The sequence below is a fragment of the Rhipicephalus microplus genome, chromosome X, assembly GCF_043290135.1.
Source record: "Rhipicephalus microplus isolate Deutch F79 chromosome X, USDA_Rmic, whole genome shotgun sequence".
Lineage (NCBI taxonomy): Eukaryota > Metazoa > Arthropoda > Arachnida > Ixodida > Ixodidae > Rhipicephalus > Rhipicephalus microplus.
In genome coordinates this window covers 506,632,617-506,697,834 of record NC_134710.1, presented here as the reverse complement: position 1 = coordinate 506,697,834, position 65,218 = coordinate 506,632,617, and the positions used below count along the sequence as shown (strand labels likewise).

The 65,218-nt window shown below is 47.9% G+C and overlaps 1 protein-coding gene across 1 annotated transcript; it reads right to left on the bottom strand.

Moving 5' to 3' along the window:
- Positions 1–26,753: 26,753 nt before the first annotated feature.
- On the bottom strand, positions 26,754–32,974 carry LOC142775564 (uncharacterized). Its single transcript, XM_075877022.1, has 4 exons — positions 32,654–32,974; positions 31,113–31,206; positions 27,868–30,190; positions 26,754–26,769 (listed from the first exon to the last, which is right to left on the bottom strand). The coding sequence occupies exons 1-4, from the start codon at positions 32,804–32,806 to the stop codon at positions 26,754–26,756; spliced, it is 2,586 nt and encodes an 861-aa protein (XP_075733137.1). The 5' UTR covers positions 32,807–32,974.
- Positions 32,975–65,218: the final 32,244 nt, after the last annotated feature.

Here is a 65,218-nt window from a genome sequence, read left to right as displayed (position 1 = left end):
AACCACGAAGTACTCTGCGCAAAATTGCGTCTTTGTGGTTTTCGGGGAACCCCACTTGACTTTCTGAAATCTTATTTATCACAAAGAAAGCAATCTGTAGTTATAAATGACAGCCAATCTTCCCTACTAACCATAACGTCAGGTGTACCTCAGGGCAGCATATTAGGGCCCCTACTGTTTAATATTTATATAAACGACATAACAAGTGTCATCAAATATGTGGACTTTATAATTTATGCAGATGACACTAGTATATTTTTTCATGGTAATGATTTAGGTAAGCTTGAAGACTCAGCCAACAACATTCTTAACGACATCTTCTTATGGAGTACTGCAAATTATTTAATGATCAACACAAAAAAAATCCAAAGCTGTGGTATTCGCACCGGCTCAGAAGGCTGTCTGTCGTGGTTTGGATATATATCTCGGGCCCGAAAAAATTGAGGTTGTCAAAGAAGTTTCATCATTAGGAGTAATTTTTAATGAAAATCTTAATTGGGACGAACACGTTATTAAAGTAACTAGAAATATAGCTAGGACGTGTGGTGCTCTCTCTAAACTTCGACAGATACTTCCAGCAAACATTAAACATTTACTCTATAATACGTTTTTTTCATCTCACATAAACTATTGTAGTCTTGTGTGGGCAGATACATCTAAAGCAAATCGGAACAAAATATTTTACTGCAGAAAAAAGCAATTCATCATATTGCAAACGTACCATACGACGCACATACAAGTCATTTATTCAGAGAATATGAGATTTTACCGATCGATCACATACACAGTTTCAACCTTATTATGAAATACAAACAAAGCTTGCTATCAAACAACGCTTGTTTTCTTAAACTGTGTAACCTCAGAAAAATACACAATCCTATTATGACATTCGGAAAAGGCCTTCCTTGTTCGTCCCTTATTCGCGAACTAATCACAGTTTCAGAAGACTTGAACACTGTATTCCAGCTTGTTTTAACATGTTTGAAAACAAAAGCATCGACATCTTTAATATACATAAAAACAACTTAAGAACCTTCTCATCCAAAATGACGGTGTGTAGTTTAGCTTCTTCTAGTTGTCCGGCTACAGTACTATATGTAAAGGAAACACCCTATAATAGTGCTCGTGTGTAACATGGCATTCTATGATGTTTGCTTTCTTTGACATTTTTTTCGTTGCTTTTTTTTACGAGTAAAACATGCAACATTTCACTCGTCAGTGTTTTCTTTGTGCATTAAAACTTGTGCTTTTCGCATACCCAGTGTTGTAATCGTTGCATAATTATTTTGTAATACTTTGGTAGCCGTTTAGCAACGTGTGCATTGCTTCATGATTGACCGCACGCTGTTTTCTTTTGTTTTTTGTTGTTTTTCTCTCTTTGTGGTTTGCTTATTTTATGTAAACCTGAAACTGATGTAATTTTGATGCATTTTCGTTTTATTTTCTAATTTCTTGAAGTTTTGAAAATCGACGTCAAATTGTTTTTTTCGTGTTTTGTGCTCTGCGGATTTTTGTAATGCGAAGTGAAAAGGGGTAGGAGCCTTGTCAAGCTGCTACATAGCAGCTTTTTGCTCTTATCCTTGCGTTTTCTTTTTCGCAACTCTGTGAAGAAAATGTTCAATAAAACTGAAGCTGAAACTGATATCATTTATAGGTCTGGTAGAAAACACCAAGACACCAATGCCCTTTCGCGCCGCCCGCTACCACATACCCAGCTCAGCATCGGTCGAAGTTCTGCCGTCACTTCTACCGCAGTGCCCACGCACGCCTAAATAGACCAGCTTTTCTCGGACGACAAGCGCACACTTTACTTCTGCCAGTTGTCTGATCTGTACTGTAGGCGTAATATGCACCAGCTCTCAGGATCTTCCCATACACCTAACGCCCATGGCATCGTCATCAAATTTTGGTAATTAAGCTGGAGGATGGAGTTCTGTACCATCCCATCTACCACCCTGATGGTCAACACTGGGTCCCCGTGCTACCACGCTCTCTTCGCCTTGACGTGCTTAAAGCCTTCCACGACGACAGGACTGCCAGCCATCTTGGTTTTCAAAAAAACTCACGAACTCACGACCGCATTCGAAGTCACTTCTACTGGCCTGGTATTTCTACTAGCATAGCGCGTTACGTCAGTTCTTGTGTCCCATGCCAGCGTCGTAAAATGCGAACATCTGCACCGGCTGCTCCTCTGCCGCCAATACTGTGCACCACAACAACACCATTTGAGGTTGTAGGTGTCGACCTTTACGGCCCTTTTGCTGTCACATCTGCTGGCAAACGAGGGATAGTGACCGCCGTAGACCACCTGACACGCTACGCGTAGACAAAGTCTGTGTCAGCTGCCTCTGCTTCGAAGTTAACCACTTAGTTCAGCACGCCATCATTCTGCGCCATGGCGCCCGTCGTATACTGCTGAGTGACCGTGGAAGGGTGTTCCTGTCAGAAGTACTAAATGAAGCATTGCGTGCCTCTGGAACAGCACACAAGACAGCTTCAAGCTACCACCCTCAAACTAACGGTCTCATCGAGAGATTTCACCGTTCTCTTGCTGATATGGTAGCCGTATGCAGCATCAGTCCAGACCACAAAAGTTGGGACAACCTTTTCCCATTTCTCACCTTTGCCTACAACACGACCAATCAGCGTACCATCAGATATTCGCTGTTCTGTCTCGGTTATGGACGTCCCCCTACTTTCTTCCTCGACGTTTTCTTTTTCAACAGCGACGTCAACTCGTCTCCGTCTTCCGATGAGGAATATATTTTAAGACTAGCCCCGTGTCGCGATCGTGCTCGCATCAACACGGAAGCGCGAAATCAAAACCGGAAAGTCATTCATGACGATTCCCATCGCCTTGTTTTTTACCGACCTGGTGACAAGGTCCTCCGGTTCACACCTACTCGTTCACATGGTCTGTGTGACAAGTTTCAGTGACACCTCATTGCGCCTTGCATAGTCATCGAGAAGACTTCGCCTGGTAATTATCATGTGACCCCACTTCTCGTCCTAAAATGATCACGGTCACCGCTCAACACAGATCGTGCATGTCTCTCTCATGAAACCTTTCAGGCAACGTTCTCTTTCACATTGACTTGCTACGGCCAAGTTGGCCGCTTCCGTGTGAGGAAAATTAGTGTGGGCATTTGTTATGTGCTTCCTCTCACATATGCATTATCATATTCATCATCATGCGTGTGGGTCTCTGTACTCATCTTCATTTGGTGTCACCACAATAATCATCTTGTGTGTGTGCGCTGTCTCAGCCTGCCCGTTCGCTGCGGAGCACTTGGGCTAAGCCAGACGCCATAAAGAATATATATATATATATATATATATATATATATATATATATATATATATATATATATATATATATATATAGTCTAGTAGATCCTCTGTGAGCGGTTACAACGTGGTTTATTTCGACGTTTCGGCCTAGAGTCTGGCCTTCATCAGGATATATATATATATATATATATATATATATATATATATATATATATATGTTGCCACGTTTCTTACCTAAAGTTTTGTTATCACCACGTTATACTACATCCAGCACGAACCGCGCCTATGATGTTCGAGAAGCTTCGAGGCTTTAGTAGATCATTTTGTTAAGATTACGCCTACTTCGCGCACGTCACAGTTTATTAGGGAACCTATGTCGCCGCTAGTTGTCACGCTAGGGTATTCGATAGCAAAGGTATAAATGACGACACGCTTCACCGCTTGCCAGTTGATCGATGGCCGACGCTCTGCCCCCGAGAGGAGAACGGTAGGGCACAGCTGCTGGTGGCAGCGACAGCGTCTGGCGCCGGAAGTTTGGCGGAGCGGCGTCTTGGTGGGGGCCCCATTATCAGTGTGCCAGTGTCTTGCTGTACTCTGACTTTTCTTTTTTGGCCACAAGTTCGGCCAATTAAATAAGCACTTTTCATTTGGAGAAGTCGTCTCTACTTTTGTCAGCGTCACCACAATGTGACATTTAGTGGAGGTGCTTCCCGGCGCATGTACCGAACGCCTTCTTCCAGCCGTGTGCCAAGCCCACACCGTATAGAGGACAATGAAGCCAACCTCGATCAGCGAGCTAGCCGCAGTCAGCAAGGGCTACATTCAAAGTACGAGGCTCAACCTGATGACATTCGCCATCCCAAGGCCGCCACTACTACAGCGAGCACTATGACTTCCCCTGTGCCAACGCCCGCAACGGTCGTAATGGAGCCACCGAGAGAGCCACCAACCTTTCACGGATCATCATGTGAAGAAGCGGAGACCTAGCTGGAGACATATGAACGAGTGGCCGCCTTAAACCAGTGAGACTTGAAAGAGAAGCTGCGCCGCGTCTACTTTTACCTATAAGAAGCGACGAGGACCTGGTTAGAGAACCACGAGTCGTCACTTCAAACCTAGGACTTGTTTCATGACGCATTCCTGAAAATGTTCACGAGCGTCGCCCGGAAAGGAAGGGCCACTGCTGTGCTGAAAAAACGCGTGCAGCTTCTGAAAGAAAGCGTCGCAATCTTCGCAAAAGAAATGATTTACCTGTTCCGACTGACCCACCCGGACATGACCGGAAATAAAATAGTATGTTTGCTCATGTGAGGAGTAAAGCAAGACCTCTTCACTGGGCTGGTGCGCAACCCACCCAAATCAGTCCAAGATATTGTCTCGGAGGGTACCACCATCGAGAAGACTCCGGAAATGCGTACCTGGCAGTGTGATTGCCGATCAATGCAAGACGACGCAGCTGTTCACGCCCTCAGATCCGGCTACATACGCGAAACGATCCGACATATCGTGCGGAAGGAGCCACAAAAGCTGCTGTCTTCATCGCAGCCCCAAGTGAACTCAATTGCCGACATTGTCCGCGAAAAAGTTCAGCAGTCGCTTGAAGTTTCCGAAGCACCGCAGCCTCAACCACAAGCAATGAGCTACGCTGCTTTTGCCCAACGCTACACCCCCCATACACTACAACTCACCGTACCGCCGGCCCAACACTGATCCCATCCGGGGCCTGTCGCCTAGCCCACATCCTCCAGAAAACTAAGGGCAGCAACCGATGGAGTGGCGGTTGCTGTACGACGAACTACCGAAGATCCTCCGCCGCCGACGATGATGCCTCGATGAAGCCTTCAGAACATGCCTGCATCCCGACCTAGCTGTGACATCGTACTCACGTACTGAAGACGATCTAATGACGCAGCACAGAAGCATCAGAACAAGCCAAGGTAGTTGTGACCCGACGCCATTGCCTAACGGCAACGCGCGACGGCGAACTAGCGATCTTGGACGGCCACAATGTGACAGCTCTCTTCGACACCAGAGCTGACTATTGCGTCGTCAGCGGAGCGTTTGCTACGAAGTTGAAGAAAGTGAAGACCACGTGTGAAGGCCCTGAGATACGGAGAGCTGGATGTCACTTAGTAAAGCCAGCAGGAATCTGCACAGCGAGACGCACTATTACTAACCGGATTTATCCTGCGACCTTTGTGGTCCTACAATGTTGCTCCAGAGACATCATTATTGGTATAGACTTTTTGGACCTTCATGGTGCTGTCATCAATTTCCGAACAATGTCGCTAACGTTATCGACAGAAAAGGTACTGCAGCCGCACACGTGATCAGGAAAGCACGCCTTAAATGTGTTGGAAGAACAAGTCACCATTCCCCATCACTCCAGCGTCAGCATTTCTATCGGCACACAGATAGCAACAAACATGCAAGGCGGCGTTGAAGGTCGCCAGTCCTTGTTTACAAAAGCGAAATTCCTGTTGCGAGAGAAATAGCGGAACTGAGATAAGGGAAAGCTATAGCAATGCTATCGAACTTCAGCAACGAATACAAGAACGTGAGCAAAGACACCACGCTTGCCTACATCAATTCACCTAGTGGAAGCTTAGTGGAAGCCAGAAACGCTTCCGCTCTCGCCGAGCCTACCGAAGCCCCTACGAGAAGCCAAGCTTGTCAACTAGCTTTCAACGTTAACGCAAGCCTTCCAATGCATAAGCAAGAACAGCTCATAGCTCAGCTCCTAAAATACAAGGAGTGTTTTTTTATGTTCGTCGATAATTCGACAGACTCTGCTCGCAAACATCGGATCCTAACAAAAGAAAGTGCCAGGCCACACCATCAGAGCCCGTACAGAGTGCCGACGCGAGAACGCGATGCCATAGAGAACAAGGTCGATGAAATGCTACGCGACGACATTATCCAGCCTTCAAAGAGTCCATGGGCGTCACCCGTTGTGCTAGTCAAGGAGGACAGACTCCTACGTTTCTGCTTTGACTACCGCCGCCTGAGCAAGATCACAAAGAAGAACGTGTATCCTCTGACTCGGATAGACAACGCCCTTGATCCACTTCACAATGCGAGGTACTTTTCTTTGATGGACCTCCAGACCAGCTGTTGGTAGATTGAAGTCTATGAGTGAGAGCGAGAAAAAAACTGCCTTTATTACACCGGATAGCCTATTCGGGTGGAAGGTCATGCCCTTTGGTCTTTGCTCTGCACTTGCGACTCTCCAACGTGTTATAGATTCAGTACTGGCCGGTTTAAGGTGGCAGACTTGCCTTGTGTACCTGGACGACGTTGTGGTGCTTTTCTCAAACTTCGCAAACTCCTCCGGCGCCTTGAAGCTTCGCTGCATGCTATCGAGAACTCCGGACTCACCCTAAAGAAAGAAAAGTGCCACTTTGCGTACGAGAAGCTCTTGTTCCTGGGAGACGTCATAAGCAAGTCCGGCATTCTCCCCGCCCTGCAGAAATCAGTTTCCATTTTCAACTTCCCACTGCCAACCGACAATAATTGGTTGATATGCGCCATTTAACATCCCAAAACCACCATATCATTATGAGAGACGCCGTAGTGGACGGCTCCGCAAACTTTGACCACCTGGGGTTGTTCAACGTCTAGCCAAATCTGAGCACACGGGCCTGCACTTCCACCTCTATCAGAAATGCAGGCGCCGAAGCCGGGATTCGCTCCCCCGACCTGCGGGTCAACAGCGGAGTACTTTATCCACTAGACTACCACGGCGGGTAGCGAACCGACAAGAAGGCCGCGCGTCAATTTCATGACCAATGCGCCCATTACAAGCGGTTCGTCAAAAACTTCGCCCGCATTGCAGCCGCACTCACTAAGCTTACCAGGACTGCCGTGGAGTTTAAGTGGGAAACTCTGCAAGAGAAAGAATTTCAGGAACTGAAACGACGCCTGCAGACGCCTTCGCTACTTGCGCATTTCGACGAATTTGCTGCTACAGAAATACACACTGACGCAAGCAAAGTAGGACTCGGCGCCTTTCTTGTACAAAAGACTAACTGGAAACAGTCATCAGTTACGCGAGCCGGTCACTATCAAAGGCAGAGGTCAACTATTCCACAACAAAAAAGGAGTGCTTTGAAATCATCTGGGCTACATCGATGATCCGCCCCTACCTTTTTGGCAGGCCATTCAAAGTTGTGAGTGACCACCATGCCGTGTGTTGACTAACTTGAAAACCCTTTAGATCCGCTAGCACGGTGCTGCCAGAAACTTCAGGAATTCGACATTACTGTCGTTTACTAGTCTGAAAGAAAACACTCTAACGCCGACTGCCTGTCACGTGCCGCTATCGAACCACGGCCGAAGGAAGACACTGACGATGACTGCTTCCTAGAAACCATTAGTGTGGACGACTTCGCCGAGCGACAGCGAGCTTACCCGCAACTCAGGAGCCTTGTAGAATACTTCGAGGACAAGGCTGCCGTTGTTCCAAATGTATTCAAACGAGAAGTTAAGTCGTTTTTCTTTTGGTGGCGTCCTCTTGAAAACAAAATCGCCATTTCAGGCCAACTACCTCGTCATTGTACCTTCAGCATTACGTCCAGAAATTTCAGATGTCTACACGGCGACCCGACGGCTTCACATCTCGGTGTTTTCTGTACGCTCGCCAGAATAAAGGAGAGGTATTATTGTCCACGCCTTTCCGCTGACGTCACTAAACATGTGAAGGCATGGCGGGACTGCCAATGATGAAAGACACCGCCTACTAGGCCAGAAGGACTTCTCTAGCCCATCGAGCCACCTCATCGGCCATTCCAGCCAATTGGCATGGACCTATTGGGGCCAATCCCGACGTGATACTCCGGGAACAAATAGATCGTCGCGGCTACCGACTGCCTCACGCGCTACGCCAAGACAAGGGCCCTTCCCAAAGTCAGTGCCGCTGAGGTAGCAAAGTTATTCGTCTAAAGCATTCTCCTGTGTCACGGAGCCCCACAGGTTTTCATTACTGACAGAGGTACGGCCTTTACAGTAGACCTAACTCAGACGATCCTGAGGTACAGCCAGACAATTTACCGCCAACCACCGACTATATTCTACAGACTAATGGTCTCATCGAGCGTCTTAATAGGATCATCGCTGACATTCTGGCCATGTACGTCGACGTCGAACAGAAGACGTGGGAATCCATCCTTCCGTACGTGACCTTCGCATACAACACCACCGTTCAAGAAACGACGCAAATGAAGCTGCACAAACTGGTTTATGGAAGGACCCCGGCAAAGATGCTCAACGCCATGTTACCCAACGTCATGACGTAGAAAACATTGATGTGAGCGAGTACCTTCAGCGCACCGAAGAGGTCCGACCACTCGACCACTCCCGCTTCGGGAACCAACAGACGATCCATAGCTGCCGTTACAATCTTCGCCGACGTTTCGTGGAATACCAGCCTGGTGAACGTGTTTGGGTATGGATGTCGATATGCCGACGTAGACTCAGTGAAAAACTTCTGGGGTGGTACTTCGCACCATACAGGGTTGTACGACGTCTCTGCCCACTCGACTACGAGGTTGTCCCCGACGGCATTACGAACTCTCAACGGCACCAATTGTGACCTGAAGTCGTGCATGTCGCGCACCTCAAGCCGTTTCATACACATTGGCAATCTGAAACAGTCTATTTTATTGTTTTTGTTAATGCTGTATTGTAGTTTATTGCTTTTACTTTTTTGGATTATTTTTGTACTCTTGTCTTTTGTTAAAGCATCGGGACGATGCCTTTTTCACAGGGAGCATTGCCACGTTCCTTTCCTCAAGTGTCGTTATCGCCCCATTACATTATACTGTCTTGTAAACTGTGCCTACGATGTTTGAGAATCTTTGAGGCCTTAGTAAATCGTTTTGTTAATATTACGCCCACTTCGGGAACGTCACAGTTTATTCGGGAACCTACTTCGCCGCTTGCGATAACGCTAGAATATTCGATGACAAGGGTGTAAATGCCGACACCCTTCACCACTTGTCAGTCGGCCGACGCTCTGCACGCCACTATCAGTGTACCAGTGTCTTGGACAAGTCGTCTATACCTTTGTCAGCGTCACTCCACCGTAACAATATATATATATATATATATATATATATATATATATATATATATATATATATATATATATATATATATATATATATATATATATATAAATATATATATATATATATATATATATAGGTATGAGATATGGCAAAACGGGAGCGTTGTCAACAAGGATAAATAATTTATTTCCCAACAGTTTCGGGAGGGGTCCTCCCTTCATCAGCGGATGAGCTATACTGACATGAGCTTCCAAACTTCGTTGCTGCCGCGTCCTCTCGCCTTGAAAAATGTTTGCGAGAGTGAGAGGGAACTAGAAAAAAAACAAAAAGGGGGAGAAAAAAAGACGAAAAAGAAAAAGAAAGAAAAGAAAGAAAGTAAAAAGGAGGAAGAACCACTGTCAACACTGAGAACGAAGCCAACTGTCCGTCTACATCCACATACGGTTCATATCAAGTGCTGTTCAGTTCTTGACGTGTGTCGGGCCACCCAAGATTGTCGCCGCGGTGCCGGGAGGGTCCGTGACGGCGTGCATAAAGAAAGGGGTTTCGCGGTAGTGGGTCGGTCGGCGGGCGGCGTGCGCAAAGAAAGCAATTCCCGTTAATGGGTCGGTCGGCTATTTACCTTTAATCTTCGTCCATTTCCCTTCAATGGTCATCAAGTGGTAGGCGAAGGTAAGCACTTTGTATGTGCATGTGGAAAAAGAAAGAAAAAAAGACAGAAGAAAAAAAGAAAGGACAGTGTACACGTACGAGTCAGTCAGAAAAAAGCATGGTCTCCAGCTATCAATCTTTGTCACCAATTTTCTTTTGGCTTACTTCTCGGAGGCAGTTGAGTTTTCCGGGGTCCTCGTTGATGCCAGCTACTACTGTACGAAATTTGAAAATAAAATATGTCTCACGCTGTTCGCGCTCGCGTCTGTTTGAGAAACCGGACTGCAAAAGAGTTACGCTGATATTTTCAAAACTGTTGTTTGGCAGGCGCAGATGTCGAGATAAAGGTAGCTTCGGCAGTGAAATGGCGTGGTCCCAGTGATTATTTAACCGCAGCCGAAATGGCGTGTCCGTTTGGCCGATATATTCTTGTCCACAGATGTTGCAATGTAGCATGTATATTACGTTACTGGAGTCACAATTAAGGCTTTCAGTTATGCAAAATTTGAAATCCGAGAAGTTCGCTTTGGATTCACGCGTTGTGACCATCTGTGGGCATACCTTGCATCGAGCTTTTCCGCAGGGATGGCACCCTGATTGAAATTGGGGGGTGTTTGTTTTTGCTCTGACAAGAATGTCCTTCAGATTTTTATCCCGGCGGTACACCACGTGAGGTGGCTTCGCGAAAATAGAAGTTAGTCGTTTGCTTTGCCTGATTATGTTGAAATGGTGGGAAAGTATGTTGTTGATTCGTGGCGCTAATGAGGAGTAAGTTAGTACAAGGTTCGTTTGGCAAGTCGTTTTAGATACTCTGTTTGGTCTCTTAATTATATCATTCCTGTTCACGTTGCGAGCACGTAGTATGGCATCGTCAATAATGTCTTCCGGATAATTTTGTTTCAATAGAGAATGCTTTAGGTGTTCCGCGTGTCTGTCAAATTCCCGCATATCGGTGCATATTATTCGGTACCGGTAGGCCTGAGAATATGGAATACCCGTTTTGCAATGCTTTGGGTGGCTGCTGTTGAAATGTAGGTGCATTTGACGGTCTGCTGGCTTTTTGTAAAGGGTTGTTGACAAGCGGTCATTTTCGACCGTGACAGTGACGTCCAAAAAGTTAATGATAGATTTGGAAATTTTGTGCGTGAATTTTATTGACGGGTGGCATTTGTTAAAATCCTCTATGAAGCGGAAAAGACTTCCCTCATCATGGTTCCATATCATAAAAATATTGTCTCAGTATCTGCTGTAGTAGAAATGTTTCAAGGTGCGTCCCTCAATGAATGGGATTTCAAGTGAAGCCATAAAGGTGCTCGCGAAGTTTGGGGTCATTTTCGTGCCCATTGCAGTGCCACTGACCTGAAGGAAATGCTTGCCGTTGAACTCAAAATGGTTATAATTTAGTACAAGTTCAAGAAGTGTAAACAGTACCTCGCCACTTACACTAGTTGATGAATCAGATTTTACATATTTAGAAACCATAGCCGCTATTCCGTCATGGTGGGGTATGTTGGTGTACAGTGAGCAGACGTCCATGGTCACCAGAAAACTGCCGCCTGGGATATCGAGACTTGAAGTTTCGCAGATGAAGTGGTTTGTGTCCTTTAGGTAATAGGGAAAATTTGGGGGGATGTTTTTTATTAAGGAATTGATGAATTCTGATATATTTTCTGTTGATATGCTGTTACTGGATACTATCGGACGTCCAGGATTACCTGCCTTGTGTATTTTGGGGAGCAAATAGAATCGACCGGGAACAGAATGGGCCAGTAACATTGCTTTTAACATTTTGCCGGTAATTTTCTCGTCCCGGCGGAGATTGTTTAGAGTTACTTTTATCTCCCTTTCAAATTCGGGAGTCCGGTCCGTTGGAAGTTCTCTGTAGAATTTTGTGTCTTATAGCTGTCGTTCCCCTTCTTTTAAGTAGTCCGACGTGTTTAGAATTACTATGCAGCCCCCTTTATCAGCTGGTTTGATAGTAATTCCAGTGTTTTTTCGTAGTTCATCGAGTGCCCTTCGTTCTGACTTTGATATGTTGTTTCAAAATGGCTGATTTTTTCATACGCTCTGATGATATCTTTTTGAACTGCTGATATATACATATCGTGGTGTTTGTCCCTCTGCTCACTCGGACACCATGATTTGTCACTATTCTCGTCCGCGCAGTCCCCGCGATCATGAAAGTATTCACGGAGGCGGAGATTACGCGCAAAGCTATCGAGGTCTTGGTACAGTTCAAGTTCATTGAATCTACCGGATGATGGACAAAAGGTCAAGCCTCTCGACAAAGGTTGAAGCTGAGCGGGTGTGAGTGTTGTGTTTGACAGATTAAGGACATTTTTCTCGTAAGTTTTCGGCTGCTCTTGGCTATCACGTGGCACGGGAGTGTCAGCGTCATATTCGAGAGTAAGAATGCTTTGATTAGGATTGCACTGTAGTTTTGAGTTCCCATTTTTCTCCTCAAAGTTAGGTTGTGGTACGGGTGGTCCCTGGCGTTCTCGTACGGCCTCATTCCTATTTTCCTGTTGCAGAGCAGTGGAGCTACTGCAGTCCCGCTTGAATTTTCTATCTTTTACTACTGAAATTTTGCCTCTGTTCTTTAGTTCATATCGTTCCAGTTCTGTTGCCTCATGCTCTCCGAGATTAGATACCAACTTCTGCGTGGCCTCCGTGACACTGTATTCGGCGGCCTCACGCTCACTATGGTCCGCAATGACCCGAGTCAGTTGCAAGGACGCTTCTAGTAATATTTTTTCCCACTTCCCCCTTTCTGCTTCACTTAGTGTAGACATTGAGGGGTTGCAGGCTAGGCGGAGGCCCTTAGGTGCAATTTCGTGAGATAGATATTTGGTTAGTTGTTCCGCGTGTTTTTCGTATTGCACCCGCTTTTCAATGATTTTCCTAATCGCTAGAAATGAGTAGGACCATGCGTGTTTAAGACTGCCCGTACCTTTTGTTTCCCCGTGTCATTTGGAAGCCGCCGTTTTGGTCTTCGCCGCATTCGTCCGCCTGGTGTTGTAAGGCCTCGTCGGTGGGAGTGGCGACGTCGTCATTGCTGGGACCCTGGATGGTTCTTTGTGTCCCTCGGCTCCCTGTTGTTGAGTGGTTTTGGCACTGGAGTTTGCCGTGCAAGCCGTTGCCGCCGATCTCTGACTCACTGGTGGGACCCGCTGGCTCGCTGGCCTCGCTGGTGGTAGTGGCGACATCGTCATTGCTGGTGCCCTGGATGGCTCTGTGTGTCGCTCAGTTCCTTGTTGTTGAGGGGGCTTGGCACTGGAGTTGTCCGTGCAAGCGATTGCCGCCGATCTCCATGCCGCCGACGTCCATCGCAGCTGCACCCTCGTGTGCTGTGCCAGCAGCGCGACTCCCTCGAAGCTTGCATGTAAGCCGTCAGCAGCCAGGAAGCGGCGCAGCGGGAGTGTTGAGAAACCATGTTCGACGTAATAGACGCCTGCTCCCAACAACCCGTAGTGGCAGAGACGGCGGGCCTCTCTGCTGAATCGCTGTACCTCCATATTAAACCGATTCATTGATCGCCAGTTCGAGTCCCGCCGTCGGCGATTCGGTGCGCGAGGTAGTGGCAGACTAAGATGCAGTGTCTTGATGTTCGGGCGCATCTGCCTCATTCGCTTCACTGCCTCCCTCAACGAATTCAGTGATCTTGAAGAGCTCCTCTTCAGGATGTCCGTGGTGCCCACATGCAGAAACAACGTGTCCACCCGGTAAGGTAGGTACTCAAGTAGGTACTCAAGTCGCCACTACCACCAGCGAGGCCAGCGAGCCAGCGGGTCCCACCAGTGAGTCAGAGATCGGCGGCAACGGCTTGCACGGCAAACTCCAGTTCCAAAACCACTCAACAACAGGGAGCCGAGGGACACAAAGAACCATCCAGGGTCTCAGCCATGACGACGTCGCCACTCCCACCAACGAGGCCTTACAACACCAGGCGGACGAATGCGGCGAAGACCAAAACGGCGGCTTCCAAATGACAAGGGGAAACAAAAGGTACGGGCACTCTTAAACACGCATGGTCCCACTCATTTCTATCGATTAGGAAAATCATTGAAAAGCGGGTGCAATACGAAAAACACGCGGAACAACTAACCAAATATCTATCTCACGAAACTGCACGTAAGGGCCTCCGCCTAGCCTGCAACCCCTCAATGTCTACACTAAGTGAAGCAGAAAGGGGGAAGTGGGAAAAAATATTACTACAAGCGTCCTTGCAACTGACTCGGGTCATTGCGGACCATAGTGAGCGTAAGGCCGCCGAATACAGTGTCACGGAGGCCACGCAGAAATTGGTATCTAATCTCGGAGAGCATGAGGCAAGAGAACTGGAACGATATGAACTAAAGATGAGAGGCGAAATTTCAGTAGTAAAAGATAGAAAGTTCAAGCGCGACTGCAGTAGCTCCACTGCTCTGCAACACGAAAATAGGAATGAGGCCGTACAAGAACGCCAGGGACCACCCGTACCACAACCTAAATTTGAGGAGAAAGATGGGAACTCAAAACTACAGTGCAATCCTAATCAAAACATCCTTACTCTCGAATATGACGCTGACACTCCCGTGCCTCGTGATAGCCAAGAGCAGCCGAAAACTTATGAGCAAAATGTCCTTAATCTGTCAAACACAACACTCACACCCGCTCAGCTTCAACTTTTGTCGAGAGGCTTGACCTTTTGTCCATCATGCGGTAGATTCAATGAATTTGAACTGTACCAAGACCTCGATAATTTTGCGCGTAATCTCCGCCTCCGTGAATACTTTCATGATCGCGGGGACTGTGCGGACGATAATAGAGTGACTGGTGGTGACAAATCATGGTGTTCGAGTGAGCAGAGGGACAAACACCTCGATATGTATATATCAGCAGTTCAAAAAGATATCATCAGAGCGTATGAAAAAAATCGGCCATTTCGAAACAACATATCAAAGTGGGAACGAAGGGCACTCGATGAACTACGAAAAAACACTGGAATTACTATCAAACCGGCTGATAAAGGGGGCTGCATAGTAATTCTAAACACGTCGGACTACTTAAAAGAAGGGGAACGACAGCTATCAGACACAAAATTCTACAAAGAACTTCCAACGAACCCGACTCCCGAATTTGAAAGGGAGATAAAAGTAACTCTAAACAATCTCCGCCGGGACGAGAAAATTACCGGCAAAATGTTAAAAGCAATGTTACCGGCCCATTCTGTTCCCGGTCGATTCTATATGCTCCCCAAAATACACAAGCAGGTAATCCTTGACGTCCGATAGTATCCAGTAACAGCACATCAACAGAAAATATATAAGAATTCATCAATTCCTTAATAAAAAACATCCCCCCAAATTTTTCCTATTCCCTAAAGGACACAAACCACTTCATCTGCGAAACTTCAAGACTCGACATCACAGGCGGCAGTTTTCTGGTGACCATGTACGTCTGCTCACTGTACACCAACATACCCCACCATGACGGAATAGCAGCTATGGTTTCTGAATATGTAAAATCTGACTCATCAACTAGTGTAAGTGGCGAGGTACTGTTTACACTTCTTGAACTTGTACTAAATTATAACCACTTTGAGTTCAACGGCAAGCATTTTCTTCAGGTCAGTGGCACTGCAAGGGCACGAAAATGGCCCCAAACTTCGCGAGCACCTTTATGGCTTCACTTGAAATCCCATTCATTGAGGGACGCACCTTGAAACCTTTCTACTACAGAAGATACTTAGACGATATTTTTATGATACAGAACCATGATGAGGGAAGTCTTTTCCGCTTCATAGAGGATTTTAACAAATGCCACCCGTCAATAAAATTCACGCACAAAATTTCCAAAACTAGCATTAACTTTTTGGACGTCACTGTCACGGTCGAAAATGACCGCTTGTCAACAACCCTTTACAAAAAGCCTACAGTCCGTCAAATGTACCTACATTTCAACAGCAGCCACCCAAAGCATTGCAAAATGGGTATTCCATATTCTCAGGCCTACCGGTACCGAAGGATATGCACCGATATGCGGGAATTTGACAGACACGCGGAATACCTAAAGCATTCTTTATTGAAACATAATTATCCGGAAGACATTATTGACGATTCCATACTACGTGCTCGCTACGTGAACAGGAATGATATAATTAAGGGACCAAACAGAGTATCTAAAACGACTTCCCAAACGAACCTTGTACTAACTTACTCCTCATCAGCGCCACGAATCAACAACATACTTTCCCTCCATTTCAACATAATCAGGCAAAGCAAACGACTAACTTCTATTTTCGCGAAGCCACCTCACGTGGTGTACCGCCGGGATAAAAATCTGAAGGACATTCTTGTCAGAGCAAAAACAAACACCCCCAAATTTCAATCAGGGTGCCATCCCTGCGGAAAAGCTCGATGCAAGGTATGCCCACAGATGGTCACAACACGTGAATCCAAAGCGAACTTCTCGGATTTCAAATTCTGCATAACTGAAAGCCTTAATTGTGACTCCAGTAGCGTAATATACATGCTACATTGCAACATCTGTGGACAAGAATATATCGGCCAAACAGACACGCCATTTCGGCTGCGGTTCAATAATCACCGGTACCACGCCACTTCACTGCCGAAGCTACCTTTATCTAGACATCTGCGCCTGCCAAACAACAGTTTTGAAAATATCAGCGTAACTCTTTTGCAGTCCGGTTTCTCAAACAGACGCGAGCGCGAACAGCGTGAGGCATATTTTATTTTTTAATTTCGTACAGTAGTAGCCGGCATCAACGAGGACTCCGGAAAACTCAACTGCCTCCGAGAAGTAAGCCAGGAGAAAATTGGTGACAAAGATTGATAGCTGGAGATCATGCTTTTTTCTGACTGACTCGTACGTGTACACTGTCCTTTCTTTTTTTCTTCTTTCTTTTTTTTATTTTTTTTCCACATGCACATACAAAGTGCTTACCTTCGCCTACCACTTGATGACCATTGAAGGGAAACGGACGAAGATTAAAAGTAAATAGCCGACCGACCCATTAACGGGAATTCCTTCCTTTACGCACGCCGCCCGCCGACCGACCCATTACGGGGAAACCCCTTTGTTTATGCACTCCGTCACGGACCCTCCCGGCACCGCGGCGACAATCTTGGGTGGCCCGACACACGTCATGAACTGAACAGCACGTGATATGAGCGGTGTGTGGATGTAGACGGAGAGTTGGCTTCGTTCTGAGTGTTGACAGTGGTTCTTCCTCTTTTTAACTTTCTTTTCTTTCTTTTTCTTTTTCGTCTTTTTTCTCCCCTTTTTTGTTTTTTTTTCCTTTTTCTAGTTTCCTCTCACTCTCGCAAACATTTTTCAAGGCGAGAGGACGCGGCAGCAACGAAGTTTGGAAGATCATGTCAGTATAACTCATCCCCTGATGAAGGGAGGACCCCTCCCGAAACTGTTGGGAAATAAATATATCTATCCTTGTTGACAACGCTCCCGTTGTGCCATATCTCATACCTTCACGTAAACTAACTGGCCCATTGAATTATTGCTCCCATATATATATATATATATATATATATATATATATATATATATATATATATATATATATATATATATATATATATATATATATATATATATATATATATATATATATATATATATATATAAATGGAAACGTATATTTGCGAATATTTAGGATGTTTACACGCGACGACAGTAGCTGACACACTGGTGGGCTGGGACAAGTCTCAATCCACTTCGTAGCCTTTTCTTCCTGGCAGAGACCCTCTACCGCCTTGTGCCCCAATCCCACTACTGCCTTGTGGCACTACTCCGCGGCGTTAAAGCGCCGACCCGGCACTTGTCACGAAAGCGGAGTGTTTGGTGACACATAAGGCTTCATTCTTACGACGTGCACAACAGTAGATGCTGGTGGCGTTGAGTGCGCTTCAGCGACGACTCATTGCATCTCGTGGGTGAGGTTAGTTACCTTGCGTAGGACTTTTCATGGTCCGTCATTGCGAATAAGAGCTTTTCGGAGAGGCCGATGTGGCGACATGGGGTCCACAAGAGTTCTAGAGAACCGGGTGCATACGAAACTTCACGGTGGTGACGATCAAACCAATCTTTCTGAGAGGCTTCAGAAAGTATGACACGTTCTAGGGCAATCTGTTGTGCTGCGTCGGCTTGTTATATGGCATCGCGGACGTATGTGACAGGGGAGCTTGAACCAGCGGGAAGGAGTGTATTAAGAGGCAGAGAGGGTTCACGTCCATGAAGAAGGCAGAACGGCGAATAGCCTGCGGTGTCATGTCTGGAGAAGTTAAAAGCGAAGGTGATGTAGGGTAACGTTGCGTCCCAGTCGCGGTGGTTTGGAGGAACATGCATCGAAAACATGTCGGTGATAGTGCGATTCAGGCGCTTTGTAAGTCCATTAGTTTGCGGATGGTATGCCGTTGTGAACTTTTGGTTCGTGGAACAGGAACGTAGAATATCCTGAACAACGCGAGATAAAAAGTATCGGCCTTGGTTACTAACGATCTGTCGAGGAGCACCGTTATGCAAAATGATGTTATGCATGCAGTATAAAGTCGGCGACATCGGTAGCGCAGCTGGTTGGAAGAGCGCAGGTGATTGCGTAACGTGTCGCGTAGTCTGTCGCTGCGGCAACCCAATTGTTTCCGGATGCAGAAGTGGGAAATGGCCCGAGAAGGTCGATCCCTACATGGTAGAATGGTTCAGCCGGGATCTCGTTAGGGGGAAGGTGGCCAGCTGGAAGCGATATAGGTCGTTTTTGACGTTGACAAAAGTCACAGCTGGCGACATACTTTTGCACAGAGTGATATAGGCGTGGCCAGAAAAAACGGCGCCGGACGCGATCATAAGTGTGGGTGACTCCCAGGTGAAGAGCCACAAGTTCATGAAGAAGCTGTCGGAGAACATCTACACGCAAATGGGAAGGCACGACAAGAAGGTAGTCAGGACCATTAGAGTGCATGTTGTGGCGGTAGAGAACCCCCTCATGAAGAAAATACAAGTTCAGAGAAGTGGGTTGAGTAGGGGAACTCAGGCTTTCTGTGATAAGAAGTAAATCCGGGTCGTGGCGTTGCTCAAAAGCGATATCAAGAAAATATGATATTGATAAGACACAAACCTCAGTACTCTCTCTGTGGCATCTGGCGGATTCACTGGATACCATGACAGGCTGTGGGCGTCCTAATGAAGGTTATCAGATTTATACACGACCGAGAAGGTGTACTTTTGGAGGTGGAGAGACCAACGACCGAGACGTCCCTTGGGATCCTTGAACGACGAAAGCCTCCAGAGCGCATGAGCATCAGTTACAACAGTAAAGCTGCTGCCGAACAGGTACGGGCGAAATTTAGCGACATCCTAAACAATAGCAAGACACTCTCTTTCGGTGATGGAATAGTTATTCTCGGCAGGCGACAAAAGGTGGCTGGCGTAGGCGATGACACAGTCACATCCATGCTGACGCTGAGCTAGAACAGCACCGATTCCATGGCCTTTCGCGCCAGTACGAACCTCTGTCGGTGCGGTCTGATCAAAGTGGGCTAATATTGATTGGCGTAGTCGTGAGGGCTGCAATGAGGGCCGTAAAAGCAGCCCTTTGAGGTGAATTCCAAGTAAATGGGACGTCTTTTTTAAAAAGCTCGGGGAGAGGCTGCGCATGATCGCCAAATTCTGGATGAAGCGGCGAAAATAGAAGCACAAACCAAGGAAGCTCCGGACATCTTTAGCAGAAGAGGGTACAGGAAATTGAGTCACTGCGCGAATTTTTTTCCGGATCGGGCTGTAGCCCAGATGCGTTAACGAGGTGACTAATTACAGTTATTTCGCCACGGCCGAAATGGCATTTGGAGGAGTTCAGCTGGAGACCAGCGTTACGGAATACTTGAAGAATACTAGACAGTCGCTCAAGATGGCTCGCAAACGTCGGTAAAAAACAATTATATAATCTAAGTGGAACAAGCAAGTAGACCGTTTGAAGCCGCACAGAAGGAAAACCATCATGCCCTCAAAACCCAAACGGCATTACTTTAAATTGATATTACCCGTCGGGTGTTACAAATGCTGTTTTATCTTGGTCTCGTGGGTAAACAGCGACCTGCCAATAACGAGATCGAAGGCCAACGGACGAGAAAAACTTTGCGCCATAAAGGCAGTCAAGGGCGTCATCTATTCTTGGTAAGGGGTAAGCGACCTTCTTAGTGACCTTGTTCAGTGGTCTGTAGTCGACGCAAAACCGCCATGCGTTGTCCTTTTTGACAAGCATGACCGGGGATGCCCACGGACTGAATGAGTGTTCAACGACGCCTTCGGAGAGCATTTTCTTGACCACTTTCTGGATGACAGAGACTTCAGCAGTGGAGACGCGGTAACGGCGGCGATGCGCGGTGGGTTGGCATCACCGGTGTTTATGTGATGGCTCGCAACTGATGTCTGGCCTAAATGGCGGTTGTCAAGATCGAATATGTCCGCATAGGATGTCAAGAGACAGTGGAGGTTTTCTGCTTCGGAGGGTGAAAATCTGGCGCTGTTATTTTGGGAATTTAAATGCTTGAAATGTTAGGCACAGTCAGCAAGTTGACGTGTAGAGTGGGTTGCTCAGCTGACAGTTTAAAGATATTTGTTTTTATTTATTGCATACTGCCAGCCACCTCTTGGGGGCCAAGGCAGGAGTGATACAAACTTTCATACTTGCAGCCACATATAACACTACACTTCACGGCGCAGAAATGAAATCACCACATAACAGGTTTGCGTGGAACATGAATACTCGGGTTACAGGAGCAACACAAGAGCGGTATCGAAAATACAATCCAAATTTTTGTTCCTAACACGAAGTGTAAAAACATCATTAGAAGAATTGAAATCTGCACATACGACCAGACAGCTTTTACTACAAACAGGCAGTGGCAGCTGATAAGAATGCGTCGGGCGCTGCGATGCTGGTGACGTCATGAGGTAGTTCATTCCAGTCGGAAATTGTTCGTGGAAAGAATGAATATCGCCGAGAATTTGTTTTTGTAAGCGGCACCACTATGGTGTTATCATGCTTGTTCCGAGTTTTTCGCGATGTATTGTACTGCATGTAAGTGTTAAAGGCGAGTCCTGAGTGTCCGTTGACTATGTTATAAAGGAATTTTAAGCGATGTAGCTTTCTACGGGACTCCAATGTGGGAAGAGCGGATCTATTACGGAGTTCAGTGACTGAACAGTGTCTACTGTACGCGTGGTAAATAAACCGAAGGGATTTATTTTGGACTCGTTCTAGTAAGTATATTTCTGTTTGTGTGGGAGGATCCCATACAACGTCAGCATATTCCAACAATGGGCGTACCAATGTAGTGTAAGCGACTAGTTTGGTTTTGCTGGTGCAGTGCTTCATGCGATGCTTTAAGAACCACAATCGCCACAGTGCTGCTGATGTTATACCTTCGATATGAGTTTTCCAGCTCAAATTAGAAGTGATTGTCAGACCAAGGTATTTGTACTGGTTAACGGTTGTTATAGCAGTGTTGTTTAACATGTAAGTGAATTCCGAGGGATTTTTTTACGTGTTATGGTCATCTTGACGCACTTTGCTATGTTGAGGCTCATTTTCCAGGAGTTACACCATGCTGTATAACCGATAAGTATTCATTTAGGGTGGCGTGATCTGTTCTTGATTGAATGGGCAGGTACGCAACGCAGTCATCCGCGAAAAAACGACACTGCAGAGTAGATTCGGATGACATGTCATTTAGATAAACTAAAAATAAAAGTGGTCCTAGGACAGAGCCCTGCGGTACCCCAGAATGCACGGGAGCGGAAGAAGAATTTTTATCTGCTATCCGAACGTGTTGGTGTCGGTGGGATAGATAACAATCAAGCCATCGAAGAATTCTGTCATTGGTTAGGATTCGGCGAATTTTAAACATCAAATGGGAATGGGAAACTTGGTCGAAAGCTTTTTCGAAGTCTAAAAAAATCGCATCAATTTGTCCGCCTTTGTCAAGTGTTTTTAGAAAGTCATCAGTAGTGTGAATTAACTGTGTGGTGGTTGAAAAGCCTTGCCGGAAACCGTGTTGATTTGGGAAAAAAAATAGTTACTCTCCAGGAATGAACTTAAGTGTTTGAAAAGGAAGTGTTCCATAACCTTGCCGGCTGTACATAACAACGAAATAGGGCGGTAGTTTTTCACGTCATATTTATCACCTGATTTATGAATGGGTACCAATTTACCCTTCTTCCAATCTACTGGAACTTCGCCTTGTAACAGGCTTTCCCTAAATATTAAGCCTAAGTATTTGCAACACCACTCGGCGTACCGATAAAGAAAAGCATTAGGTATTTCATCCGGCCCAGCCGATTTTTTGTGTCAAGATGAAGTAGAGCTGACAAGATGCCTTCATCTGTTATAATCAAGTCTGGCAGTTCGAGATTGTTTGCGTGGAAATCAGGAGGGGTGTCACCCGTTCGCAAAAAAAGAGAAGAGAAGTAGTCGTTAAATGCTGTCGCTATGCAGCTGGCATCAGTCACGTCCGCGTCCTTGGTTTTAATTTTTGTCACTTTCACTTTTTTGTCGGAGAGGTGCATGCAAAATTTTCTTGGATTGGTTGTGAGAAAGTTGTGCATTTTTACGTTGAAGAAATGAAATTTGGAGCTTTCAATTGGCGCGGAGGCTCGTCAGAGCAGCACTACGTGGTTGAGTTTTTGAGCAAGACAGGCGTTTTATCTTGCGTTTTAGATGGAGTATTTCGTGCGTAATCCAAGGACTACGGCCATGTATTTTTTTCACTTTCTCCGGAACGAACGAACTTATACATTTGTGAACGGTTGTCTTAAAGTGCGACCATAGCTGGTTAACGTCACAGCGATTATGAAAATGTTTGTTAGTAATTTTGTCGTACTCCTCCTCTAGGAGGTCCAAAATACTTTCGTCCGAAGCAGTATTAAAATTGAGGAATTTACATACTTGGGTAGCCGAGGGAGTACACAACATGTTGGTTTTAAATATTACTAGTTCGTGGTCCGATATACCTGGTACAACTTCAATTGTGTTGTTAAACTTGCAAATAGACTCAGAAACAAAAATAAGGTCCAGAATCGAACTCGTGCCTGCAGTGACACGCGTAGGAGTCTTTACAAGTTGCGTCATGCTACAGGAAAACGCTATATCAAGTAGCAATTCGGAGTGCTGGCAAGGTGTTGTAACGCAAAAGTGATCCCAGTTTATTTTTGGCAGATTTAAATCACCTCCTACAAGAATGTGGGTATCACACTCTTGCAACGACGACACGACGCCTAGTTTAATACCAGCAGGCAGCACGTGCATGGAGAAACCAAAGTTCAAAAGAGGCAAATAGGTCTGGTTGTGGCGTACTCCCCCCACGGTGTGCGGGACAGCAGTAGAATGCTTTAGCACAACGTCGGTAATTGGTGAAACGACATAGTCACCATCGCACACAGGCGGATCACACGTGAGGTGCACGTAAGTCGTGGGTTGCGGTGGAAGATGCAGGAACTCGGTGGCACAAGGGCAAATTCGAGCATCACGGGCAACAGCGGCGTCAAGAGGCAAGGCCCATCGAGCAGTCAATAAGGGCTGAGTGCGCAAAGAGAAAGTCGAGACCGGACCGAGAATTATGTCACGTGGGCACTGCTCAAGCACTGTGAACAATACGACGGTATGACGGCCAGGAATGCACGAGAGGTGCACATGACGAGAACGGTAGATGTGCTCCCATCGGCAAGGATTATGCATACTTAAGAGAAGGCGTGATCACTCTTCGCAGTTTAATATACAGAGAGCACCACTTACGACTGAAGTTTGTGCGCCAGTGTCTATGAGGGTTGTAACGGTTACGTCATTTACCAAAAGGTCCAAAATATTGCGGCGTGTAGGAATCATCAACAGAGGATTTGCAGACCCCGGTCTCCAATCCTCTGCAGCGTCACCTCTGGGAGCTGCATGGTCTAGTTTCCCGAGGTTGAGGGCCTAGGTCGTGCAGGGCACCTGAATCGAAGAATCATCGGCGAGAGAGATCGGCGGCCCTGGGTGATGGTGACCGGCTGAACCTTCGGCCTTGAACGTTAGTAGCAGCAGGCTGGGGTTCGTACGAAGTAGAAAACCGACGAAAGTTGCCTTCAAAGTGACGCCATGTCCCAGTGTTCCAGGATGAACTTTATGTCCAACAATTGCAACAGTAGCGCGCAATGTTTCCGGCGCGAGAGAAGTGAAAGTAGAATGGTCAATCTTCTGACGTCCTTTAATCAGCACGGTTCCGATAGCGGAAAGGGTAGCGTGAAAGGTACACGGAGATCTTGTTAACTGAAGCCGAACTCTCGGTAGTGGTAACAACGCAAACAGGTGCGATGCCGAGATTTGCCATTTCTTGACGAACGACGGCTTGAATGAGGGAGACGGCGGATGCGTTATCTTGAGGACCGTCGGAAGCAAGGAGGTTTAAAAAAAAACTTCTGGAGTGGAGGTCCCCTATTCACGCCTACGCAAGCGGGTGAAGCCGGGGAAACCGGTTGGCGGCCATCTTGCTCCAGGCAAGAGAGAGCGCAGACAACGTATCCAGCGCGCTTCCGTGGCGGCTTTTTCGAATGAAACGGGGCACTTAGTGTAATTAATTTCACTCGCATTTTTTTCTTCGTGTTAGATAAACAAGATCTGTACAAAGCCGTCAGTTACGATATTACACGTGAGCCGTACGCGATTACGTATTAGCGAATATGCATTACAAAGGTTAGCTGCTGTAAGTGCGGATTCGCTTGCAATTCTCGAAATGAGGCTCACGGTGGAAGCAACACAGGGGTATATGAGTTTTTATTCATTCAAGGCTTTATACAATTTCCAAAAGCACATACAATAAAACAGAAACAATTCACACGAAAACGGCCCGATTCCCAAAACGCAGGTTATATCAGGCAACTCTATAACAACACACTAAAATTGCAAAAAAATATAGAATATACCAGCTGCTCCGCTTTGTTCAACACTGGTTCTCATCTGTACCTTACAGATTTTTAAATATAATAGTCCTTGTCAGCTGGGTTCGTACCCCACTGCGCGAGTTCTTGCGGTTGATTTCTTTGGAAATGTGGTGAAGCCTTATTGTTATATACAGGTTGGCAATCTTTTTCGCCAGAACGTAGATGTGATTGTCGAGTGGATCGCAGTCCAACAGATGAGGCTCTAACTCAGAAAATAATGCTTGTTCAAACACCTCCGTTAACACCTCTACCATGAGGCGATCACTGTTTGCATGCAACGATTTTAGGTCCTTACATTGAACCTGTAGGGCACGAAGCCCTTTCTCCACAGTGTGGCAGCATCGGAGATACCTGTTCCAAGATCGATGTAGCCTACCACTTTCTTCCCAACAAGCTGAACATGTTTTTTGATGGCCATGTCATCCATCATGAGTGCTGCGATCAGGGGCTTGTCCTGGCTTTTGGCTAAATTTTTAATAAAATCAAAAGCCTCAGAGGTAAAACCCGGATCGCCATTTACAGATTTGTACCACTCACGCAACGTACGTTGCGAAGGCAAAGCGTTGTTAAATTTCGACCGCACATACTCATACGCTGCCACAGAGTAGTAGTGCAGAGTGAGTGCGAATGCACGTAGCTCTGGGGGGTACATCTTGCTTGTTTTTTCATGGGCTCGGACAAGAAGCTGTTGAATTTCAGGCGAGAAAGTTGCTTCAAAGACCTCAAGGCCTTTTTCTGACAAAAGTTTCCTCTCTTTTAGCTCTTTGATCAAATTTTCTGACGCATCACACCGCTTGCTTAGCCTTCTTTTGGATTGCTGCAGTGTCTTAACTTTCTTCTTTAGTTGGAGAACCTCTTGTGCAGACTCCTCTGCCTTGGAACGGTACCAATCCTTCGCCGGCGAAGAAGGCTCAGATGGCATTTCAACCGCTGCCTCAGCACTTACGACAGGTGACAGCGCAGTCCGACACTTAGGGGCCTCTCGCTTTCTTTTCGCCTGCAAGAAAAAAAAATCAGTTATGCTCCAAAGTTCAGAAGCCGGGTATAATGGTCCCACCCACTGCTTAGACTGACTAGAAACGGGATTACTACCTCGGGGATCTTTTTATAGTTTCGGTGCGGAAGTTTAGCGTGCCCGTATTTATGCACGCACAGTGAAAAAAAAAAGTTGGACAAGTAAGTGTACGTGACGTGCGCTTTGTCAGAGAATGGTGTGATTTTGAACAGCACGTAGGAAACGAGAAACTGTGCCTACACATTCGGAAATCTATAGCCTATTTACCGTAACGAAAATGTACATTCGTGATGGTACTCACTGGTTTCTGGAGATGCGCAGGGAACGCAGGAAAAATGGTATGAATGCTCCCTGGTCGCAGTCTGGTCGTTTGGCCCGTCCTGTCAAAGCAGTTGGCTTCAAAGTGCTCCGAGCAGAGAACGTCCGCATTCTTAGGCTCCCAGCCATCCCTCCGAACAGCACGCTGCCATGCGTCACGCAGCGTCTTGTCTTTCGGAAACCTGCGGTACCACACGCACAAAATAGGTTATTCAACTTCTACTCGCCAGCTGAAAAATGCTAATGAAAGTAAGTTTTCAGCTGAAACCGCGCTTCTCGAATGAGGTAGCGCGCCGAAGGAGACAAGCGATTGAAAGCGCTTTTTCCCGCGTACTTACACGTGAAAAGTGATTCCTGGCTTCTGCTTCGCACGATTAGTGCAGCCGAAGGCGACACACGAGCTCACCATAACGTCCGGAATCATGTCAACTTCCTTTAGAACTGCACAAGATCCGCACAGAACAAAAGAACGAGGGATAAACGCGACAACTGTTGTTCAGTGGCGCGAACGGCGGGGGCCCAAACGACCGACGGCACGTTTTTTGCCTGGAGCAACATGGCGGCCGTCGGCGTCACCAGAGGGCAGGCGCTTCCACTCCAGAATAGGGTGCCTTGATGCCCGCGCGCTCCGCTGAGGGTGAGGACAGCCGCGTCGTCTGCTACGACGGCCGCCATTACGGCTCCTGCCGTAGTGGGGCAGCATGCGAAGCGCATTACCGCTTGCGGTGCTCGCGTATAGTAGGAAAGAAGTACTCGTTGGCGAGCTTTTTTTTTGGTGCAACTTGGACACCTCTTAGTGCTGTTGTTGCCTAATTGTTAAATGGAACAACGCACGTCATACAAACTGGTGGCCTGTGCTTGTACAATGCGCCAGGGGCTGACATAGACTGAATGAAATGAGCCACGAACTCCCACACCAGAAAGATTCGCGTTAAACCGTTGTCATCGTTAAGACGGAGGGGCGCATGAACTTTTATTACTACGCTTGCTGAAAGGAATGCAATATTTGGGTCTTTGTGAATCAGCCGAATAGCAAAGGCAGGAATCGCTGTACTTTATATACTTGCGTGTGTGTATATATAACACACACACACACACACACACACACACGCACACGCACACACACACACATTATCTGACATTCGGTACCACCTTCCCCTGCCTCACCATTTCATGCACTGTGCAGGCAGCATACCCGAGAGTAACATGCTTTACCAGTGTACCTTTATGAAACGACACCCACGATTTCAGTGAACAGGCCATTTATTTGTGCGCCTTAATGCTGCGTTGTCCCGCTAGTGAAAATCAAAGTCAGATACAAGACAAACCAAATGCAGTACGAAATGAAATGTTTAAAAATAAAAAATGCAAGAGTCAAAAGCGTGCCCACGTGAGCCGAAACCTTTTAAGCATACAGCTTATCTTGGCGTATCCATTTCTCATGAGAGGTTGACGCCGGCACATGTTTTGCTTGCATGTCCATTGCAACTCCCGACTGGAACCTGCCGAAGGTGAATGCGCAGCCTTATTCTTGCGTACCTCTCTGTGAGCAGTCGGTATATACTGTCCTCGTGCTCCGCGCATACACACAAGCTGCGGCGGTGCACCTTGTTTAGGTATGCGGTGAGTGAACGAAGCGGCGACTTCATCGTGACTACTTTGTCCGTGCACCAAGAGTTTATGGCAGCAAAATGCTCCTCATAGTCTATCAAGGCTTTCATAACTCCCTTGCTGGGGTAGATGAGGTTGCCTCCATCTGAAACGTACTCTTTCAGTGCTGTCAGCGAAGCATGCTCGTCGTTGGCAGTTCCAAGGAGAGCATCTTTGCATTTTGCGCACTTCACAGATGTCCAAATTCCCTTCAAAATAAATCCTCCTAGGTAAAAGAGAATACTGCATTCTGTGGACGACAATCCTTCGATGAACAAAATCTCTGAATCATAGATTTCTTGAGCTTCCTTCTCGACGCAGGCTTCCTTCCCCTGGGATAGCAGGTCCACCAGGTACTCCCTGTCATCAAGCTCGTAGCTGGTCGTCCTCGGTGTATGCAAAAATTGGCTTACGCTCACCAGTCTCAGAGCGCACTTGAGATCGTAGGCATTGGGAACCGGCTTCATAAGCCGCACCACAGAAAAGAGGTTCTCTAAGCAGTCCTGCAGGAGCCTGCTCGTAAGAAAAAACTCATAGCCTTCGTCTCCTAAAAGAACGTCTTGGAGGCGAAGTACAACTGTAGTTGATATGAGTACACCTGCTTGCGACGGTTTCCAATGGGATGTGGCACCCATTTTCATAGTTCTGATGGTTTCTATTGCTGTGTGTAATGTATCTAGGGCTTCGGAGTACTTAGCCCTACTTCTCCGACTCAGGGCCAGTGTTGGATGCCGCGAAGACATCAGTGCATACCATTTTGAAATCAGCTCCATGAACCAAGCTGTTGTTTCTGCTTCCTGTTTAAGAACTCCTTCCTTTATAAGGAATCTGATAGCTGGGGGAGCTTCCCGAAAAAGTTGTACAGCGACACCAACCTTCATTTTGGTGAAGTGGCCTGCGCTGGTGTGCATTTCGGATAAGTTTGGGGCTACCTTCAGTTCTCTTTTAGAATCTTCTTCGAGCACAGCCTGAACATATTCCAAGTTGACTTGTGAAGAAGGCAGGCCATGTTTGGCAACTGTGGCCTCACTCAACGTGAAAACTTCTGAGCTCAAGAGCTGGCCTCTGAGGTTCTTCAAGACGTGAGCCGGATCAGCAATGAAAAAAAGTTCCTTCCCGTCCATGCACGGATGAGGTATGGAGCACACCGTGGAAGAATCTCTGTGACTGGAAAAGGCGAATTCCCTCCACATTGCGCGGTTTGCCGAGCCCATGTCACATGTGATTGCGTGAACTCTCAGATATATTTGACTGCACAGCTGTACTAGTTCCAACACATAGTTTTTCAGCAAGCCGCCATCGATGTTTCTTCCGGTAAATTCATATGCAATCACCTGCTTCCATCGCTGGTTAAGTCCGCCCAACATAAATACCAGAGCATGAACCGCAGGCTCTTCAGGCTTCGGAGGAAGAGTTATTCCTCCGAGAAGTGCGTCTTCAGCCCGATCTAGCTCAAACCCCGGCACTATCTCCATTTCATCCAAAAAAAGGACGCAGTCCTTTTCTACATCCTCCATGGTCTCGGCTTTGCATTTCATAACGACTATCACTTCGTGAAGAACGCCTGGGAGAAACTTCAAATTTTGAATCCTCCCTGCGAGCGTTCTTTTGGATGGGAGAGGATATCCCATTTTTCTCAAAGTTTCATATCCGGTTGTTCCACAAGCAAACTTAATTTGAAGGCCTTGCTTGACAGTGTGCGGAGACCAAGAGTTCCCCAAGCTGCTGCTCCTTGAGAGAGCGCGTACTTGATCGTCGTTGAGAAATTTCATATTTTGCGAAATATTTGTTGCCTCAGTCTCGAGTTTTTGCACTTTTTTCTTGAGACCACTAATGGTGTTCTTGGCTGTGTCATGATGTTGCTGAAGTTCAGAGTACTTTCTTGTAAGGTCAGCAAGCTTCTTCTTCAGTTCTGCTGATTCTGCAGTAGAATTTGATGTCTCACCAGCCGCTGCATTAACTTCTCTTGAATCTGCATCACTAGTGTTCGCTGACAGTTCAACAACGGCGTCGTCAACTTCCATGGTGTCGTGCCCATAACACGATGTTCCTTGCCGTGTAGATTCAGGAACGGCGTGGTTTTGTGGGGTCTCTAGGGTAGTTTTAACTGCAGCTGGATATTGACGCAGACCAGGAGGAGATTTGTTGGTCTCGTTGCTGGAGGGTGCAGGCACAGTTCTTTCTTTTGGTGGCTTTCGTTCCTTAGGCAGTGCTGCAAGCAGAAATGTATGTATTCATGAACATATTCAAGCAATGCCAGTTCATGTCTAGCTTGTTAATTTTACAAATGTAACACATGCAGCAGATACCGGCTTAGTTATTGACGTGAGGAAGACACTTGTCCTTCCCCCGCCCTTTCCACAAGGGATAGGGGAAGGTCTTAAAATACCATAATTAAATTGTGCTCAAAATTTCTCCCCACAATAAATGGCTCTAATTCAAATTGGAGCTTCATATGCCAGAGCTACACGTGTGCGCCGTTGTGGAGGGCTCAACTGACATTCGCTCCCTATGCAGTTTATTGATTATTTGATTGTAGGGCTTAACACGCCAACGCAACGCAGGTAATGAGGCGCACTGTAGTGGGGGCTCGTGCATCGTGGATCTCGTATACATAATGGTTTCCGTTTTCCCCCTTTGTAAATAACATAGCCACTGGACCTGACATCCTAGCAGTACACGACCGTGTGCTAAGTAGCGGAAAACTGTTGTGCAGTGGGTCATGCCTGTAAACACTGAAATCCAGACGTATATACAGTCATGACCAAAAAATGCAAACAAGAAATATAAACCACAACACTCAAGTATCGCAATTTTTTTTACATGCAAGTCAAAGTGATGCAACGTAATCACAAAAACAAAGTTGGGAAATGTAGCTTTCCAAACGCACTAATAGCGTGCCATTATTTGACCGTCTAATATTAGCAGTATTTTTCGATTTTGCGTGGTCTGGTTCACATTTTTGTGTTCGCATTTCCTAGCTTTGTCCGTGACTGCATTTCCAGAATTTATGCACTAATGTGGACGCAGCATATGAGGACCTATTTGGTGTTAGCTTCGTAGAAATCCCAGGTACATAGAGTACTTGCAACTGGTGCTGCTTTATGTAATGCAAGAAAAAAGTTCAATCCTACGTTTGAATGTGAACAAAGTTGGGACGGCATTTGGTTTCAACTTCTTCCAGCCATCCGCACGATGTTGCTCATAGTTGTTCTCTTCAAAGTGAGCCTGCAAATAAAACCAGAATTGGAAATTAACACACTGGCAGAAGAAAAACGAATGCCTGTCACTGTCAATAAACAAGATTTCATGTATGCATTCAGTATGATTCGCAGCAGGAACTAGCAGCAACTTTGAAGCACAAAAAGAAGGAAACTAATTGAGCTCACGCGCGCTTTCACGTAAGCCACTTCAGTGAGCGCGATCATAGACCCAGCCTGCTGTTATAATAACCCTTTCAATTTTCGCACTGAAAATCTGTAAGGATTCCTGAATTCATGTGAATAAAATATTAGTCTATTGTGCCGACAAAGGACCAGGTCTGATTTTATAGCGAGCGTTACAGATTTCGTTCTATCGAAAGCTTTGTACCCAAGCCTCCAAGTTCCCAATGCAATCGAATTTATTTGTCAGGTAAAAATGACAACACTCCGTAACAGCGCTTGTTTTGTTCGTCACTGAAGTGTTCCTGATTCCCAAGTATACATACGACGATACACACAAGACGGGCAGAAGTCCGGCCTCGTAATATTACGAGTTTTTCGCAGGAACAGCATGTTTATGTTCAAACGGCTTGATTTCACAAGAGGCGTTCAAATTTCGACAGATCAGTGCCAACGCGTGCACGAATAAACATGGGAAGGCCTCGCAAGCGTTGTGAAATCCCCCTACCACGCACCCGAGCCTATGTTAATTCCCTGCGAGGCCATATGCGCGCATTTCACGTCCAATTTCCTCTTATGTGAATTACGTGAACTCTACGTGCCGTACTCTTGAAGTTCGGCAGCAGTCAGGCGCCGTCAGATTTCCGTACTCGCTCGCCGGCACGCGGCCTGAACTCACTCCCCGTTTTCTGCCCTTGCATATAATTTTCTCCCTCCTCCACTTTCTAAATTCTCATCTGTTTAACTACACCTCCTGCGTCCCCATCTCTTGCCTACTTTTCGTTCAGCTCAACTCCGCCAGCACCCGGTCGACGCGTACGCTGTCGGGGCGAGTTGGCGAGCGAGTACGGCAATTTCACGAAGTCTGTCTTCGGGCTGCGAGGCGGACGGTCACGACAGCGGCAGCCGGTCTCGCGAGCAAAATAGCTGCGAAGCGCAGTGCACGAAATTAACAGCCTCGGGTAGGGGGTGGGAAGGATTTCACAACGCTGCTGCCAAGGCAACACTTTCCCGTGCAAGGGCACTGAAACTAGTCGCAATTCCTAGGAATGTAGTAGCACACTCGAGGCCCTTGAACCAGCATGAAATGTTATCGACACGGGGGCTTCCGAAGCCCCCGTACTTGACGCATTTTCTTAAAGCGTGATCTTTTAACACGAGCACGCCGCACAGTACCCTGCACGACGTTTGGCTGTCCTGCGTTTACATTGCGCACCTAAATAAAAAACAACGGCGCCCTAAATAATGCTGACCAGTCAGAATACGACGCACTAAAAAAAATGTTTACTTACGCTGCATACGTGCGACGTATTAGTCGGTTGCCACTTGTCTCGTTTGATTTTAACGGTCCAAAGAAGCCTTCTTTTTGGGTCTCTTGGAAACCGGTACAACTTCCATCCGTTTCTCGAGTGATTCGAGCACTGCGGCACGCAGCAGCCGGGCATGGTGATGCGGAGATGGGTGCATAAAACTGTAAGGGAATGAACACTGCCCAACAACACCTCACACGCCAAGCACGAACTACCGGCCGGAGGCGCCAAAATGGCGGTCGCGCTGGCGCCGAAGCCGAGGCGGCGGCATCTGCCCTTGCAAAAGCTGACACCACTCTAAGCGGGGGCGCGCGCATCGAGGCACTCTACTCCAGAAGTTTTTTTTTAAACCACCTTGGTCGGAAGCGATGCCTGCAGGAGCCATTGCTTCGAATTCACGGCAAACATTTCGGGTGACATTTTCGGATGATGCAGCATGCGTGAATTTGGGGCAGTCTTTGCAGGTCGAAGTGGCTGCAGTATAGACCCTTTTAGAAAAATGGCGCCCCTGGCACCGCGGGCACGAACTACGTCTGCCGCCATTTTTAGGGCACCACAGCAGACCACGCAGGCTTCGGTACACTGTAGCTTCAGCAAGGTGCCAGTGCGTGACATTTCAGCACTACCAAATCCTGAACATCCGTGAAAGTTTTTCGTAGATACGGCGTGTTGCAATGGTGCCGACTTACTGCATTCCCATGTGCCACCATCGAGGATATTGCGACAGGAACACGATAAGGTAAGCAATAAGGTAAGCGATAAGGTAAGCGATAAAACGAAGAACAAACGCACGTGCTCTCTCTCTGTATGCGCTGTCAAACAGACACGCGGAAAAGCGCCGTTTTGTAAATTCGCTACAAAAACGGGCATGCTTATTTCACAGCGTCATGCGTAGCCTTGATGATGATGATGGTAGATTTTAGTGGCGCAAGGGCAACTCAGGCTCATGCGTAGCCTTGCTTTTACGAATGATTAGTCTTCTCCCAAGTGCCTGCATGCGGTGAATTGTGATAAATTGTTTGCGCAGAAATACTGCGAGGGTGCGTACTGCCAGCCAGAAAAATAATGAAGTTGCGTATGGCTCAGTTACCAGCGACAATATTCGCATATCACAAGTCACAAGTCAACATCATTTAGTGCATATAAATATACCATACGCGTGGCATCCAGGCAACAGTTGCATTGTATGGCTTGCGGCCGACAGGGTTTTTACTGATTGCGGCCTCATAGTTTCGCCACAGTGATGTCCTTCTTTTCCTTTGCCCGCGTTGTCTGCTCTCAGGGCCGTAACTAGGGGCAAGTTGAGAGGGCTCTGACAACACGCGAAGTTTGTTCTTGCACTAAGTTTTCAGCTAGTACTGCAGTATTTACATACCTTCAAATGCACTGCCAGAGACCAACGTATGCCGTTCTACACACAAACACCCCCGGAAAAAATTCCTGGGTACGGCCCTGTTTGCACCTACACTCAAACTAGCGAGAACGTCTATTTTGTTGCATGACCAAGCTTCAGCGTAATTTTGTATATCCAATTTGAAGCTGCATGTTTTTATTACTAGCTGCACCTCAATGGCATTCATTGTGATCCCAATGATTAACTATATTAAAGATTTTTTCTTCACATGAACCGGACACTTTTTAAATCAGAGGTCACGTTCCGTAGGTATCTTGTGAACCAAAAGCTGCGCAAGCAATGGATTCATGCGATTAGTCGGGATCCAGGTAAACATTTCAATATAGTAAAAACAACAAAAGTCTCCTCCAGGCACTTCATTGAAGCAGGCTTCTTGCCAGCTGTGGCAAGTGGGAGACGACTGCTTCGAGAGAATGTTGTGCCCTGTGTTTTTCCTTTCAAAAAACAAGTTGCATCTCGGCCTCCTCTAGCAATGTATCTTAAACCTTGGAATGAAGACTGCGTCAGAGGAACTGCGTGTGACATCAGTGAGCCTCAAACAAATGAAGGCATGCTCGAAAGCGTATGTTCTCCAACGTACGAGTCACACACTGATGCTACTAACACATTTCAGGAAGCCAGTTGCTGCTCTTGTCAGCAGGAGCTCCTCGCAACTCAACTGCAGCTCAAAGAAAAAGAAGTGCTAGCGAGACTACAAAAAGAACTTGCAGAGACAAGCAGCAAGCTGAATAGAAAGACAGAAAAATTTATTCAATTGCAAAAGCAATGCGTGGAACATCAGCACTGCCATGCCACGCTCATGCAAGAAAGATTGAGCCTTGCACGTGCAAAAGAATCCATAGTTTCTATAACATGGAGGTGCGAAGATGAGAATAATGATCATGATAAAGAAATCCAAGAGTTATCAAGCAAGCTCTCAAAAGTAAATGAAGCAAGGTGGATTTTTGGCATTGAGAAATTCCAGAACGATGGCAGCAGCATTAAATTCTTTACCGGACTGCCAAACTACGGTCACTTCAAAGCGTTAGTAAACGTAGGGAATTCAAGAAGCAGAGATGCAAGTTCACGTAAAGAAGAAACAAGGGGCCGTCGCTGCAAGCTTTCCCAAGAAGATCAGATGTTCATGATACTCATCAAGCTGCGAGTTGGATGTTTCCACTTGCATTTGTCGCACATTCTTGATATCTCTCCTAGTACAGTATCAAAGATATTTCTGCATGGGTGCAGAAGCTCTACGAGGCAGTTACAGATATGTCATGGTGGTCCACATGGGTTATTGTGGACTCAACAACGCCTGAAGCATTTAGGCAGAAGTATCCTGCCACACGTGTCATCATTGGCGTCCCAGGAGTGCGATGTGAAGCATCAAGTTACCTTGTTATTCAATCTGGAACATAGTCCACCTACAAATCTGCAAACACGTTCAAAGGACTCATTGGAATTCAACCAAATGGGCTGATTAGCTTTGCGTCGGAACTATTGACGGGCTGCATTTCGGACAGGGAGCTAGTAATCAGAAGTGGCCTCTTAAAACAAGCTTTTAAATGAGGGGACACAATCATGGCAGACAAAGGATTTAAAATTAAGGACTTGTTAGATAGCTTTCGTGTTGGGCTAAATTTACCACCCTTTTTGACCAAGGGGAAGTTCAGTGTAGCAGAGGTGGAAGAAACTGCCGACATTGTGTCCCTGCGCATTCATGTAGAGCGAAGAATACAAAGGATCAAAATATTTCACATTTTTGACCGGGTTATTTCCCTCTCTCCTGGCCCACTTGCAAATCAAATCTGGGGTGTGTGTGCTCTGCTGAGCAACCTGCAGACTACAAGACTAAGAGAGTATAGATAAACCAGTCAAGTGACTTGCGCAAACATTTTTATTGCAAGGTTATCGACCTATATGCTGAATTCTTTATTCTATATCATTGGCCGCATCTCAATATGAAGCGATACACTTTAGAGGCTCTCCCCACACTAACTTCGAAACCTCGAAATGACTGTGTTGTTTATAGGTTGTGTATACGTGTGCACTTGTGACCGATTATTTGTGTCAAACATTGCCCTAATATTAGGGGTGAAACACCATAGGGTCGAGACTTGCCCTTGTGCGTCTTCCCTGCTCACGGCAAAGCCCATGCAAGGCAAGCACTCTCTATATCACCACCGTAACTTTCACAAAGAACGTCTACAACACTGCAAGAACACTGACATTTAAGCATCCATCAATGACAGAACAGAAGCTTAACAATAATAACACTTAATAAAGACTTAAAGTTTTATGCCGTAAAGACATTTAGGCACCTATCAATCAAAGCATATGAAAAAAGAAAAAAAGACTAGCACACTAAAAACAATAAAACTTCTAACAAAACACTATAAAACACCTAAAAGCATAACCCTTCATACTAGTCAGTGACTTAGGTGTAGGCATGTATGAACCTCAAGACCTCACTTTGTCGACTCTGTCACTCAGTATTGTGAGACATTGTTATGGTAACGCATGGTTACTCACCCATATAACACCAAGATCTTTACCTACTCGTCTTTATTCCCTTTGTGGGGATGCGGTGATTTTTTAACATTTTGTTTTAAAGTAATACCCCTGTCGCACGGCACCTGTGACGTCATTCGCTGCGAATGACATTAGGTAATAATGTCATTTTGTGGCTGCTACACGAGCACGGTGAGTGACATTTACACCTAATTACATACGCCCGTTGAATGTGTTCAGCGAATTCATGGAAGTGCGACGTGTGTAATCTGGTTAACAGGCGCTTGACAAGAGATTTCTAAAATTGACACTTTAAAGAAAGTGTAAGTGATAATATTGAAAGACTATGGCGATATTCTGGTCTTTATAAAAGGTTGTAAATTTTTGGCAACATTTCAACGTAAATTGCGAGAGTGGAAGCAATTCGTGCAGCTATAATCTCTTTTTCAGGCTCGGACTTGATGCTAGGGCACATCTTGCAGGCCGCATTTAAAAACGCTCACTGTTGCTTTGGTCCAGCGTTAGACTCTCTAGTAGCAGAATACACACGCAAGTGTGAGACACCAGCTTAAGAAGGGTGTTTCCGAACCAATTATTCTTTTTTGGAAAGCAGCACAGTTCTATGTTTATCACCGAATAAGTCGAAGCCTAACGTAAACGAATCGGAGTGTATGTGCAGATCCAAATCACTCGTAGTCAGTGACGTTTCTTCAATGGCAAGCTTGAGGCGCTTCAATCGGTTCTGATGCTTAATTCGCAGCAGCTGAAGAGCACTCAACGTTCGTTTGCACTAGTCATCATTCATCGCAATTACGAATTCTTGAATGCTGTCAGGTTTTCAATTATTGCCGAGTGCAAGTTGTCAGTGGCTTTGAGCTAGTCATGCTTGGGATGTGTACAAGGATATTTATTTCTTCTGGTGCTGTTTTGTCACTTCGCAGTAGATTTTGAACCAACCGGACGATGGTATGCAAATGGATGCGCCAACTTTTTGGAATCATAGCAGCCAGCCGATAAACATTGACATATTGTGAATGTCAATTTACATGGCTGTGTAGATCCGGAACGCAAGTTCGCAACAGCATTCATTATGAATGTCATTCTCTGCGAATGACTTTACACGTGCTGTGTGACAGGGGTACAAGCGTGAGTGCTCACCTCAGTTTTCTGCAACTTGCGACATCACCATTAGTATAACTTTATAGAAGCCCCTTGGGACATTTTCCAAGACAAAAGACTGTTGTAGACGTTGCTGAAGATATGTGCCCTCTAGGGTGTTGTAGCTGCTTACGCCGCGAATTTTTTTTAACGGAAGAGGGTTATCTGCTACAGAAAAACACACATTTCATTCAATACTTCACACAGGGCCCGAAGCTGTTCTCTAAACGTCACGAAAGCTTAAACGCACGTGCTCTTAGGTCCTACAATGCTTCAGGGTACTAGTTTCTTACAGGTTTAGGTGGTTGTTACAAAATGATGCTAAATTGGTCACAATTACGAACACTAGCATTTATTAGCAATATGTTAAGGTATTTAAAACTTAATTGCCACATTATCAGACTCAACGCTACATATTACAGAAAAACCACAACCACAAATTTTGCTATCAGGGGCCTTTTAAAAAACTCGCCAAATACATTAGCTCAAACCCACATTTCTCAAAAATTATGGCAAAAGTGTATCAAAATAAAAACTATCCAGCTTGGTTTTCATTTCATGCCAAACTTTCTTGTCAAACCGTACCCTTTGCACACAAAAGTAGTTTTCACCGTACAAAACAAAGTCTGCCCACTGTAGTTTAGCGATGGCCATCTGGCCCATCACTTGAGCGAAGTATGGGTGCGTTTGCTTCAGTAGCCCCGTGTACATGGACGCGACGGGGGCGGGCTGAGTTGAGTGGCGGGTTCAGCTTACCTCGACGTGCCCGAGTTTATATGAACTCGCACGGACAAGTTGAGGTGATCAGTGATCGCAGCGACGCTTTGCGTCGAGGCGAGCTGAAAGCCCGTCTTCCGGTACCGGTTTCCGCTCCTCCAAGCCTGCGCTCTCGCCTCTCACCGCTGTGGGCTGCGGTTGTTTACGCAGTTGTCGTTCCGCCACCGCGATGGCAGTCTTGGTATTTTTTCTCAGTTTGCACCAGCTGTACTTTATGGTTGTGTTGGTGTCTTGGCTAACACTGCACAACGCGATGACAGCAGTGGTTCTGTTGCGGCACAGCGCTCACCGCAGGCGTATCCGCAGCCTGACGCACCGTCCCCTGTTCACCCCTGGCTGGTCTCTCCAGGAATTCGCCGTACTGAATATAAATAATATTTTCTCACGTAAAACAAAGATTCGTATTAAACTTACTGAAATAAATACCGTTTCTGCACCCTTTGAAATGATCCAAAGTGTATATTTTTTATATGGAGCGCCACACAGACCGATAAGTGCCTGAACATGAACAATATTGCAAATTTTTCAAAGTTCATCTGCCAGCGCTTCCAAACTATTGTCTTCACGACTCGTGTTTTTCCCCCACTTACCGTCAACAATGCAAGTAAGCTATGCAGCTGCGTTGTCTCTGGAAAAGTTGAAAAGCTGTAAAAATTTCTGACTTTGGTCAAGAACACTGCATTGCTTCCCCGCAAAGCACATTACCTTACACTAGTTGTGAATGCGTTTTAAAGAGGAAATGCGGTTCTTTTCCTACCGACTAGAATCGTTTTACCGTGCTGCGTATAATATTTCACTTTTTCGAAGTTTCGTCGCAACCTAACTGCCACCATTGTTAAGAAATTAAAATTTTCTTTAGAAAATTGGTTCCAAAAATGAATAGTGTAGTAAAGTGACCAACCATTGCTTTTTAGAGTGTAATTGTAGATGGTCTAGCGTTCTGTCTGGGATATTTGGCGTGGAACGACCCTCATCTCCTCCAAAACCCGAACACTAAACCCGAAAAAACGTTCGAAATGCCCAAGTCCATTCAGGGATTCATGAAACACGAATTAAAAAGAGCGAAACCAACCCTGAACTACGCTTTTCCTCTGGGGGAAATTACATGTATTCGTAAAGGCACTTAATTTTTGTGATAAAGTCAACTTACGCCACTTGCAAAAAACCCGAAACAAAACTTACGAAGAATAAAATACCCGAAAGTATTTGCCTTTTTATAGTCGAACCTGGCTGTGAAGAACGCAAAATAAATGCAAGCGGAGTTGGGATGCTGCGCATTACTAGACAATTCTGTGAATTTACACAAATGTATTCTGGTGGCGAGGTGACCAGAAACTTTATTAAAGCGTTCATGTGCACGTATTTGAGATTTCTGGTGCAGAAGCCGATTTCCTGCTACGGGCAGAGCAAAATAGCCGGTTGTGAGAACAATAACCAACAAGCTCTCGTAGGACGTGCCAAGCAAGATTCAAACGTAAAAGTGATCTGCATTTACCCCATAACAGAACGATATCCTCCGCGCGTACCAGCCGACAGAGAAAGAGCAACGTCGGAGTGATGGGGACAGGGGAAGCGGAGACGGCGACGGGCGGGAGAGGTCACGAGCCGTCAACTCAGCGCGACCGGTTATACATGCTCTTTCTGAGCGCGGCGAGTTCGGTGAACCTACCCCCTGTTTCCGGGTCGACGGGACTCGCCGCGACGACTCTCCGCCCCGACGTGTCCGCTTATACATGGGGAGGGCGAGTCCAGAAAACCTGTTTATTTCGACTCAACGCGCCCTCGTCGGGTCAATGTAAACGGGCCTAGTGCGGAGTAGTTCAAGCTGTCTATTGACACACAAATATCTCGGCATGAAAGAAGCTCCTCTTGGTCTGCATCTTTCAAGCTATAGGGACACCTGACTTCAACACAACCCCACGGTTGGTCTTCCACAAGATCATACACAATGGTGTCACAGAACGAGCGCTAAAAATGGGCGCGCCGCCAAATTGTCGCGACGAAACGCCGCAGTGACGCCGCGAGGTCAAAAGAAAAAGAACACAAACATCTAAAGGCTCCCCGGGCGCGCGCTCTCCCCTCGGAAGCGTGGCTTCGCCGACGAACCTCCTCACCCCACATCGGCGGCCGAGCAAGGCCGCGAAATTTCTAGAACGAAAGAGGCGTGGTCACGCCGGGTTGAGTCATCCATCGCGGAGGGCATTCCAACCGTTTCGCCCCCTCCCCAGCCTTCCCTGCGTATCGCGCCGACGAAATGACGAGAACTTTCTGGAATGTCGTGCGGAAGGTATTTAATCGAGCAGCCGAGACGAGAGATCAGTAGAAGACGGAAGTTAGCGCCAGAGCGCGTAGGGATTCCGCCGTGTAGTCGGCGAAGGTTTTGTCCGTAGCGACAAAGCAGGAGAAGAAGAAGAGGATTTCCACCGGATGGGTGAAGGCTCGAGCTACAGGCAAGAGCATGAGTTTACCGCTATCGAGCGAAGACGCGTGGCAACAGCTGCGTGTGTGAAGCCGACGTGTTTCCGGCGAAGAAGTTTGAAGCTTGGAGAGTGGCCAATTGAAGACGCGAGGTTTCCTGGAAGAGAAACTTCGGGGCAGCGGAACGGCAACAACGCTGGACTTTGAGTGAGTGATTCTCGGAAGAGCATCATTCAGACTTTTGTTCCAAGGACTTTGGACTGAATAGGTTTTCTATCTCTTTAGTCTTTAAGTGTCTTGGTTGTTCAATGCATGCGACTGCATTGTAGTGCGTATTGTTGTCTGTGTCTGTTGTTTCGAGTGTGGCTGATTGTACTGTGTAGTACGTTGTTTGATTGGTGACATATTGTATGCAACTATTGTGGAGTGTGCATTCTCGTGTGTTGTTTTCGATCTGCCATTATTGAAAATATAACTTTGTTTGTTTATCAACTCTCGGCTCTGACTTGTTCTATGGGCCACAGCCGGCGTCCGCTGGTGCGCCAAAAAGGACCACTTCTAAATTATCCACGCTTTCGTGGTTTGGTTTGGGGGGCTGATACTTCGGTCCTTGGAATTAGCCTGGCGATCGCCTCCGTAATTAACGGGACCGGTGTGACAATCTGGCATCCGCGACACAGGACCTTTTGGTGCACAGTGTGTCCAAAGTAGTGAGAAAGAGCCTCGAGTTGTTGATAATGCTATCGGAACGATTTTGTGTGTTGTTCAGTGTTCTCGTTAACGAGTGCAGGGGAGTGTTCCGATAGACTGAGTTAGGCAGATACTTTTTGCACGCGGCAAGGTTTTATTTGCGAGTTGCGAGACAAAATGGATCTCAAAAAGTTAGTCGCTCTTGGTGAAAAGATGGGTCTTTCTGGCGCCGAACCACGGAAGTGGGTCACCCAGAAGGAAAACGAAGAAAAAGAGAGGGCCAAAGAAGAAAAGGCAGCTGAGCTGGAAAAAGAAAGGCTAGCGGTCGAAAGAGCCAAAGCGGAAAAAGAAGCTGAGTTGGAACGAGAGAGGTTGGCAGCTGAAAGAGCCAAAAAAGAAAAAGCAGCTGAGTTGGAACGAGAGAGGTTGGCAGCTGAGAGGGCCAAGGAATAAAAAGTAGCTGAGTTGGAGAGAGAGAGGTTGGCAGCTGCGAGAGAGAAAGAAGAAAGAGAGCAGCAGTTGAAGTTGGAGCTGGAGAGAGAAAAGGTGGCCGCTGAGAGGGCGAGAGAAGAAAGAGAGGCAAAAGACCGACAGCTGAAAGAAGAAAGAGAGGAAAGGGAACGGCAGCGGCAGCACGAGATGGAACTCGAGCGGCTCCGGTTGCAACAGTGAAGTGAAACTCCCGTCCAATCTAGAGTTGAAAGCAGCGAACGGGAAGATCATGGCTTCCGCTTGAACCCAAGCAAGCTGCTCGTGGCGTTTGATGAAAGGAAGGACGACCTTGACGCGTACCTTCAACAATTCGAGACGATTGCGAAGAGCCAGAATTGTGCGGAACATCAATGGGCAACTGCTTTGAGTACTTGCTTGAGTGGTGAAGCGCTCAGTGTGTACGGTAGGCTGACGCCGACCGATGCAGCCAACTATGCAAAGGTGAAAGCTGCTTTGCTGAAGCGATTTAGGTTTACTGTAGAAGGATTCCGGGACAGATTTCGGACAGGAAAGCCAGCTGATGGTGAGACGGCTACGCAGTATGCCGCCCGACTTTGTCATTATTTCGACAGATGGATTGAACTTTCAGGGACAGCGCAGGAGTACGATGAGCTTAGAGAGCTCCTAATTAAAGAACAATTTCTTACTAGTTGCCAAACAAGTCTGTCGTTGTACTTGAAAGAGAGGAAGGCTGAGTCACTTGAAGGCATGCTCGAATTGGCTGATCAATTCTTGGAAGCGCAAGGTGGAACTAATTTGGCCAAGGTCAAGAAGGATTGTCCCGAGGATTCAAATTGGCTCCCGACGAAAAGAAGCGTGCACCAGAGAGCATTCCGCGATGTTTTCTGTGCAACCGAGTGGGTCATCGCGCGAAAAACTGTCGAATGATCTTTACGAGCCCTACGGCAGTAAAATGTTTTAAGTGTGGTCAGATTGGGCACAAAGCAGACGCATGTCGAAACGGAGCGAGTCAAACTCACCAGATGTCCTGTGTGCTAGCAGCACCGAAATCCGATGATAAGGCCGTCACAGATGGATTCGTAGAGTTGAAAAGTGGGGAGAAAATTCCTATTGTGGGTGCGGTAATGGCAAAACAGCCAACCGGTGTTTTGAAGGGAATGCCAACGCTGCCTGGAAAAGTTGCAGACAAAAAGATTACGGTGTTAAGAGATACCGGCAGCTCCACTGTTATCGTGTGGAGAAATCTGGTACAGGAAAGTGAGTTAACAGGCAAAATGAGACCAGTTTGCCTAATTGACCATACGGTTCGGATGCTTCCCGCAGCAGAAATTGAGGTGGAAACCCCGTACTTCAGCGGGAAGGTTACCGCTCTATGTATGACGAACCCCTTTACGACCTTGTCATCGGAAACATCGACGGGGCACGAGGGCCGAATGATCCAGAATGTTCGGGAGAAGACCCTAAGATAGAGCCCTCGCCAACCCAGCGACCACGAGATACGGTGGAGGAGCAACCCATGACGGATCTCTCTAGAGCCCAAGGTGAAGCCGCGGTGCAAGAGACAGTGAACGAGAAGATGATCGTGTTCAATGAGTTCACGGGCCGAGCAACTGGACTTACGTCGGCACGACCTCAACCGACCGACAGTGTAATGGTGACGGAGTTGGCCAGCCAAGCCCAACGCCGTGACATGAACGAGCTGGTAAATAAACAGACAGGACCCGTTGAACGTTATGACCCATTAATGGTGTCGGAAGTGACAACGATGGCTGAGACGCCGCCTCAGATATCGTCGTTGAAAGGGCTCGCCGAAAAGGAACGTGGAAACACAAGAAGAAATCGAGCGAGCACCGCAAGAAAGGGCGCAAGCGCCGCTCAAAGTACACAGGATAAGTGCTAGTCGAATCAGAATGGGTTGGCAGTGCTGAGTGCCATATGTGGTGTTAATGTTCCTGTTATCCTGTGTCACAAGTGTATGTCGAGCGAGTCGAAGTGTCTGTGCTGTGATGTGATGAAGTGTTGTAGTCATGTACCTGTGGCTATATTTCATGTGTTGTGGAATTGAACTACAATGTACGATTGTATTGAGCGATCTATTGCGAATGTGAAATGTCAAGAGCGACGGTTTGTGTTACAGTCTTTCAGAGTGTGTGGTGACTGTTCGCGCTCGTTTGTGTGGTTTTGAATATTATGAGATAATATTCTTAAAGTGGGGGCAGTGTCACAGAACGAGCGCTAAAAATGGGCGCGCCGCCAAATCGTCGCGCCGAAACGCCGGAGTGACGCCGCGAGGTCAAAAGAAAAAGAACACAAACATCTAAAGGCTCCCCGGGCACGCGCTCTCCCCTCGGAAGCGTGGCTTCGCCGACGAACCTCCACACCCCACATCGGCGGCCGAGCAAGGCCGCGAAATTTCTAAAACGAAAGAGGCGTGGTCACGCCGGGTTGAGTCATCCATCACGGAGGGCATTCCAACCGTCTCGCCCCCTCCCCAGCCTTCGCTGCCTATCGCGCCGATGAAATGACGAGAACTTTCTGGAATGTCGTGCGGAAGGTATTTAATCGAGCAGCCGAGACGAAAGATCAGGAGAAAACGGAAGTTAGCGCCAGAGCGCGTAGGGATTCCGCCGTGTAGTCGGCGGAAGTTTTGTCCGTAGCGACAAAGCAGGAGAAGAAGAAGAGGATTTCCACCGGAGGGGTGAAGGCTCGAGCTACAGGCAAGAGCGTGAGTTTACCGCTATCGAGCGAAGACGCGTGGCAACATCTGCGTGTGTGAAGCCGACGTGTTTCCGGCGAAGAAGTTTGAAGCTTGGAGAGTGGCCAATTGAAGACGCGAGGTTTCCTGGAAGAGAAACTTCGGGGCAGTGGAACGGCAACAACGCTGGACTTTGAGTGAGTGATTCTCGGAAGAGTATCATTCAGACTTTTGTTCCAAGGACTTTGGACTGAATAGATTTTCTATCTCTTTAGTCTTTAAGTGTCTTGGTTGTTCAATGCATGCGACTGCATTGTAGTGCGTATTGTTGTCTGTGTCCGTTGTTTCGAGTGTGGCTGATTGTACTGTGTAGTACGTTGTTTGATTGGTGACATATTGTATGCAACTATTGTGGAGTGTGCATTCCCGTGTGTTGTTTTCGAAGATGCCATTATTGAAAATATAACTTTGTTAGTTTATCAACTCTCGGCTCTGACTTGTTCTTTGGGCCACAGCCGGCGTCCGCTGGCGCGCCAAAAAGGACCACTTCTAAATTGTCCACGCTTTCGTGGTGCGGTTCGGGGGGCTGATACTTCGGCCCTTGGAATTAGCCCGGCGATCGCCTCCCGAATTAACGGGACCGGTGTGGCAAATGGCATCTGGAGAAGCCCGAAGCCATGGCTGTTCTGTGTCGACAAACTACCCTACGCTTTGAAGCTCTATATCCCGTCTTGTGTGCCTGAGAACGTCCTGATAACGCTGAAGAGCTCTTGTCTCGTTGGCAATACCATACCTGGATTTTGAAGAAAAAAGAACAGACACAGCATAATTTAGAGAAAGAATTACTTTCCAAGACGTAATGCATTATTCAAGTTTACTGAGGAGCAAGTGTCCTGAATAATACAGACTTATATTCGGATGGTCAGTAACTGATATTTTCTCATAATTTCATAAGATAACTGGGCACGGTTTAACATGCGAGTGCACACAAGCATGAAAAATCCTTTTGCTGACATAATGGTACTCATATTACATGACAGTATATGAAGAGCACATTGCACAGTTAAGGAAGCTATACACAATAGGCTGTGTTACAAGCACACTTCCTCAAAAATTTGGTGCATAGAAAATTACTAAAAGTTGGTTCTAAATTCTCTACTTATGCCTACGTGCAATGTACTATCAAAATTGTACTGCTGAGAACACTATGACGGTAACACTGCAGCATATTCAGACCACGACTATACCAGAGAACTAAGTACTTTAGAAGCGACTCGAATCAGTCTCAAATACCACAGTTCGCACAGTCATAAACGAATAAAAACGAGGCACTGCTTACTATACTGCTCTAATTAAATTGCCTAGACATGATGCCAGCACAGCGTCTATTTCTGACAGTATGCTTTGTAATAATACACAGTACTAGGCTGGGGTGTCAGCCATCTATTTCTAACCACTTCTTCCTCCTCGTCTCCCTCCAACCCTGCCGAACGTCCACGTACACTCCCCCTCTTAGAAGACTCATCCCTCCTGGGGTGATACATGAAAACGTTTCCAATGGTCGCAAACTCCAGTACACCATCATCGTTGGTGTAACCGACCCTTTTCAGAACGCCATGTTGCACTGCGATCTGCACCACGCGATAAGGTCCTATGTACACTTGCTTTGTGCCGGGAAGGCCTTTTCTGACAAGCACCAGATCGTTCAGTTGTATCTAAGGTATCCGCGTGTTGTGGCGACGGTCAAAGTTTCCCTTGATACTTTCCCGGTATCGCTGGTAGGCTTCCGAAGTTTTTCGTTTTTCGCACAATTGCAGGCGGTCTCCAATGCAAAGTTCTTGATCAGCAGGAAGCACTGGTACCTTTCCGAAAGCTGCAAAATATGGGCTACAGCTGATGCTCGCAGTGTGCGACCGATTGTGATGAGCGACAGCTGCCTTCAAACAACACTTCCATCCACCCTGAAAAACTAGATACATTGAAATGAACTGCTTTAAATCCCGAATGATTCTTTCAGGCATCCATTTCCTGTAGGATGGTACGGAGCACAGCGTCGCAATACAACTTCTCGTTCCTTCGCCCAATCTTGCAAACGCTGACTGAGAAACGCTGGCCCATTGTCTCATATTACTATTTTCGTATTCTTTAACATCTCTTGACTGAAAAGAGCGATCACACTATTTGCGTCTTTCCTTTTTGGCCGTGCAGCCACTATTCTTGTGCACTGGTCTATTGCAACTAGGAAAGACTGCGTTCTTCTTACTCCTGTAGCCTTCTTCTTGAGCTCCGCGAAATCCAGATGAATGACTTCAAAAGGTACGTCGAAACGTCGAAATGTTGAGGCAAAACCATCTCGTCTGTTTTCTGAAGGTACTTGGCTTTGTGAACTTGACATTGATGACAAGACTGAGCATACCATTGAACGTCCTCTCTCATGTGTTTCCACTGGAAACGCTGACGAATCTTGTGATATGTCCTCCAAAAGTTGTCATGTCCACCTGAGTACGGGGAGTCGTGATTGAGCTCAAAATTTCGAGGCACCATTGTTTCTGGGACTGTGAACTTTCCGTTATGGAACTTGAGTTCTTCAGTTCCCTCCCACAACAACGTTTCGTTGAGATTTTTATGATCAGAAATAACCGCAAGTCTTGAAAGTGCATATGCGTCCTTGAGGTGTTCTCCAGACCTGTGGTGGACCATGAAAGTAAACTGCTGAAGTTCACTCAGCCACCTAGCAATTTTTCCTCGAGGCTCGGTGAGGTTAACGATATACGTTAAGGCTTGCTGATCCGTAAAGAGCTTGAAGCTCCTGCCATCCAGGTAAGGTCTAAAATAGCGTACGGCCATTAAGACTGACAAGGCTTCCTTCTCTGTAGTCGTGTAGTTCAGCTGAGTTTTCGAAAAGGTGTACGAATAGTATCCGATGACCCTCTGTTGACGGCTCCGTGGACAGTCGGTATCTGTTTGGTAAAGCACTGCGCCTGTGCCATAATAAGAAGCATCGGTGTTCAGTTCAAAGGGCAACTTGAAGTCTGGAAGAGTCAGGACCGGTTCCTATGAAATAATGGTCACAAGGCTGTGATAAACAGATTCACACTCTGCTGTCCACTGAAATGGCACAATCTTCTTAGTCATTTGTGTGAGGCATTTGGTTTTGGATGCATAATCTCTAATGAATGGCCGGAAATGCCCTTCAAGACCCAGAAATACCCGCAAAGAGTGCAAGTCATATGGCTTCTGCATTTTTGCGATTCGTTCGACTGATTACTGTTTTTTTTGTCTTGATTTGGCCGTCAAATACTCTTCCAAGAAACACCACTTTACTTTGGAAAAACTCACTCTTCTTGTCGTTAATTTTGAGCTCGGCATCACAAAGTGCTTGAATTACACTAGCCATATGGTTTGAGTGCTCTCCCTCATTGCGGGAGTATACTATTATATCGTCTATGTAGACGTTACAAAACTTCCTGATAAACGATCGCAAGACTTCGTTCATCATTTTCTAGAACCAAGGGGTGAGTTCTTCCATCCAAATGGAAGTCGGTTATACTCGTAGATGTCAAAGGGCGTGATGAAGGCAGAATATTTCTTGCACTTTTCAGAAATCGGAACTTGCCAAACTCCTTTACATACGTCAATGCGCGAGAAAACTCTGCAGCCACCCGTGTCATCTATGATAGAGTCTATACGTGGCATAGAAAACGAAAAAAGCTCAGTCTGCTAATTAATTTGTCTGTAGTCCGTGCAGAGTCGAAGACTTCCATCTTCCTTTGGTGCAATTGTGATAGGTGAAGCGAACATAGACGTGGATGGACGGATAATCTGCGCATCCAACATCTTTTTAATCTCGTTCTCAAGCCACACTTTCTTCTCTCGTGACATATTATAGGGCTTTTTTCTCACCACCGTCGTATCACTGAGCTGGAATGGAACCTCAAACTTCGAAGTTGCTGTAGGATATCCTTTTAGGCACAGCGATTCCGGGTAAAGCGTCCTAACATCTTCACCTGACGATGGTTTCCGCGGAATCCTTGAAGGCGAAACTGCAGCGCTGATAGCGCGGCGCTTTTCTTCTGTGGTAGTTTTGCCTGTCAGTAGATATTAAGGTGAAGTGCACTGATGACTGGACGTGAAAGCAGTAGTTCATATTGAACTCTGTCGAGTATTAGTGCTTGCGCAGTGATAGTGTTGCCGAGGCACGATACGGTTATACAAGTCTACTTATCGTGAACATCTCGTCTTCTATCGTATCCGTGTACTTCTACTGGTCTTCTCTCTTTTACTTTCGCCCTCTCAACAATATTTGCGTTAATAACCATGACGCTTGCTCCACTGTCAACGCACTCCGTTCCTTTCCATCCACAAAAACGGATATGTGCAATAGACTTGTATGAGACAAATAAACAGCTTCTCTTGATGTCGTCGGGTGGGAGCCGAGACCCTCTCTATTTAGTTTTTTGTTACGTCATCTAGCTCTTCGCCATGATCTGAGCCTCCCGGGGCGGTCAAAAAGGATACGGGTGTTGCAGTAGGTCTCCAGCTTGCAAGCGGAGACCTACTGTGGCACATAGCTTACCCTGTGGCACAAGGCTGCTTTACGCGTCCGTCAACCTGTCCATCCGTCTGCTAGTCTGTCTGTCGGTCCGTCCATGCGTCCGTCCGTGCGTTCTTCTAGAGAACCCTCCAGTTACCGCCATCTCGCATCTCGTATACCCTGTGGCACCTACGCACTTTACGCGTCCGTCTATCCATCCGTCCATCTGATAGTCTATTTGTCCATCTGTCCATGCGTCCGTCCGTGAGTCCATCTGGTAGACACCCTGAGTACTGCCATCTCGACTCGCAAAACCTGTGGCACATAGCCACTTTACGCGTCCGTCTACTGTACGCCCGTCTGCTAGTCTGTCTGTCTGTCTGTCCATGCGTCCGTCCGTGCGTCCATCTAGTGAACACTTAAAGTACCACCATCTCGCATACCAAGTGGCACACAGCCACTTTATGCGTCCATCTATCTATCCGTCCATCTGCTGGTCTGCCTGTCCGTCCATCCATGCGTCCGTCCGTGAGTCGATCCAGTAAATACTCTGAGTATCGCCATCTCGCATACCCGGTAGCACATGGCCGATTTACGCGTCCGTCTACTTATCCTCCCGTCTGCTAGTTTGTCTGTCCATCCATGCGTCCGTCCGTGCGTCCATCTAGTGAACACTGAGTACCACCAACTCGTATCTCGTATACCCTGTGGCACATACCCGCATTACACGTCCGTCTATCGCTTTTTAGCCGCTTTTTAGTCCGTCTACCTGTCCATCCGTCTGCTAATCTGTCTGTCCGTCCATGCATCCATCCGTGCGTCCATCTAGCGAACACTCCAAGTACCACCATCTGGCATACCCCGTGGCACATAGCTGCATTACGCGTCCGTCTGCTTGTTCGTCTGTCTGCCAATCTGTCTGTCTGTCTATCCATGCATCCATCCGTGCGTCCATCTAGAGAACACTCATAGTACCGCCATCTCGCATACCTTGTAGCACATAGCCGCTTCACGCGTCCGTCCACCTGTCCTTCGGTGTGCTAGTCTATCTGTAGGTCTGTCCATGTGTCCGTCCGTGCGTTTATCTAGAGAACACTGCAGTTACTGCCATCTCGCATCTCGTATACCCTATGGCACATACGCGCTTTACGCGTCCGCCTATCTGTCCGTCTGTCTTCCAGTCTGTCTGTCTGTCGATCCATGCGTCCGTCCGAGCGTCCGTCTAGAGAACACTCATAGTACCGCCATTTCGAATACCATGGCACATAGCCGCTTTACATGTCCATCTACCTGCCCGTCCGTCTGTTAGTTTGTCTGTCCCTGTGTCCATGCGTCCGTCCGTGCATCCATCTAGAGAACACTCTGAGTACTGCCATCTCACATCAAGTACACCCTGTGGCACATACCCGTTTTACGCGACCGTCTACCTGTCTGTCCATCTGCTTGTCTGTCTGTCTGTCCGTCTATGCGCCCGTCCGTGTGTCCATCTAGTAAACACTCCAAATACCACCGTCTCGCACACCCTGTGGCACATAGCTGCTTTACGCGTCCGTCTACCCATCCGTCCGTCTGCTAGTCTGTTTGTCCGTCTGTCCAGGCGTCCGTCCGTGACTCCATCTGGTGAACATTCTGACTACAGCCATTTCGCATACCATGTGGTACATAGCCACATTACACGTCCATCTACCTGTCCGTCCGTCTGCTAGTCTGTCCGTCTGTTCATGCATCCATCCGCGCGTCCATCTAGCGAACACTCCAAGTACCACCATCTGGCATACCTTGCGGCACTTAGCCGCTATACGCGTCCTTCTACCTGTCCGTCTGTCTGCCAGTCTGTCTGTCTGTCCATCCATGCGTCCGTCTGCGCGTCTGTCTAGAGAACACTCATAGTACCCCCAGCTCCCATACCATGGCACAAAGCCCCTTTACGCCTCCGTCTACCTGTCCTTCCGTCTGCTGGTCTGTCTCTCTGTCTGTCTGTCTGTTTGTCCGTCCATGCTTCCGTCCATGCGTCCAGATAGTGAACACTGAGTACTGCCATCTCGCATCTCGTATACCATGGGGCACATACCCGCTTTACGCTTCAATCTATCCGTCCGTCAATCTGCTAGTCTGTCTGTCCGTCCGTCCTTGCGTCCGTCCGTAAGTCCATCTAGTGAACACTCTGAGTACTGCCATCTCGCGTACCCTGTAGCACATCGCCGCTTTACGTGTCTGTCTACCTCTCCGTCATTCTGCTGGTTTCTCTGTCCGTGCGCCCGTCCATGCGTCAAGCTAGTGAACACTCTGAGTACCGCCATCTCGCATACCCTGTGGCAGATAGCCGCTTTTTCGTCCGTCTACCTGTCCTTCCGTCTGCTAATCTGTCTGTCCATCCATGCATCCATCCGTGCGTCCATCTAGCGAACACTCCAAGTACCACCATCTGGCATACTCTGTGGCACATAGCTGCATTACGCGTCCGTCTGCTTTTTGGTCTGTCTGCCAGTCTATCTGTATGTCCATCCATGCGTCCATCCGTGCGTCCATCTAGAGAACACTCATAGTACCGCCATTTCGCATACCGTGGCAAATAGCCGCTTTACGTGTCCATCTACTTGTCCGTCCGTCTGCTAGTTTGTCTGTCCGTGTGTCCATGCGTCCGTCCGTGCATCCATCTAGTGAACACTCTGAGTACCGCCATTTCGCATCAAGTATACCCTGTGGCACATACCCGCTTTACTCCTCTGTCTATACGTCCGTCCGTCTGCTAGTCTGTCTGTCTGTCAGTCCATGCTTTCGTCCGTGCGTCCATCTCTACAGAACACTCAAAGTACCGCCATCTCGCATACCCTGTGGCACATAGCCACTTTACGTGTCCATATTCCTGTCCGTCCGTCTGTTTGTCTGTCTCTCCGCCCATGCGTCCGTCCATGCGTCCATCTAGAGAACACTTACAGTACCGCCATCTCGCATACCCTGTGGTACATAGCACCTTTATGCGTCCGTCTTCCTCTCCGTCCGTCTTCTAGTCTGTCTGTCTGTCCGTCCATGCGTCCGTCCGTGCATACATCTAGAGAACACTAAAAAATACCGCCATCTCGCATACCTTGTGGCACATGGCCGCTTCACGCGTCCGTCCACCAGTCCTTTGGTCTGCTAGTCTGTCTGTCCGTCCATGCATCCGTCCGTGCGTGTATCTAGAGAACACTGCAGTTACCGCCATCTCGCATCTCGTATGCCCTGTGGCACATACGCGCTTTACGCGACCGTCTATCTGTCCGCCCATCTGCTAGTCCCTCTGTCTGTCCGTCCATGCGTGCGTCCGTGCGTCCTTCTAGAGAACACTCAAAGTACCGCCACCTCGCATACCCTGTGGCACATAGCCGCTTTACGCGTCCGCCCACCTGTTCATCCGTCTGCTAGTCTATCTGTCGGTCCGTCCATGCGTCCGTCCGCGCGTTCATCTAGAGAACCCTCCATTTACCACCGTCTCGCATCTCGTATACCCTGTGCCAGATATGCACTTTACGCGTCCGTGTATCCGTCCGTCCGTCTGCTAGTCTGTCTGTCTGTCCGTCTGTGCATCCGTCCGTGCATTCATCTAGAGAACACTCAAAGTACCGCCATCTCGCATCTCGTATACGCTGTGGCACATACCCGCTTTACGCCACCGTCTACCTGTCTGTCCATCTGCTTGTCTGTCTGTCTGTCTGTCTGTCTGTCCGTCTATGCGTACGTCCGTGTGTCCATCTAGTAAACACTCTGATTACTGCCATCTCGCATACCCTGTAACAAATAGCCGCTTTACGCGTCCGTCTATCCATCCGTCCGTCTGCTAGTCTCTTTGTCTGTCTGTCCAGGCGTCCGTCCGTGACTCCATTTGGTGAACATTCTGAGTACTGCCATCTCGCATACCATGTGGTACATAGCCACATTACACGTCCATCTATCTGTTCTTCTATCTGCTGGTCTGTCTGTGCATCCATCCATGCGTCCGTCTGTGAGTCGATCTAGTGAATACTCTGAGTACCGCCATCTCACATACCCTGTAGCACATGGCCGATTTACGCGTCCGTCTACCTGCCCGTCCGTCTGCTAGTTTGTCTGTCTGTCCATCCATGCGTCCGTCCGTGCGTTCATCCGGTGAACACTGAGTACTACCAACTCGTATCTCGTATACCCTGTGGCACATACCCGCATTACGCGTCCATCTATGCATCCATCCGTGCATCCATCTAGCGAACACTCCAAGTACCACCATCTGGCATACCCTGTGGCACATAGCTGCATTACGCGTCCGTCTGCTTGTTCGTCTGTCTGCCAGTCTGTCCGTCTGTCCGTCCATGCGTCCATCCGTGCGTCCATCTAGAGAACACTCATAATACCGCCATTTCGCACACCGTGGCACATAGCCGCTTTATGTGTCCATCTACCTGTCCGTCCGTCTGCTAGTTTGTCTGTCCGTCCATGCGTGCGTCCGTGCGTCAATCTAGAGAACACTCAAAGTACTGCCATCTCGCATACGCTGTGGCACATAGCCGCTTTACGCGTCAGTCTATCCATTCGTCCGTCTGCTAGTCTGTTTGTCCGTCTGTCCATGCGTCCGTCCGTAGTCCATCTGGTGAACATTCTGAGTACCACCATCTGGCATACCCTGTGGCACATGCCACATTAGGCGTCCTTCTACCTGTCAGTCTGTCTGCCAGTCTGTCTGTCTATCCATGCGTCCGAGCATCCATCCGAGCGTCCATCTAGAGAACACTCATAGTACCGCCATGTCGCATACCGTGGCACATAGCCGCTTTACGCATCCGTCTACCTGTCCATCCGTCTGCTAGTCTGTCTCTCAGTCTTTTTCTCTGTCTGTCCGTCCATGCGTCCGTCCATGCGTCCAGATAGTGAACACTGAGTACTGCCATCTCGCGTACTCTGTAGCACATAGCCGCTTTACGTGTCCGTCTAGCTGTCCTAGTTTGTCTGTCCGTGCGTCCATCCGTGCATCAGTCCGTGCGTCCATCTAGTGAACACTCCAAATACGTCCATCTCGCATACGCTGTGGCAGATAGCCACTTTATGCGTCCGTCTACCCGTCTGTCTGTCCATGCATCCACCAGTGCGTCCATCTAGCGAACAGTCCAAGTACCACCATCTGGTGTACCCTGTGGCACACAGCTGCCTTACGCCTCCGGCTACCTGTGCGTCTGTCTGCCAGTCTGTCTGTCTGTCCATCCATGCGTCCGTCCGTGCGTCCACCTAGAGAACACTCATAGTACCGTCATTTCGCATACCGTGGTACATAGCTACTTTACGTGTCCGTCTACATGTCCGTCCATCTACTAGTTTGTCTGTCCGTGTGTCCATGCATCCGTCCGTGCGTCCATCTAATCAACACTCCGAGTAACGCCATCTCGCATCTCGTATACCCTGTGGCACATACCCGCTTCACTCGTCCGTCTATCCATCTGTTCGTCTGCTAGTCTGTCTGTCTGTCCGTCCATGAGTCCGTCCGTGCGTCCATCTAGTGAACAGTCCATGTACCTCCATCTGACATATCCTGTGGCCCATAGCCGCTTTACGCGCCCATCTACCTGTCAGTCCGCCTGTCTGTCTGTCTGTGTGTCCGTCCATGCGTTCGTCCATGCGTTCATTTAGAGAACACTCGAATTACCACCACCACGCATATCCTGTGGCACATAGCCACGTTACGCGTCCGTCTTCCTCTCCGTCCGTTCTTGTCTGTCTGTCTGTCCATGCGTCCGTCCGTGCGTTCATCTAGAGAACCCTCCAGTTACTGCCATCTCTCATCTCGTATACCCTGTGGCACATACCCGCTTTACGCGTCCATCTATCCGTCCGTCAATCTGCTAGTCTGTCCGTCCGTCCTTGCGTCCGTCCGTGCGTACATCTAGTGAACACTTTGAGTACAACTATCTCGCATACCCTGTGGCACATAGCCACTTTACACGTCCGTCTGCTAGTCTCTCTGTCTGTCTGTCCATGCGTCCGTCCGTGCGTCCATCTAGAGAACACTCAAAAATAACGACCTCTCGCTTACCCTGTGGCGTGTAGCCACTTTACACGTCTGTCCACCTGTCCGTTCGTCTGCTAGTCTGCCTGTCGGTCTGTCCATGCGTCCGTCCGTGAGTCGATCTAGTGAATACTCCGTGTACCGCCATCTCGCGTACCCTATAGGACATGGCCGATTTACGCGGCCGTCTTCTTGTCCGTCCGTCTGCTAGTTTGTCTGTCTGTCCGTCCATGCGTCCGTCCATGTGTTCTTCTAGTGAAGACTAAGTACCACCAACTCGTACTTCGTATACCCTGTGGTACATACCCGCTTTACGCATCCGTCTATCCGTCCGTCCATCTGCTAGTCTGTCCGTCCACGCGTCCATCCGTGCGTCCATCTAGTGAACACTCCAGGTACCACCATCTCGCATACCCTCTGGCACATAGCCGCTTTAGGCGTCAATCTACCTGTCCGTCTGCCTGCTACTCTGTCTGTCTATTCATGCGTCCATCCGTGCGTCCATCTAGCGAACACTCATAGTACCGCCATCTCGCATACCGTGGCACATAGCCGCTTTACGCGTCCGTCTACCTGTCCGTCCGTCTTCTAGTCTGTCTCCCTGTCCATACAGGCATCTATTCGTGCGTCCATCTAGTGAACACTCTGAGTACAACTACCTCGCATACCCTGTGGCACATAGCCGCTGTATGAATCCGTCTACTTGTCCGTACATCTGCTAGCCTGTCTGTCTGTCTGTCTGTCCATCCATGCGTCGATCCATGCGTCCATCTAGAGAACACTCATAGTACCGCCATTTCGCATACCGCGGCACATAGCCACTTTACTTGTCCGTCTACATGTCCGTTCATCTACTAGTTTGTCTGTGCGTGTGTCCATGCATCCGTCCGTGCGTCCATCTAATCAACACTCTGAGTACCGCCATCTCGCATCTCGTATACCCTGTGGCACATACCCGCTTCACTCGTCGGTCTATCCGTCCGTCCGTCTGCTAGTCTGTCTGTCTGTCCATCCATGCGTCCGTCCATGCGTCCATCTAGTGAACACTTCAGGTACCACCATTTCGCATACCCTGTGGCTCATAGCCGATTTACAAGTAAGTCTATCCGTCGGTCCATCTACTAGTCTGTCCGTGCGCTCAAAAGGGCGCGCCGCCGAATTCTCGCGTCGAAACGCCAGAGTGACGCCGCGAGGTCAACGATAAAAAAGGGAGAAAAGAAAACAAACATTCAAAGACTCCCGGGCGCGCAACTCTCTCCCTCGGAAGCGTGGGCTCACCGACGAACCTCCTCACCCCACCACGGCAGCCGAGCAAGCACTCGAATTTACTAGATGGAAAGGGGCGTGGTTGAAGCCGGGTTGAATCATCTGTCGCGGACAGCATTCGAACCGTCTCGCCCCCTCCCCAGCCTTCGCTGCGTATTGCGCCAACGAATCGACAAGAACTTTCTTGAATCTCGCGCGGAGGGTATTTAATCGAGCAGCCGAGGTGAGACATCAGAGCAGACGGAAGTAGCGCCAGAGCACGTAGGGATTCCGCTGTGTAGTCGGCGAAGGTTTTGTCTGTAGAGACAAAGCAGGAGAAGAAGATGATTTCCACCTGAGGTGTGACGACTCGAGCTACAGGCAAAAGTGTGTGTTTACCGCTATCGAGCGAAGACGCGTGGCAACAGCTGCGTGTGTGAAGCCGACGTGTTGCCGGCGAAGGAGTTTGAAGCTTGGAGAGTGGCCAATTGAAGACGCGAGGTTTCCTGGAAGAGAAACTTCGGGGGTTGCGGAACGACAACAACTCTGGACTTTGAGTGAGTGATTTTCGGAAGAGTATCATCTAGACTTTTGTTCCAAGAACTTTGGACTGAATAGGTTTTCTATCTCTTTAAACTTTAACTGTCTTGGTTGTTCAATGCATGCGACTGCATTGTAGTGCGTATTGTTGTCTGTGTCCGTTGTTCGAGTGTGGCTGATTGTACTGTGTAGTACGTTGTTTGGTGGGAGACATATTGTATTCAACTATTGTGGAGTGTGGCTACTTGTGTATTGTTTTTGATCTGCCGTTACTGAGAATATAATTCTGTTCTGTTTATCAACTCTCGGCTCTGAATTGTTCTTTGGGCCACAGCCGGCGTCCGCTGGCGCGCCAAAAAGGACCACTTCTAAATTGTCCAAGCTTTCGTGGTGCGGTTCGGAGGTCCGATACTTCCGCCCTTGGAATTAGTCGGCGATCGCCTCCCTAATTAACGGGACCTGTGTGACAATTATTCTCGCGTCCATGACAGGACCTATTGGTGCACAGTGTGTCCAAAGTAGTGAGAAAGAGCTTCGAGTGTTGATTGTGCTATCAAAACGATTTTGCGTGTTGCTCAGTGTTCTTGTTAACGAGTGCAGTGGAGTGTTCCGATAGGCTGATTTAGGCAGATACTTTTTGCACACGGCCAGACTTTATTTGCGAGACACGATGGATCTCGAAAAGTTAGTAGCTCTTGGTGAGAAGATGGGTCTTACTGGCGCCGAACTACGGAAGCGGGTAAGCCAGAAGGAGAAAGAGGCGGTGGAAAGAGAGAGGTTGGCAGCTGAGAGAGCCAAGGAAGAAAAGGCATTGGAGTTGGAACGAGAAAAGTTGGCAGCCGAAAGGGCAAAAGAAGAAAGAGAGGCAAAGGAGCGACAGCTGAAAGAAGAAAGAGAGGCAAAGGAGCGACAACTGAAAGAAGAAAGAGAGCAGCAGTTGAAGTTGGAGCTGGAGAGAGAAAAGCTGGCCGCTGAGAAGGCAAGGGAAGAAAGAAAGGCAAAAGAGCGACAGCTGAAGGAAGAAAGAGAGCAGCAATTGAAGTTGGAGCTGGAGAGAGAAAAGTTGGCAGCTGAAAGGGCGAGAGAAGAACGAGAGGCAAAGGAGCGACAGCTGAAAGAAGAAAGAGAGAAAAGGGAACGGCAGCGGCAGCACGAGATGGAACTCGAGCGGCTCCGTTTGCAACAGCGAAGGGAAACTCCCATACAAGTTAGAGTTGAAACCAGCGAACGGGAACATCATGGCTTCTGCTTGAACCCAAGCAAGCTGCTCGTAGAGCTTGATGAGAGGAAGGACGACCTTGGCGCGCACTTTCACAGATTTGAGACGATTGCAAGGAGCCAGAATTGGCCGGAACATCAAGGGGAAACTGCTTTGAGTACTTGCTTGAGCGGTGAAGCGCTCAGTGTGTACGGTAGGCTGACGCCGACTGATGCAGCCAACTATGCAAAGGTGAAAACTGCTTTGCTGAAGTGATTTAGATTCACTGTGGAAGGATTCCGGGACAGATTTCGGACAGGAAAGCAAGCTGATGGTGAGACGGTTACGCAGTATGCCGCCCGACTTTGCCATTATTTCGACAGATGGATTGAACTTTCAGGGACAGCGCAGGAGTACGATGAACTTAGAGAGCTCCTTATTAGAGAGCAATTTCTCACTAGTTTCCACCGAAGTCTGTCGCTGTACTTGAAAGAGAGGAAGGCTGACTCACTTGAACGCATGCTTGAATTGGCTGATCAATTCTTGGAAGCGCAAGGTGGCACTAATTTGGCTAAGGTCAAGAAGGATTGTCCCGAAGATTCGAAGAAATCGGCTCCCGAAGAAAAGAAGCGTGCACCGGAGAGCATTCCGCGATGTTTTCTGTGTAACCGAGTGGGTCATAACGCGAAAAACTGTCGAACGATCTTTACGAGCCCGATGGTATTAAAATGTTTCAAGTGTGGTCAGACTGGGCACAAAGCAGACGCATGTCGAAACGGAGCGAGTCAAACTCACCAGGTATCCTGTGTGCTAGCAGCACAATAATCCGATGATAATGCCGTCACCGACGGATTTGTAGAGTTGAAAAATGGGGAGAAAATTCCTATTGTGGGTGCGGTAATGACAATACAGCCAAGCAGTGTTTCGAAGAAAATGCCAACGCTGCTTGGAAAAGTTGCGGACAAAAAGATCACGGTGTTAAGAGATACCGGCAGCTCCACTGCTATCGTGCGGAGAAAGTTGGTGCGGAAAAGTGAGTTACCAGGCAAAACGAAACCGGTTTGCCTAATTGACCGTACGGTTCGGATGCTTCCCGAAGCAGAAATCGGGGTTGAAATCCCGTACTTCAGCGGGAAGGTTACTGCTTTATGCATGACCACCCCCCTGTACGACCTTGTCATCGGAAACATCGACGGAACGCGAGGACCGAATGATCCGGAATGTTTCGGAGAAGACCCTAAGATAGAGTCCTCGCCAACCCAGCGACGGCGAGATACAAGGGAGAAGCCGCCCTTGACGGATCTTACTAGAGCCCAAGGTGAAGCCGCGGCGCAAGAGACAGTGAACGAGAAGATGATCGTGTTGAATGAGTTCACGGGCCGAGCAGTTGGACTTACGCCGGCACGACCTCAACTGACCGACCGTGTAAAGGACACGGAGTTGGCCAGACAGGCGAATAGTCGGGACGTGAACAAGCGGGTGAATAACCGGGCAGGATCGGTTGAGCATCATGACCCGTTAGCAGTGTCGGAAGTGACAATGATGGCTGAGACGCCGCCTCAGATACCGTCATTGGAAGGGGCTCGCCGGAACAAAACGAGCAAAAACAATAGGAAGAGATCGAGCGAGCACCGCAAGAAAAGACGTAAGCGCAGCTCGAAATACACAGGATAAGTGCTGGGGTCAAACCGGAATGTGTTTGACAGTGCTATATGTTAGGTTAATGTGGTTGTTGTTCTGTGTCACAACTGTATGTCGAGCGAGTCAAAATGTTTGTTATGGTGATGTGATGTATAGTATTGTATAATTGTTGTAATGAGAGAACTTTGTACATTTGTATTGTTTGGAATATGTGATGGAGTGTTCCATTCATGTACCTGGGGCTATATTTCATGTGTTGTGGAATTGAATTACAATGTACAATTGTATTGAGTGATCTACTGCGAATGTGAAGTGTCATGAGCGACGAATTGTGTTACAGTCTGGGAGAGTGCTTGGTGACTGTTCGCGCTCGTTTGTGTGGTTTTGAATATTATGAGAGAATATTCTTAAAGTGGGGGGCAGTGTCACAAAACGAGCGCTCAAAAAGGGCGCGCCGCCAAATTCTCGCGTCGAAACGCCGGAGTGACAACGCGAGGTCAACGATAAAAAAGGGAGAAAAGAAAACAAACATTCAAAGACTCCCGGGCGCGCAACTCTCTCCCTCGGAAGCGTGGGCTCGCCGACGAACCTCCTCACGCCACCACGGCCACCGAGCAAGCACTCGAATTTTCTAGATGGAAAGGGGCGTGGTTGAAGCCGGGTTGATTCATCTGTCGCGGACAGCATTCGTACCATCTCGCCCCCTCCCCAGCCTTCGCTGCGTATCGTGCCGACGAAATGACGAGAACTTTCTGGAATCTCGCGCGGAGGGTAATTAATCGAGCAGCCGAGGTGAGAGATCCGGAGAAGACGGAAGTTAGCGCCAGAGCGCGTAGGGATTCCGCCGTGTAGTCGGCGAAGGTTTTATCCGTAGAGACAAAGCAGGAGAAGAAGATGATTTCCACCTGAGGGGTGACGACTCGAGCTACAGGCAAGAGTGTGTGTTTACCGCTATCGAGCGAAGACGCGTGGCAACAGCTGCGTGTGTGAAGCCGACGTGTTTCCGGCAAAGAAGTTTGAAGCTTGGAGAGTGGCCAATTGAAGGCGCGAGGTTTCCTGGAAGAGAAACTTCGGCGAGGTTTCCTGGAAGAGAAACTCCGGGGGCTGTGGAACGACAACAACACTGGACTTTGAGTGAGTGATTCTCGGAAGAGTATTATCTAGACGTTTTTCCAAGAACTTTGGACTGAATAGGTTTTCTATCTCTTTAGTCTTTAAGTGTCTTGGTTGCTCAATGCATGCGACTGCATTGTAGTGCGTATTGTTGTCTGTGTCCGTTGTTCGAGTGTGGCTGATTGTACTGTGTGGTACGTTGTTTGGTGGGAGACATATTGCCACGTGTTTATATGAAAAAGAACGATGATAGGAATGTTTTGTAGATTCCAGCTAGTGGGTCAAATGGTTTTTCGTGACGACAACGAAGCAGGCATCTTGCTGTACAGCTGATCCTGAATACGCTCTTTTCGCTGCCGTAAGCTGCTGTCATCTTTTGTTCACGTTGCACTGCGACACTGGTGGAGGAGCTGGGCCGTGACACTGCCCGATGCTTCACAGTCCTAGTGGGAGCCGTTCATCCAGCCCGGACGTGCCTACTGCAACCCCTGTCCAACGATTCAGTCGTCGGCTACGAGGCATTCCTCCAGACTGCAACCCCTCGCAGAAAACCTCTACCAGACATCTAGAAATGGCTAACACCAGCCCCCAGCCTGTACTTCTCGGCACCAGTGCTCCCACTCCATCCCAGGTAACGTTTTTTCAAACGCTGGAGCCTAAACGCTTTGGTGGTGGCGCACACGAAGATGTAGAAGACTGGTTAGACCACTATGACCGTGTTGCGAAGATCAACCACTGGTCTGCTCAGGAAAAGCTCGGCCGGGCCTACTTCTATCTCGATGACAGCACTCGTACTTGGTACGAGAACAGAGAAGGCAACCTGTCCACATGGACCGACTTTCACCAGAAGATGGTTGAAACTTTTGCCAATGTCGACAGACGTGACCGCGCCCACCAAATACTAGAGCTAAGGGTCCAAAAACCCAATGAAACGGTCGCCATGTTCGCCGAAGACATGACACGTTTATTTCGGAGGGCTGACCCGCAGATGACTGAAGATAGGAAGTTGCGCTACCTCATGCGCGACGTGAAAGAGCAGCTGTTCGCCGGACTTCTGCGCAATCCGCCAAGCACTGTCGAGAACTTCATCAAAGAAGCCTCGGCTATCGAGCGGGCCCTTCACCAACGCTGCCGACAATATGACCGCTTGTGCAGCAGCCCCCAAACTCAGGCCGCCACTGTGACGTTTGACAGTCATAGCTCCTTACGTGACATAATTAGAGAGATTGTTCGTGAAGAATTGCAAAGGCTGCGGACTCCGGTAGTGGATACACCCATGGCATCCGTCGCTCAAGTCGTCCGTGACAAAATCCGCCAAGCATTCTCGACAGCTGATCCTGCCCCCGAACAACGTCCCATGACGTACGCCGCCGCCCATCGAAGCTCCCCACCCGTTCCGCCTTCATACTACCCGCCACCTGCAACTGTTCCTTGGTCACCACCACAAGGGGAGACATCGTGGCGCCCATCCATCCAGCCCCCATACGACCAGTCGTCTTCTGGCTTGCCATGGCCTTCGTCGCGTGAGGAGTCATCACGGCAACCACAGCTTCACCGAACAGACACCTGGCGCACTGCCGACAGGCGTCCACTCTGTTTCAACTGCGGAGGTGTAGGCCACATAGCCCGCTATTGCTGGCACCGCGCCGATCCATCTCGCCCTCTCAGGCCACGGTTTGACATTCGACATGCCAACGAGTACGTATCCCGCCGTGGAGATGTCGGTTCTCAAGGACCTCCGGTACCTCGACACCCATTCGACGGCCGCCGTAACAATGATGACGAGGCTACAACTGATTACGAGCCGGTCTTCCGACATCGACCACGCTCTCCTTCTCCTGCCCAGTCACCTTCATTGCAGCGCCGCACTTTTGCCGACACCAGAGGAGCGAGGTCACCCAGCCCACACCGGGGAAACTGAAGGCGGCGACCTCAGGGGGTAAGGTTGCAGGCTGTCAAGACGAAGAAAAAAAGCCCCCATTACTCCCACCTCAGGACGCTGTAAAGCCGACAAGACGTAATACCGACGAAACCGTGACCCCGGGCCTTACAGTTCTTGTGGATGGACAGCAAGTCAAAGCTTTAGTCGACACCGGGGCTGACTTCTCTATTATCAGTGATGACCTTGCCGTACACCTCAAGAAAGTAAAGACAGCGTGGACGGGACCTCACTTAAGGACGGCAGGCGGCCAATTACTGATGCCTGTCGGAATGTGCACAGCAAGGCTCGACATCGGTGGCTCTACTTTCGTGGCGACCTTCGTCGTTCTCGCTTCATGCTGTAAAAACCTGATTATCGGAATGGATTTCTTGAGAGAACATGGCGCCGTGATCAACATCCCTGACAGTGTCATTACATTTCGCAACAACAGCCCTACTTTAGTCGATTGTTCAGAGCTGAGACATACGTCTTGTTCAGGGCCTTTGCGTCTGACGGATGACGATGTGGTCGTCCCGCCACGATCGTGTACGCTTGTTTCGGTGGCAGGGGATGAGCCGTTTGACGGCGACGGCATTGCTGACCAAATAAGCTCACTGATATTTAGCCACGGTATTTCAGTTGCTCGAGGTCTTGTCACTGTCACTGCTGGACGCACAAACTTGCTGCTCACTAACTTCAGCACTGAGCGCCGACATCTCCCGAAGGGTACAGCCGTCGCTTACTTTGACACTACTGCCGAAATCCAAGGCAGTTTATCGGCCCTAGACGAAGCACCTCAAGAAGAATCACTACCTAATCTTGACGTTGGTACTACGTTGTCAAGGGACGAACGAACTAGACTTCTTGAGCTGCTAGCTGAATTCCTGGACTGCTTTTCATCCACATCACGGGTCGGTCGAACGCCGCTAACAAAGCATCGAATAATTACCCACGACGCAGCAAGGCCTATACACCAGAATCCTTATCGTGTGGCTCCAAAGAAACGGGAAGTGATACAGCAACAAGTCGCTAAAATGCTTGAAGATGATGTGATTCAGCCATCACAGAGCCCGTGGGCATCGCCTGTAGTATTAGTTAAGAAAAAAAACGGTACCCTGCGTTTTTGCGTGGATTACAGGAAGCTGAATCAAGTGACTAAGAAAGATGTGTATCCGCTTCCTCGTATTGATGACTCCCTCGATAGGCTTCGGAACGCTCGCTACTTTTCTTCAATGGACCTCAGAAGTGGATATTGGCAGATCGAGGTAGACCCAAGAGATCGTGAAAAAACCACTTTCGTGACGCCGGATGGTTTATATGAATTTAAAGTTCTACCCTTCGGTCTGTGCTCAGCACCCGCTACTTTTCAAAGGCTCATGGACACTGTACTTTCAGCGTTAAAATGGAAGACCTGTTTAGTTTATTTAGACGACGTCATAGTGTTTTCCCCAACTTTTGAAGAGCATCTCAAGAGGCTAGAAGTTGTTTTACGAGCCATACGCTCCGCAGGCCTCACATTAAAACCAGAGAAATGCCACTTTTGTTTTGAAGAGCTGCTGTTTCTTGGTCATGTCGTCAGCTGTACCGGCGTTCGGCCTGATCCCGAAAAACTTGCGGCTGTGGCACAGTTCCCAGTACCGTCCGATAAGAAAGCTGTCAGGCGCTTTCTGGGCCTATGCGCCTACTATCGCCGGTTCATCGCCGACTTTGCACGGATTGCGTCGCCGTTAACTCGCCTCACTAGAGACGATGCCACCTTTGAGTGGAATCAAGAACAGCAAGCAGCGTTTAATGACCTCCACCAACGTCTTCAAACACCCCCAGTGCTTGCTCACTTCGACGAACAAGCGCCAACAATGCTTCACACTGACGCAAGCAATGTAGGCCTCGGAGCTGTGCTTGTGCAGTGGCAAGAAGACACGGAACGAGTGATCGCCTACGCAAGCAGGACGCTAACACGCGCTGAGGCCACTTATTCAACAACTGAGAAAGAATGCCTCGCCGTGGTCTGGGCAGTTATGAAATTTCGCCCGTACTTCTATGGCGGCCCTTTCAAAGTTATAAGTGACCATCATTCCCTCTGTTGGTTGACTAATTTAAGAGATCCAACCGGCCGATTAGCACGCTGGAGTCTGAAGTTACAAGAGTTTGATATGACGGTCATACACAAGTCTGGGAAGCGCCATACGGACGCCGACTGCCTGTCTCGATCACCAGTACAGTCAGCTTCTCTTTCTGACGACGACGATA

What these genes read in the sequence shown, in the direction of transcription:
- LOC142775564 (XM_075877022.1), bottom strand. Translation starts at nt 32,806, where the DNA reads ATGCCCGGCTGCTGCGTGCCGCAGTGCTCGAATCACTCGAGAAACGGA. An exon ending in ATACGTCGCACGTATGCAGC is followed by an intron (nt 31,207 to 32,653) that starts GTAAGTAAACAT and finishes TTTTATTTGCAG; the next exon opens with GCTCACTTTGAAGAGAACAA. An exon ending in AACTTTGTTCACATTCAAAC is followed by an intron (nt 30,191 to 31,112) that starts GTAGGATTGAAC and finishes TTCTGCTTGCAG; the next exon opens with CACTGCCTAAGGAACGAAAG.